This window comes from Urocampus carinirostris, chromosome 17 (genome assembly GCF_059441175.1).
Source record: "Urocampus carinirostris isolate Australia breed hairy pipefish chromosome 17, RoL_Ucar_1.0, whole genome shotgun sequence".
NCBI lineage: Eukaryota > Metazoa > Chordata > Actinopteri > Syngnathiformes > Syngnathidae > Urocampus > Urocampus carinirostris.
The window spans coordinates 32,445,949-32,518,037 of NC_142365.1; the positions used below are offsets into that span (position 1 = coordinate 32,445,949).

General features: G+C 40.6%; 2 protein-coding genes, 5 long non-coding RNA genes and 2 pseudogenes across 7 annotated transcripts; 4 read left to right on the plus strand and 5 right to left on the minus strand.

The window, feature by feature from the left end:
* Positions 1-11,573: 11,573 nt before the first annotated feature.
* On the plus strand, positions 11,574-12,694 carry LOC148349824 (uncharacterized). The gene is made up of 2 exons (XR_015847192.1): positions 11,574-11,900; positions 12,319-12,694. It is a non-coding gene; the product is annotated as an uncharacterized LOC148349824 (long non-coding RNA).
* Positions 12,695-12,777: 83 nt separating this feature from the next.
* Positions 12,778-14,218, minus strand: LOC148349825 (uncharacterized). Its single transcript, XR_015847194.1, has 2 exons — positions 13,979-14,218; positions 12,778-13,245 (listed from the first exon to the last, which is right to left on the minus strand). It is a non-coding gene; the product is annotated as an uncharacterized LOC148349825 (long non-coding RNA).
* Positions 14,219-14,738: 520 nt separating this feature from the next.
* LOC148349826 (uncharacterized) lies at positions 14,739-16,199 on the plus strand. Its single transcript, XR_015847196.1, has 2 exons — positions 14,739-14,975; positions 15,735-16,199. It is a non-coding gene; the product is annotated as an uncharacterized LOC148349826 (long non-coding RNA).
* Positions 16,200-16,282: 83 nt separating this feature from the next.
* LOC148349827 (uncharacterized) lies at positions 16,283-17,399 on the minus strand. Its single transcript, XR_015847195.1, has 2 exons — positions 17,076-17,399; positions 16,283-16,657 (listed from the first exon to the last, which is right to left on the minus strand). It is a non-coding gene; the product is annotated as an uncharacterized LOC148349827 (long non-coding RNA).
* Positions 17,400-19,449: 2,050 nt separating this feature from the next.
* On the plus strand, positions 19,450-35,289 carry vdac1 (voltage-dependent anion channel 1). Its single transcript, XM_088320448.1, has 9 exons — positions 19,450-19,616; positions 21,572-21,641; positions 21,724-21,773; positions 22,587-22,739; positions 22,842-22,894; positions 31,022-31,249; positions 31,908-32,058; positions 33,304-33,361; positions 34,583-35,289. The coding sequence occupies exons 2-9, from the start codon at positions 21,575-21,577 to the stop codon at positions 34,672-34,674; spliced, it is 852 nt and encodes a 283-aa protein (XP_088176574.1). The 5' UTR covers positions 19,450-19,616; positions 21,572-21,574; the 3' UTR covers positions 34,675-35,289.
* A 2,101-nt stretch (positions 35,290-37,390) lies between these two features.
* Positions 37,391-39,473, minus strand: LOC148349829 (uncharacterized). The gene is made up of 2 exons (XR_015847193.1): positions 39,134-39,473; positions 37,391-37,766 (listed from the first exon to the last, which is right to left on the minus strand). It is a non-coding gene; the product is annotated as an uncharacterized LOC148349829 (long non-coding RNA).
* On the plus strand, positions 39,430-47,671 carry c17h5orf15 (chromosome 17 C5orf15 homolog). The gene is made up of 3 exons (XM_088320447.1): positions 39,430-39,640; positions 42,971-43,764; positions 47,325-47,671. Exons 1-3 carry the CDS (start codon positions 39,442-39,444, stop codon positions 47,457-47,459), a joined length of 1,128 nt encoding a protein of 375 aa, XP_088176573.1. The 5' UTR covers positions 39,430-39,441; the 3' UTR covers positions 47,460-47,671.
* Positions 47,672-49,038: 1,367 nt separating this feature from the next.
* Positions 49,039-49,191, minus strand: LOC148349831 (U2 spliceosomal RNA; annotated as a pseudogene).
* A 532-nt stretch (positions 49,192-49,723) lies between these two features.
* On the minus strand, positions 49,724-49,851 carry LOC148349832 (U2 spliceosomal RNA; annotated as a pseudogene).
* Positions 49,852-72,089: the final 22,238 nt, after the last annotated feature.

Consider the following 72,089-nt stretch of genomic DNA (forward strand, 5'->3'; position numbering starts at 1 on the left):
CCCAGCTCAAGCTAAATCTCCGAGCCAACCAGCACAAGACTCTGCCTCGCCCCGACTCCTCCCGACTCAGCGACCCCAACATCGCCAGAGACTTCAGTTGCTGCATCCGCCGCACTCTCGATGCCCTGGCTCCTGACAAGCTGACAGACTGGGCGGCTTTCATGGAAAGTGTCCTCCAGTCTGCTCACAATGTCCTCGGACGCCCGCGATCCTCCCCGAGAAAGCCCTGGATATCAGAGAGGACACTAAACATCATAGACCAGCGGCGTGAGGCCCGGCTCCGAGGCGACCTCACGGAGTATCGGAGACTGAACCGCCTGCGCAATGTGGCCATTGCTGAAGATAGGGAGAGGTTTTGGCAGGCAGAAGCCCAACAGCTTGAGTCCGCGGCCAACAACAACAACATGAGCCGCGTATTCAGTCTACTACGCCAAGCCCGTAGCGGCCCACACATAAAGACAGTCCTGGTAAAAGACTCAGACGGCAACCTCATCATGACAGAAGCCAACTGTCTCGCGCGCTGGAAGGAGCACTTTAGCCTCCTCTTGCAGCACAGCACCATCCCGGCTGATCCCACCCTCCTAGTGGCTGCAATCACAGCACCTCCTAGCGACGCCTGCCGCACAGACCCTGTAACACCCGAGGAAGTGAGAGCTGCTCTGAAGAAGCTGAACACCAAGAAAGCCCCCTGCATCTGTGCCATTACCGGCGAGATGCTCAAGGCCGGCGGTGATGGCATGGTGGAGTGGCTAACCTGCCTATTCAACCAGGTGTGGGAATCGGAGCAGCTGCCCACCGACTGGACCAGAGGAGTCATCATGCCCTTCTGGAAATGCAAGGGTGACAGGCTTGTCTGTGGAAATCACAGAGGTATAACCTTACTCTCCATCCCGGGCAAGGTCTTTACCAGGATCTTGCTCAGCCGTGCCCTTCCAGCAATCAGAAGCTGCCGCCGTCCCCAGCAGGCTGGCTTTATGCCCAACCGCTCCACAACGGACCACATCTCTGCCGTCCGTTTGCTGATAGAGAAGACCCGTGAATTCCGTAAAGATCGCCATCTATATATCGGATTCATTGATCTGAAGGCCCCCTTTGACACCGTCTGCCACTCTTCACTGTGGAACATCCTCCAAGCTTTCGGAGCACCACCCAAGATCATAGCCCTGTTCATGCTACTCTACAGCAACGCAGAGAGCTGTGTCCGTATCAACGGCATTGACTCCGACTGGTTTACTATCTCCAGCGGCGTTCGTCAAGGCTGCGTGGCTGCTCCCGACCTTTTTAATTGCATCATCGACCATCTGATGTTCAGGGTTAGTGAGCGCATCCCCGGAGTGTCTTTCGGCAACTACCACCTGACTGACCTGGAGTATGCTGACGACACCATCATGCTCAGCACTTCCTACAGCCAGCTGAGAGACGCTCTGGGCATTTACAGCGAAGAGGCAGCGCGGCTTGGCCTCCAAGTGAGTTGCACGAAAACCAAGTTCATGTATGTCGGTGATGGACCAGATCCACCTCCCATCCAAATTGGTAGCGACATCGTAGAGCCTGTCAAGAGCTTTGTGTATCTGGGGTCCATGGTGACACACAATGGGGACCTAAAACCAGAGATTCTCCGCAGAAGAGTCCTGGCAGCATCTGCTCTGTAGTCTCTCTGGAAACCACTCTGGCGGCACCAGACCATCGCACGCAAGACGAAGCTCCGCATTTACAACCTCGCCGTACTCTCTATCCTGCTTTATGGCTCAGAAACATGGCCCCTGAACGACACCCTGGCCACAAGAATCGACGGTTTTGATAGCAGGGCTCTCAGAACCAAGAGGGGTCCCTGATGAATATAAATTGGTGGAGCAAGTGGCGGCAGGATGAGAGAGTATCTTCCTGTTTATTACAAGAAATAATAATGTGGACCAAATCAATTATATCCATTACAATGTCCAACGATTGGCGAATTTTACCACTTCTGCACTCCAGGCAGTGCATGAGCAATTGGCTGCTACATCACTAATGGCGTTCCAAAACAGAATGGGTTTAGACATGGTTTTGGCTGAGAAGGGGGAGTGTGTGGAATTTTTGGGGATCAGTGTTGTACTCTGATTCCCAACAACACCTCCCCTGACGGACGCCTTACTAAGGCATTGGAGGGGCTGCAAACATTAAGCAACAAAATGAAGGAGCACTCAGGCGTAGACACCAGTTGGTATTCTGACTGGTTAAATGTCTTTGATAAATATAAAAGATTGATTGCATCTGTGCTGATTTTGATTGCTGTTTTTGTGTCCATTATGGTGTTGTGTGGATGTTGCTGTATTCCGTGTATCAGATCATTAACCATTAGAACGATTGAGCGGACGTTGGGTCCACTCTCTTCGGGTGGCCAGTACATGATGATACCCCAGAAGGACACACAGAAGATGGAGACAGCTATCGCCCTCAGATAGTCCGGAGTGTGCGGTGGCCTCAGGGATCTGAGGTCATGAGAAAGAATGGAAATTTTCACTGTTGTTAGCTTATAGTTATTGCTTTTAGCTGGTGTTTAACGATAAAATAAAGAGTAGGGGCTATGACCTCAGTTGTCCGAGGTCATGCGAGGGAATAAAGGAAAATCAAAATACAAGCATTAAAGGAAAAAAATATAAGCATAGAGTGTTTTGTTAGATGTTGCTGCTTATTGTATGAAAAGTATGAGGATGTCTGCATGAGCGAGTGACGGGTGGAACAGGATGTGTGGTGAAAAGGAGTGCAAGAACGGAATGTTCTAGAATAAACGGTGACTACCGCAAGCAGGGTGATGACTCAGAGGCAGTTGAAAACAACTGCCTGGAAACTACAACCAGAAGGGGCCAACACGTGATCCTGCAGGGAAGGAAAGACCAATAAGAGCGGGCTAAGGATAAATGCAGTATACACATAGCCAATAGAATTATGCTAGGATGTTTTGTTGCTGCGTTATTTGCATATTATATAGTATTAATTAATGCTGAGCTACTCGGATGGGGGGTGCGCCTGCTGGTGGGAACAGAGACGCACAAGATTTTATTAAGAGGGACCCGAGACCCAGTTACTTGTATTAGATTTGTGTGTTAGGAATAAATCCACTCGTGTGTGAAATGCCGGCTTCCTGATGCCTTTCTATTGCAGAACGAGCGCGCGTATTGTTGGATGAGTGGCGTTTGGGTAAGGTCAGAAATTGGAGTCAGATTACTAATGTAAGTGTGTATTGATAAAGTAATAATTCCAACGATACTTTATTCATCCCCGTAGGGAAATTCACACTTCCAGCATTCTCCTTTGTTTTTTATTAACAGATTAACAGGATGCCCACGGGGTGCTTTGTTGTAGTTTAGCCACAGGGAGTGGATGACGTCACACGCTAGTCCAAAAGTTCGACGTCCCTGCAGCAGATGGAAATCTTTGTGCCCAGGGATACACCACCTCGTGTTCACGTAGATAGCGAGTCCACCTCCTCTCTGCTTTCCGCCGGGTAGCTCCGGGTAGCTCCTCGTTAGCGTCCGGGATGCTAGACGTGAGCCACGTTTCCGTAAAACACAGCAAACTGCACTCCCTGTGCGTTTTGATGTTTTTCACCAGCACAGCCAGTTCGTCGGTCTTATTTGGTATACTGTAGAGTTCACATTTACCATGATTACGGATGGTACCGAAGACTTATAACACCGCTAGCCGCTTAGCTAGCTCCGGCTATGCATCCACGGTATCACGATATTCGATAATATCCAGTACATAATACATGTTTCATTAGTTTTATAATATTTCTGGTGAATTTTAGTTACTGTTGTATGGTGGTGTGCGGTGGGATTTGTCTCGTGTAAAATACAGTGAAAAAAATATTTGAACAGCCTGCTATTTTGCTATATTTCCCACTTAGACATCATGGAGGGGACTTCCGGTGGCGCAATGAGGTAGACGGCAGCAAGGAAAGTAGCTCTGACAAAAATCACTAAAGAGTAATGTAATACTTACTTGGAGAAAGACAGAAAGGGTACAAATTGTGACCCATATTTATGAGAAATTCTTCAACAAAACATGGTCAAGAAGGGGAAACTTGTGGAGGAAAAGGGCGCTATGGAGAAAAAGATCGAGGGAGCAGAAGGAATGTCATCGGTTGACGAAGGACGTGACTCGGCCATCCTCCATGAAGTCCGTAAATTACGGCAAGAACACACGGAAGCAGCCCGGGACAACAAGATTGCGATGACAAGACTGGAAAAAAGCATCGAAGAACTTCTGGAGCGCACTGGGTTGCTGGAGCGGAGGGTGGAAAGCATGGAGGAGCTACATGCTAACACGGAAGAGCGAACGTCAAAACTAGAACAATTAACATTCTCCTTGCTCCAACAAACTGCCAAACTAGCAACAAAGTGTGAGGACTTGGAGTCGAGATCACGGCGGAACAACATAAGAATTCATGGGATCCCTGAGGGTGCCGAAAGAAACGACACAATCGGCTTCATAACAAACTTTATTAAATCGAACATTCCGACAACAGAACATATGGATGTGCGCATTGAGAGGGCACACCGCTCACTGGGGAACAAGTTTCAAGGTAAAGCACTGCCACGGGCAATTATCGTACGTTTCACCGACTACATAGTGAAAGAATTCGTAATGAAAGAAGCATGGAAGCAGAAGACAATGTACGAAGGCAAGACCGTTTACTTCAACCAAGATTACACCACAGAAATCCAAAAAAAGAGGAAACAAGTAAGGGACGTTATCAAAAAGTTAAAGGAAAAGAACGTAAAGGCACAATCACCATATCCCGCCCAGCTGAAGATGTTTTTGGACTCAGGAATAAGAACATTCTCTACACTGATGGAGGCAGCAACATTGCTAAAAGAAATGGGGATCGAAGTGGAAGAGGACAACACGGAGACACTGCAAAAGATGTTGTCAAAGAACATTTGGACCACAGTGACCGGAATCGAGAGGAAGACAAGGGAACACCCCCATCATAGAAGGTGACTTACAAGCTTCTATGGAGCAAAACGAAGCCATATTCGGATTTGGGGAGAAAGAGTAAGGACCATATATGCCCTTTCTATTATAAATTCAATAAGTTAGAAGTAAGTAAAATACCAAGTAAAATTGTTATCTTTAAATCAAAACAATGTATGTATATATATTGGCATAGAGCTACTTTAAAATATTTAGTTAGTTATAAATATGGACGACGGTACAAAAGTTGTTCACGCACTGAGTGCATATTTCCAGGAGGGTAGCCACAACTCTCCAATTGGACTCTTGGAAGACATGGGTTTTTGTTTTTTGGGTGTGTTTTTTTTCTTTTTGGTGGGAAATTATGTGTGCTTGTCAAGATGTTTGTTAGTAATTTGGTTTGTTTTGTCAATGGAGGTGTTAGTAATTAACGTAGTGTTTCTGTATGCTTCAAAAATCAGTGAGACTCAATACAAAGCATGAGCAATCTAAATATTGTTTCATATAATGTACATGGGCTAAACCACCCCATCAAGAGAAAGAAGATATTGAATCAACTCAAGACATTGCAGAGCTCAATAGCCTTATTACAAGAGACACATTTGACCGAGATTGAACATAAGAAGCTAAAAAGAGAATGGGTGAACCAGGTGTTCTACGCATCCTATGGTAAAAGGAGGGGAGTAGCAATTTTACTTGGAAAAGGGGTGGCGTTTAAAGTCGAAAAAGAAGTGAAGGACAATCTGGGGCGATATATAATGATTATAGGGTCAATGGCCGGTTGGGAAATATCAATAATGAATGTTTATGCACCAGTTGAGGAAAAGGGGACATTTTTTCAAGTATTAGCTAAAGTAATAACCAACTGTGCGAAGGGAATGTTACTTTTAGGAGGTGACTTTAACACTGTACAGAATTGCAAAGTGGACAAGTATCCTTCAGTACATGGAACAAACACAAAGAGGTCGAGGATGTTGAATAACATAACTAAAGAATTGGGATTGATAGATCCATGGAGAGAGAAGAATCCCCAAACTAAAGACTATACTTTCTATTCAAACCCGCATGGCAGCTATTCGAGAATTGATTACTTTTACATTTCAAGACAACATATGCATACAGTAGTAGAGTGTGGTATAGAGAATATTACTATAAGTGACCACTCTCCAATTACTTTGAAACTAAGTTTAGACAATGAAACCCATTTTAGGTATTGGAGGATGAATGTATCTCTCCTCTCAGATAAAAACGTAGTACAGGAAATAAAACGGTGTATAAAAGAATATTTCCAAATCAATGACAACAATGAGGTTTCTCCATCAATATTATGGGAAGGAGGGAAAGCTGTAATAAGGGGGAAATTAATTGAAATATCGTCCCGGCTGAAACGAATACGCTTAAAGAATCAGAAGGAATTGGAGGATAAGATTAAGGAACTAGAAGAAGAACATAAAAAAACACCAAGCGAATCCAGATTACAGGTATTAAAAACAACCAGAAGCAAATTAGATGAACTTTTGACAAATAAAGCAGAAGGGGCTCTGCGCTTTGTGAACCAGAGATACTATGAAATGGGCAATAGAGCCAGTCGACTGCTAGCCTTCCAACTTAAAAAGGCCCAAACGGACAGAATTATATCACAAATAAAACATCCTATCTCTAAACAATGTTTAGTAAAACCCAAAGGTATAGCAGAAGCATTTGCAGATTATTATAAAGAATTATACAAGGACTCAGAAAATGACTTAGATAACTACACGGCACAAAACTTTTTAGGAAAACTACATTTACCGACACTAACAGGAGGGGATACATTAGAAATTATTCGCCCCATTACAAAACAGGAAATACAAGATACAATAAATAACTTAAAAATAAATAAATCACCAGGAACGGATGGATTCCCGGGGGTGTTCTACAAAAGCTTTAAGGAAGAATTAACACCAGTACTGCAGAAAGTATTTAACTATGCTCTAACAAAAGGAGATCCCCCCAAAGCATGGTCGGAAGCCATCATAACAGTCCTGCACAAAGAAGGAAAAGACCCAATATTGTGTGAAAGCTGTAGACCAGTTAGTTTACTTTGTAATGATCTAAAAATTCTTACAAGCATACTTGCAAAAAGAATGCAGAAATTTATAGCGAAATTAATTAGAAATGATCAAACAGGGTTTATTCCGGGGAGGCAGGGTGCAAACAATATTAGGAGGATACTAAACATAATTACAAGCACAAAATCTAAGACCCAACCCTCGATGTTACTGAGCTTGGATGCACAAAAAGCTTTCGATGGGGTGAAATGGAGCTTCTTACATCAATCACTTATAGCTTTTGGCTTCCCTCCAATATTTGTTGAATGGGTGAAAATAATCTATAAAAATCCTAAATCTCGTCTTAGAGTAAATGGTCACTGTTCAGATTTCTTTGAAATCAAAAGAGGAGTCCGGCAAGGAGATTGTTTAAGCCCACTCTTGTTTGCAATAAGCATAGAACCACTCGCAGAATCTATTAGACAAAATGAGCAAATAAGGGGGATATTTGATGAAGGAGGAACAGAACATAAAATATCACTGTTTGCAGACGACCTGTTGGTAATGCTGGAGGAACCTTCGTTATCAATACCACCACTGTTGGAGAGCCTTAAAATATATGGAGAAGTAGCTGGGTATTCAAATAATGAGAGCAAATCAATAGCAATGATGATATCAGGAAAATGTCCAACAGATGTGATTGAAAGATTTGATTTTAAATGGACAAATAAAGGGTTTAAATATTTGGGGGTGACCATTACACCACATACCACACAACTGTTTGATGCAAATTATGGAATGTTGATAAAAGAAATAAGGAAAGATTTGGAAAAATGGGAAATTTTGCCCTTAAGTCTTATCGGCAGGATAGAAACAATCAGGATGAACATATTACCAAGACTATTATTTCTGTTTCAATCCCTTCCAATTCTGATCCCGGCATCCACATTTAAAATGTTAAATAAGTTGATAGCAAAATTCCTTTGGCAGAACAAGAAACCTAGAATAAAATACAAAACCCTGTTAGCTCCTAAAGAAAAGGGGGGCCTAGACCTACCCAATATTAAATATTACTATTGGGCAGCTCAAATTAGAGCACTCATCTTGTGGATTACTACAGACAAAGATACGATATGGGTGGACATGGAGCAGCGATCTTGTCCAAATATGCCTGTGGAATCGTTACCATACATATCAGTCACGAGGTGGAAGAAATTAAAAATCCAGAATGAATGGATTAAGGGAACTATTAAAACTTGGTCAACAATACAAAAAAAATTAAAAATATCAAGATCTGTGAATAGGGCTACCAAAATAGCGAAAAATCCAGACTTTAAACCTGGGGTTATGGAGGTAGGGTTTCAAAAATGGGGCCAAAAAGGACTGATGTTGATTACCCAAGTATTGGAAGCACAGACAATGAAATCATTCGAACAACTCCAACAAGAATTTGACCTACCCAGAAATGATTTTTACAAATATTTGCAACTAAGGCATTACCTCCAGAAACACGAGGAATGGGGGAAAATATGTAAGGAGCCAACTAAGGTAGAGGAATTATTAATATCATATACAAAAGGACAATCAATAAAGGGGGTTATATCAAAACTATATAAAGCCCTGAGAATGGATCTCAGTAATGAGGACATGGCAGTTAAGGAAAAATGGGAACAAGAAACTAATGTAGCGATAAAAGACAACGAATGGGAAAAAACATTGAAAGAGGGACACAAAATAACCAACAGCCCGACATGGAGGGAGTTTGAATGGAAAGTAAAAATGCGATTCTTCTATACACCCTCTATCACTTCAAAATATAAAAATACCCCGAATCTATGTTGGCGTAACTGTGGGGGGGTCGGAGACTTTACGCATATTTTCTGGAATTGCCCTGTAATATCAAATTTTTGGAGAAGTATCCAGAGAGAAATAAAATTAATCACTGGCTGGGAGTTGCGGTTGGACCCAAAGGCTTACATAATAGGAATTTTGCCAGAAGAATTACTATCTGGTCAACAGAAATATATACTAAGGGTAATGCTTCTGGTAGCAAAGAAAATGATCACAGTGTCCTGGCTGAAACCACAACCTCCTGACATAAAACAATGGAGAGACAAATTAAAGCAAATGTACATTATGGAAAAAATCACTGCAAGACTTCAACTGAAACTTGACCAATTTGAGAAAAGATGGAAGCCTATCACACAAATTTTACCTGATGTCTAAACACCTCCCCCTATTTATTATGTGTGTATTTTTCTTTTTTTTTTTTTTTTTTTTTTTTTTTTTTTCCCTTTTTTTTCTTTGGGTGTATATTTTGATTTATTAATTTTATATGTATATATATATATATATATATATATATATATATATATATATATATATTTCTTTTTGTATGGATTTATTGTATGAGCATTTATTCTTCTTTTCTATTAATAGCATTTTTTGTTCTTTGTTGTTCCTTCTGTTATTTATGAATGTGTCAAGTGTATATATTTTGTGTTGATGTAAGATGGGGGAATCAAACCTCTGTCAAAATCGGTGTGAGAAATAAAAAGTTTAAAAAAAAAAAAAAAAAAAAAAAAAAAAGACATCATGGAGGGGTCTGGAATTTTCATCGTAGCTGCATGTCCCCTGTGAGAGGGATAAACTAAAAAGAAAAATCCAGAAATCACAATGCATGATTTTTTTAATGATTCATTTGTGTGATATAGTTGCAAATAAGTATTTGAACACCTCAGAAAATGAGTTTTAATATTAAGTACACTAGCCTTTGTTTGCTACTCCTGAGGTGAAACATTTCCTTTAGTCTTTCACCAGGTTTGCAAACACTGCAGGAGGGATCTTGGCCCACTCCTCCACACAGATCTTCTAGATCAGTCAGGTTTCTGGCTGAAAAACACAGAGTTTGAGCTACCTCCAAATATTTTCTATTGGGTTTAGGTCTGGGCCATGCCAGAACCTTGATATGCTTCTTACGGAGCCACTCCTTACTTTTTCTGGCTGTGTGCTTCAGGTCATTGTTGTGTTGGAAGACCCAGCCACAGCCCATCTTCAATACTCTGACGGGGGAAGGAGGTTGTTCCCCAAAATCTCACAATACACAGCCCTCAGTTATCCTCTCTTTAATGCAGTGCACTTGTCCTGTCTCATGTGCAGAAAAACATCCCCAAAGCACGCTCATATTTTAGAGTAGGTATGGTGTTCTTCAGATTATGACCAAAATGTTCTATTTCGATCTCACCTGACCAAAAAACTTTCTCCCATGACTCCGCTATATCATCCAAATGGTCGTATGCATACATAAGACGGACCTTGACATTTGCAGGTTTAAGCAAGGGAACTTTTCGAGCCATACATGATTTCAAATCATGATGTCTTCGTGTATTATCTACAGCAGGGGTCGGGAACCTATGGCTCGCGAGCCATATATGGCTCTTTCTATGAGTACCTATGGCTCAGAGACCAATTTGATTGCATGCAAAATTTCTCCAATTTGTTCAAAACCGAAAATGTCTATCCTATTCAGGCACACGTAAAGCCAAACCAAAGCCAGGTGAGAAGGAAACACTTCGCAGTATATATAGGGCACGTTTTTCACTACAATTTACAGTCAAGGTGTCACACAAAAAAAGGGGGAAAAAAGACTCGTTTTGGCTGTACAACGCTAAAGAATCCTTTATTTAAAAGTTCACTATATAATCTGTGTTCAGTGTTCAGATACTTTATGATGAATCCACAGAACTGTAAATACGCCAAAACACCGGAAGAGAACTTAGTCATTTGATTGGGTGAGTGGGAGGGATGGGTGGAGCTATGCAAAAAGTACAAGCATTCCCTCCCATCTCTCGCCAAAGGTAAGCACATAAGGCTCCCTATTCTCAGAATGTTGTGACGTTTTTACAAAATAAATGCTTGCATCTGGTTTTGAAACCAATATGTATGAAAAAAAGGGTCAAAAGGAGTTTAACCGATCTTGAGTAATTGCAAGAAAGAGACAAGTTTAAAGTGGTCTGTTTGTTGAATTTGGGACAGGGGCTCTGGCATTATTCTCTTTTCATAATTTTTATCAAATCATCAAAAATAAATGTGCTGAAGACTAAGCTTTTGTCTGGGGCGCGGGTTTAGCAATTTAGTAAATTTGTCTCATAATATATGGTGTGGCTCTTTCCCAAAATAAAATTAATATTTTTTGCTTTTATGGCTCTTTGAGTCAAAAAGGTTCCCGACCCCTGATCTACAGTAACCTTGGAAACGGTGGTCCCAGCTCTTTTCAGGGTATTCACCAACTCCTGTCGTGTTGTCCCGGGCTGATTCCTCACCTTTCTTACAATCATTGAGACACCACGAGATGTTTAGCTTCTTCCATTTTCTAATAATTGCTCCAATAGTGGACCTTTTTTCACCAAGCTGCTTGGCAATTGCTCAGTAGCCCTTTTCAGCCTTGTGGAGGTGTACAATTTTGTCTCTGGTGTCTTTGGACAGCTCTTTGATCTTCGCCATGTTACAAGTTAGTCATACTATGGCCCAATCCCATTTCTCTCACTCGGCCCTGAGAACCCTGCAGTGAGGTCCCTCGATAGAGGAGTGCCCTCCGCGAATGGAGTGCAAAGTGGAGATAGTTTGGACAAGACTTGCAAGGTTCCACCCCTGTCCAGGAGATGGCGGTAATATTAATTGGCTGTAGACCTTAGTGACGTAAAGGTCTACGTCACATGTAAACAACTCGAGTCTCAACCTGTAGTGTGTCAGTTGGAGAGTTCGTGCAACGTTAAAAATGCCCGCTACAGCTGTGTTATTACCGATTGCCTGAAAGCTCATCATCTTTTCCGTGTCTCCAATCAACGGAGGAGAAATGTGCTATACTGAAGACAGCTTCGGCGCTATGTAGTGCTGATTCATCTTTACAAGGTACGTACACTCATTAAAAAAAATGACCCGTTCGGTCAAATACAGTAAGAGTTAACATACAATGCACGTTCACATAATACCCTATGTTTGTGTAGACATAAATGGCAATCTACTTATTAGTATCTTAATGCCATTTTATGACATATAGTAGGGGTCTTGAATGTGTGACATGACGAAAAGTAAACAAACACAAGAACAGTCCACCTGACCCTTAAGCTGACATAATATCGTCACCAAACTTCCCTGTACGACCCAAAAACCTTAGTTCATAAGGAATTTAATTCAAAAGAGTTGTCATTGGATATAAAAAAGGTAATTTCAACATTTTTTCATGATGCTTACATCACAGTTAAAGCGGTCTTTTTCTTTTCTATGCCCACATTTATGTCTAAATTGTTTGTTATCTATTGTGTTCCAGAGTGGCTGTCCCATAAGCGTGGACAGGTTGGACAGGAATGTTCCCATCCTGTGCTTATGGTTGGATGTGGAGTCAGAACTCATTCAGGACTTAAGGTTGAGCAAGAAGGTTATGTGGGCCCTGCAGGAGCTGCTAAAGAGGGAACAGGGCCGTGGCTGGAGGTCCTGATCTACGTGTACTGGCTGGCCCACGCTCTGTCCTACCGTGTGGTGTCACGGGTCTTCAGGGTTCCCAGGTCCACCGTACAAAGAATTGTCCACAGTTAATATGGAATAAATTGCCCAAAAGCCATATTTTAGGCTCTTTAAGTCAGACCCACATTTGCATTATGTGCTTTTCTGCATTACTATTCAATAAACATCTTCATTTTGAGTAACACCTTGGTGGTTTATTTCATAATGATGTGAGATACTGTGTGTGAACGATGTGACTGTTGGACAGAAAACAACTACAAATCACTCCAGCTTAAATAATAGTTTACTTTCAGAAAAACAAACTCACATTGGGCCAAAATACATCATAGTAAATAAATAATGTGTCACATATTTTAACAAAAATATACCAATACTTCCATGAAGCTGGAAAACACAAACTGGAACTTCATTGAGTTCTTAATAAAAAAAAAATATTTTCCTTTTATAAAACAAAGGGAAACATTGCAGAGATGTCACTGTTCTGGAAATTTGTCCACGAGCTTCCCAAAAAGGACAGGAACCGCTCAGTTTTGGCCACAGTTTCTTCGAGCCTTTTCCTCACTCCGGCAGACTCCACTTTCAAAAAGTCAAGGAGTGTATCGTGCTTCTTTTTTTTTCTGGGTGATTTGGGGTTTGGCGCCGGATTAGAAGGTGCCAACGACGTGCCCGGTGGTGTGGATGGCGTGGTAGCTGTGATGGTGACCAGCTCTTCCACGGGACGTTCTACAGTGGCCTTTAGGTTGGGTGGAAAAAACAAGAATTACTTAATGCTGATGTATTGTACAAAAACAACTGTGTATAGGATGCTCAACAAGTTGATGTGAGACAGGATATTATAGAATGTGTTCTGGATAATTATTTGATAGTGAATAGATACACAAAATTGACATGTTATTCTTATGGCTGTATGAGCCTTCTATTGGCCAGCATCACATATGCTTTAGAATTGTCTCCACATTTGAGAAGGTAATTAGTTTACTTAATATGTGTTTACAGAGAAGGCAGTGGACTATGTGATAGTAGTTTGTTTCAACTGTATTTCCACGTGAAATTCGGAGAAATTACTCATAATGCATGATGAAAACTAATGCATTCTGAATCATATTGCAAATAAAACACGACACCCGAAATTGTGTGCAGTAAACAAGCGCTTATGTCCAGAACGTTATTCTGACTATGCTCCTTTAGCGACTGGCCTTGTAGATGTAAAAGCACGACTCGTTTAAGATAAAAACAGGGATGGGCTGAACCGTGATTTTCTGCACAGTTATCCTACTTTACAGTTTGTAGCGTGAAGATTTTTTTTTGGCAGCTCCCTCGGTAGATTAGTGCACTTCGTAAAGTAGCGATTTTGCAATGTTCGTGTTTTAACGCGAAAATACGATTTTCTATTGCATTTACGTCTAACTAAGATATCTCAATACATTTTGTTGCAAATACATGCGTGGTTGTGGAAAACTACTTACATTTGTGCGGTTCCTTTTCGGGCATGTTTGTTGATATTGAGAATTCGCAAAGCCTTCTGGGTAGTCACTTCGCTGCCAAATGAGGTCGAGAGCCCCCTCGGTCTTGAAGTGGTTACGACATGGTTTGAGGGCACTTCTGCCTCGGTCTTGAGAGTATCGGGACACACCCCATTTTCACGTGAACGCGCAAACCGAGTGACTAGGGCACATAGCGAGTGAAAGTGCGAAGAATGGGACTCAGCCAGATTGCATGGGGTGGACAGGTGTCTTTATGTAACTAACGACTTCAAACAGGTGCATCTGATTCAGGATGATACGTGGAGTGCAGGTGGACTTCTAATCAATGAATAAATGAAAGAAAACTTTATTTCGAACATTATGAAATAAAAACAGGCCAAAAACAATGACTCAACATCAAAAATAATGTAAGTTAGTTGCAAGACTTTGCGACTTAATATTGATCCATAAATAAGGCGCACTTTATTTTAAGGCGCATGGTCAGCTTTTGAAAAAAATAAAGGCTTTTAGGTGCGCCTTAAAGTATGGAAAATACGGTACTGATTATCATAGTACCCATCTATTAATGTTATAATGCTACCAGTCACTAAATGTTACGCAATATTTCAGACCCTCAAAAATCCCTTTGTCGCGGACACACGCGAGAGAGGAGAAATTCAATGCGTCAACGAGTAGTCCATTGGCACACAGAAAATCTGCACCAAGAAGAGGAAAAGCAATATCCGCAGTGACAAATGGCTGCGTCCCATTCTTCGCACTTTCACTCGCTATGTGCCCTAGTCACTCGGTTTGCGCGTTCACGTGAAAATGGGGTGTGTCCCGATACTCTCAAGACCGAGGCAGAAGTGCCCTCAAACCATGTCGTAACCACTTCAAGACCGAGGGGGCTCTCGACCTCACTTGGCAGCGAAGTGACTACCCAGAAGGCTTTACGAATTCTCAATATCAACAAACATGCCCGAAAAGGAACCGCACAAATGTAAGTAGTTTTCCACAACCACGCATGTATTTGCAACAAAATGTATTGAGATATCTTAGTTAGACGTAAATGCAATAGAAAATCGTATTTTCGCGTTAAAACACGAACATTGCAAAATCGCTACTTTACGAAGTGCACTAATCTACCAAGGGAGCTGGCAAAAAAAAAAATCTTCACGCTACAAACTTTAAAGTAGGATAACTGGGCAGAAAATCACGGTTCAGCCCATCCCTGTTTTTATCTTAAACGAGTCGTCCTTTTACATCTACTGTACATCGCTAAAGGAGCATAGTCAGAATACCGTTCTGGACATAAGCACTTGTTTACTGCACACAATTTCGGGTGTCGTGTTTTATTTACAATATGATTCTTTCATGTGAGATCAGAATGCATTAGTTTTCATCATGCATTATGAGTAATGTCTCCGAATTTCACGTGGAAATACAGTTGAAACAAACTACTATCACATAGTCCACTGCCTTCTCTGTAAACACATATTAAGTAAACTAATTACCTTCTCAAAATGTTGTCCAAATGTGGAGACAATTCTAAAGCATATGTGATGCTGGCCAATAGAAGGCTCATACAGCCATAAGAATAACATGTCAATTTTGTGTATCTATTCACTATCAAATAATTATCCAGAACACATCCTATAATTTCCTGTCTCACATCAACTTGCTGAGCATCCTATACTCAGTTGTTTTTGTACAATACATCAGCATTAAGTAATTCTTGTTTTTTCCACCCAACCTAAAGGCCACTGTAGAACGTCCCATGGAAGAGCTGGTCACCATCACAGCTACCACGCCATCCACACCACCGGGCACGTCGTTGGCACCTTCTAATCCGGTGCCAAACCCCAAATCACCCAGAAAAAAAAGGAAGCACGATACACTCCTTGACTTTTTGAAAGTGGAGTCTGCCGGAGTGAGGAAAAGGCTCGAAGAAACTGTGGCCAAAACTGAGCGGTTCCTGTCCTTTTTGGGAAGCTCGTGGACAAATTTCCAGAACAGTGACATCTCTGCAATGTTTCCCTTTGTTTTATAAAAGGAAAATATTGTTTTTTTTATTAAGAACTGAATGAAGTTCCAGTTTGTGTTTTCCAGCTTCATGGAAGTATTGGTATATTTTTGTTAAAATTTGTGACACATTATTTACTATTATGTATTTTGGCCCAATGTGAGTTTGTTTTTCTGAAAGTAAACTATTATTTAAGCTGGAGTGATTTGTAGTTGTTTTCTGTCCAACAGTCACATAGTTCACACACAGTATCTCACATCATTATGAAATAAACCACCAAGGTGTTACTCAAAATGAAGATGTTTATTGAATAGTAATGCAGAAAAGCACATAATGCAAATGTGGGTCTGACTTAAAGAGCCTAAATATGGCTTTTGGGCAATTTATTCCATATTAACTGTGGACAATTCTTTGTACGGTGGACCTGGGAACCCTGAAGACCCGTGACACCACACGGTAGGACAGAGCGTGGGCCAGCCAGTACACGTAGATCAGGACCTCCAGCCACGGCCCTGTTCCCTCTTTAGCAGCTCATGCAGGGCCCACATAACCTTCTTGCTCAACCTTAAGTCCTGAATGAGTTCTGACTCCACATCCAACCATAAGCACAGGATGGGAACATTCCTGTCCAACCTGTCCATGCTTATGGGACAGCCACTCTGGAACACAATAGATAACAAACAATTTAGACATAAAAGTGGGCATAGAAAAGAAAAAGACCGCTTTAACTGTGATGTAAGCATCATGAAAAAATGTTGAAATGACCTTTTTTATATCCAATGACAACTCTTTTGAATTAAATTCCTTATGAACTAAGGTTTTTGGGTCGTACAGGGAAGTTTGGTGACGATATTATGTCAGCTTAAGGGTCAGGTGGACTGTTCTTGTGTTTGTTTACTTTTCGTCATGTCACACATTCAAAACCCCTACTATATGTCATAAAATGGCATTAAGATACTAATAAGTAGATTGCCATTTATGTCTACACAAACATAGGGTATTATGTGAACGTGCATTGTATGTTAACTCTTACTGTATTTGACCGAACGGGTCATTTTTTTTAATGAGTGTACGTACCTTGTAAAGATGAATCAGCACTACATAGCGCCAAAGCTGTCTTCAGTATAGCACATTTTTCCTCCGTTGATTGGAGACACGGAAAAGATGATGAGCTTTCAGGCAATCGGTAATAACACAGCTGTAGCGGGCATTTTTAACGTTGCACGAACTCTCCAACTGACACACTACAGGTTGAGACTCGAGTTGTTTACATGTGACGTAGGCCTATACGTCACTAAGGTCTACAGCCAATTAATATTACCGCCATCTCCTGGACAGGGGTGGAACCTTGCAAGTCTTGTCCAAACCATCTCCACTTTGCACTCCACTCGCGGAGGGCACTCCTCTATTGAGGGACCTCACTGGAGGGTTCTCAGGGCCGAGTGAGAGAAATGGGATTGGGCCAAAGGCCCATGTAAACTGCTGACCCCCAAAACACACGTCCACTGTCCGTGTCCCGTATGTGCGGATGGGGGTGTCATTGGCAGGAGTTAATGGAGGTCCATGTGTGAGCCTCCCCCCCCTCCCACATCGTCCACAGTGGCAGGGAGGATGCTCCTCTGGGCGCCGGTGTCACACAAGAACTTGTGGCCGGAGATGGCGTCCCGGATGAACAGTAGCCGGTTTCTTGCGCCTGCACTCACGGCCGCTACAGAGTGTAGGCCTTGAAGTTTCCCGTCGCGTTGAAGGTGCAAGGGGGACGGCACTTCTTGGCCTTGGGCCCAAAACGTGCATGGTAGTAACACAGACCTGACACATTCTGATCGTCAGTGGCCGCGCATGCCTTGCTGGCTAAGGGCGTCGCACTTGATGGTGTGTAGGTGCGTGTCGGGGCCAGCACCTCATGTGTGTATCTATGTGTGGCCAGGAAAAACCGGTCCGCTTCCTCTGCCAGTGCACGCGAATCTGTAATGGTTGTATTCGCAAGCGTCGTCTGGACATGCGGCGGCATGTGACGCAGGAAGAGTTCCGTGAAAAGAAAATTTGGCTCTTTAGTGCCAAGCAAGTTTAACATAATTTCCATGTGACCCGATGGCTTACTGTCTCCTGAGCCCTGAATAGCAAGGAGGCGTCGAGCACGCTCAGAACGCGACTGTTCAAAGATTCTGAGGAGATATGCCTTCAGTCCCTTATATTTATCCAGTTCAGGAGGGGATGTGATGAAGCTCACCGCTCTGGCTGCAGTTGAGCTCCCCAGAGCAGACACCACGTGGTAATAGCGAGAGTCATCATCAGTGATTCCGCGCAGGGCGAATTGAGCCTCTGCTTGTGTGAACCATGTTGCCGCCAATGACTCCCAGAACTCGGGGAGCTTGAGAACGGGCTCGTATGCCATGTCGGTATGCTCAGTATTATGCATGGCCTCGGAAACTTCCACGAGACTATTGTCGGGGTCACCAATGTAGCGGGCAGAGACGGGAGTCGTAGGCAGAGTGTCAAACAAAGGTGCCAACGAAAGCTGCTTTAATGACATTTAAACTTGCAATAACAAAACAAACACGAGAGTGGCTCGAGCCGGCCGAATTAAGAGTCCCCCTAACTAAACAATGGTTCCGTGGGTGAATTATGTAAAACCCACTACACCCTCTTAAAACAGGTTCAGTTTCATCCAGCAAGATGTGCTTTTTACTGCGAGACATCAAACACAATAGTCGACTGTAAAATGCGCACACCCTCCCACCAGCATCAGCTACATTTATCAGGTTGACGTTGGATCATTTGTACAAGAAAAAAAATTGACACCTTTGCTGTCACAGGATGATCTGTTTATTCAAGTAAAATAAAATGATCCAGGTGTTACGTCTCGTTTGACGATGACAAGAAATCAAAAACGTTCGTCTCCCGTTTTATTTGTTGATGTTTTGACAGTTAATTTCAGCATAATAAGCTTCATAGTAGAGTGCATAACAGTTTCAATACCAGTAACTTGAGTAGGAAAAGGCAAAATAAACTTGTTACCAGCTCAAAAGTGATTTATAGACAATGTGCATTACCGTTCTAATACATTCACAACAAATACAAGACGAAATGGTTTAAGTAATATTACATTTCCAACAAATGCAAGACGAAATGGTTTTGGTGGCATTTTTGCGATTACATTCCCGAAATGTTAGATAAAACGAGGTAAAAGTGGTTATAGTGACGTGTGCGCGCTCCCGCTATGGGGGACAAATTCCCGAGGGGGTGAAATTCCCGGCAAAACAATGGCACTGCCCCTCGCTTGCACCAGACAACACAGTGCCCTACTAGACCACTAGGAGGCACTAAATATTACATACTGTCCCTTTAAGCAAACAAAAAAAAAGAAGTTAACAAACTGCTACATTATATAAATCGTTCAATAAATTACTAACATTTACGACGTTCTTTTCCATTTGGGGCCCAAAAAATAACCAAGTGACAGGGGAATTATCCAACCTTCTTGTATCTGGCAGTGTTGCGTGACTGTGACATGCAGAAAGCAGAGCCTAATCATCCAGTCCTCTTCCTTCTACTCATTAATCTACTCCCTTTCACCGTGACAGTCCGTAATTTCCGGAAGGGAAATTGCCCATCCAGGTACGGATTTGAAAGTTTAAAATTGCAACTTCTTCTTTCTTTGGGTGGCGTTTAACTATCAGCAGTGTGTCACAAATAGTATCTGGCATCTTTTGCAATGCCCCTTGTAGAGGTGAACGTGAGTCTAGGCCTGCTGTTAGCTAAAAGCTAAAGACTTATGATACGGTCATGTGTAGCCAACATGTTGCAGGTATTCTACCTAGCAAACAGGGTTGTTAGTTCGAAAACGAAACATTTTCAATTTGTTAACTATCAACCATTTGACAAATATTTACTACATTGAAGTTAAAGGTGGGCGTTTGCCCGATCTCCTCGTTGGAGGCTTGTAGCTAATGCTAAGTAGCTGAGCAACTCATCCCACTTACATTTTCTGTGGGTCATTTTGATCGACAACACTTATAATACCTAAAATATACATTCTGGTGATTGAAATAGGAGTAGGAGTCGGGAAAGAGGACACAATTACTTTTAAATAATGTGCTAGCTTTACTTTTGGGCTAGGAATTTACTACAACCCTTGGGAATGTCATCTTAGTTTAGGACAGAAGTGTCAAACTTACTTTGAGCTCAGGAGACACATGGTAGAAAAAACTCTTGTGGCGGCCGGTTTTTGTAAATGAGAAGGATAAAAAAAATCTGTAGGGTTGGTTGACCTTTCATAGGTTTACAATTAAATTTTGATCCAGGAGTATAATATCAATTGAAAAACGATATTTGAGGGTTTTATGCACCCGTTATGATCATTTTTATGATTTACATTGATAATTAATGAGTAACGCGCAGTCTTGCATAACGCGCACACATAGTTATTAAAAATCAGTATAAAACTTTGTTTTATGTTTTATCGGCCCATATTAAGCATTGTCGGTGACAATCATTGTTGAATACCTGCAGCCATAATTAAAATAATATGTTGACAATATAAAACAGGTGTATTCTGCTTTAAAAAAATGTTTACCCTCAACATAGGAAATTAACTTAAAATGTTCTCCAGTTGATTAAAGGTTGGCATAGGTTGATTATTCTGAGAGTTGCGTTTAGCTTTTGCAACATCCACTGGACATATTTAAAACTGCCTTTCACTGTTGGACAGGATGCGGCTTGTTTTTCTCATGCGCTCCTCTTGCGGACCTGGCTGGCCTGATCTGGTCCGCGAGCAGTATGTTTCACAATATTGGTCTAGATCTTTGAACCTTCTAAATGCATTTCAATTACTTTTGAATTGACACTTTTAGTATTAGTGTGACAAAGCAGGAAAATATTACAGTAATTGTTGGGTTTGGGAATTGCAATTTGATCTTGTCAAGTCATGTCAAGTCATGTTTATCTGTATAGCCCTTAATCACAAAGAGTCTCTAAGGGCTGCACAAATCAAAGACCATTGCAATCATCTAAGACTTATATGAGGGCAAATAATACATATTATCAACATAAAATATAGGTTATTCATATGCTATAGAATAGAAGTGTGTTTTAAGATTAGATTTAAATATTTCCACTGAGGTTGCAGACGCACCTTGAGTTAAAGGTTGAACGAGAAAGAGATTTTTAAAAACTAGGCAGAGGTTCGAGCAATTTTTCTCAGTTGTGATAACTTTTCCTTGTAGGAACACTTCTTATTATCTGCACACCCAATTGCTAAACTCACCTTAATGTTATCACATTTCATGCGTAATTCAGAGTTCGAATACGAGGGTTCTGTTGTAACTCCTGATGAATGAATGATGAATAACTGGTTAGAAACTGGCACAGTGCAGAAATTGACAGAGGTTTCTATTTCTTAGATTAGATCAATTACTTGGAAAAGTAATAACATATTAAAGGGACACAGTGTAATATTTACGCAATAGATGCCAGTTTTGTGTAGTATGACTGAGATCTACAAAGCACAAGGAAGATTGCATTGTAAGGACTCTCAAAGTGACCAAACTGCACTATTTTGCTCTTTATTGTAGATCATGGCCGTACCCCCAACCTACGCTGACCTTGGAAAGTCTGCTCGGGATGTTTTCACTAAGGGATATGGTGAGCAGAAAGCGCCTGGTGCAAAATTGCTTCTTTGATGTTGAATGGGTGATATTGGAGATACTATTTTTTTTTCCTATAGGCTTCGGGCTTATCAAGCTGGACTTAAAAACAAAGTCTGAGAATGGACTGGTAAGATCTCAACACACCTGATACAGGGTTTTCTTGGCTCAATTTGAGGCAGAAGCGGTACAATTTGAACAATGGTTGAGCCATTTGTTACTTCGAATACGTCAAATAAGAGCATAAATAAACCTATTAAAAACTTGCATATAGAGTGACCGTTTTGTTTGGCAGGATATTAATGTCAAAATACACTATGCTAAAAGTCGAGTCATAGCCCTTTATCATAAAAAGTGTAAGGGCAATATTATTTTTAAGACTTATAATCCTTTGGATGCTTGATCAATGTGCATAATGGATTTTGACGCTGTTGTTGTCTACATTGACTGTGTGGCCCTGGGAGCTCAATATATTTCTTTCTTGAGAAGGATAAGGCTACAGCTGCGTTCATTTAAGTGGACACTCGACTTTTTTATTCATTTGTACATATGGGCCACCGTTGTTGTAAAACATCAATAAGTCTGATTACATATAGGGACTTTATTTCATTGGGTCACTTTAGGAAGTCAATCAGGAAAGGTCCTCCATCAGTAGTTTATTTCAGTGAACGGATATTAAAATAGCACTGTATAGTAATAATGTAATGTAGAGAACTGCCACCATTAAACACAGATGGAGCTTGGCGTCTTCTTGAGCAATGTTAGTCAATCCCGTTTGCTGGAAGTTCCACCCACAAAGCTGATGGCAATTTTGAAAAGACGAAAAACCCTGACAAAAGATTGTCATACATTGCCACCACAAGATAACCGGACTTAAATGTGACAATTCCTATCAGTATCTTTGTATCCATGCTCACTTACATTCCTATTTCTTAATGTGCAGGAATTCACCAGCACGGGCTCAGCCAACACGGAGACCAGCAAGGTGGCTGGCTCTCTGGAAACCAAGTACAAGTGGTCTGAGCAGGGACTTACCTTCACAGAGAAGTGGAACACTGACAACACGCTGGGCACTGAAATCACGATCGAGGATCAGGTGAGTGCTGAGCAAATTAGAGGTCAAGTGGTTGGTAAATATATTTTTTGCTGTATCTAGGTATGCCTATGTCATTGTTTGTTTTGTGCTGGTTCTTTGCAGTTGGCCAAGGGTCTCAAGCTGACATTTGACTCCTCCTTTTCACCAAACACTGGGTAAGAGTATTTTAGCAAGTAGATTACAGAGATCCCTCATTTTTTGCGGTTAATGGGTACCAGAGCCAAGTGTGAAAAGTGAAAATTCGCAAAGTAGCCTTGCTTCTTCTTAAAAGCCCCCAAAGGGTATAACTTACCTTGAGATGACTCCATTACTGACTAAGAATTCATGACTGTCACAAAATAACAATTTTAGACATACAAATAATAACACACAAAGCATAATTGCAGTTGAATGAATGGTTTTATTTTCATTATACAAATGTAAAACCAAATTGGAGGGCTTCTCCTTGCAGTTTTAGAAAGCGTCTGACGAGCTGCGCGCTAGCATCGGGTTTCCTTGGATGAAGACCGATCTCCGCGATGATTAAAATAAAATCATTCCAAATCTAGTGGTTCCCGCGAGTTGTTGCTCCATGTCATCTGTTTCATGGCTAACAGATCTGGTGTTGGTAAGATACAGGATCCGCAGCTGTGTCTTCGATGAGTTGTTAGCCTAGCCCTAAGCAGTAGGCCGGACTAGCAGTACCGCTCTTGCCTTTTCCCAGATGTCGCCCAAATCGCTTCTGGAACCAGATAATAATCCTAAAAATCACAAATTGGTAATCCCAATTTCGCTGTACTCTTCTGACTTTTCTTACAGTCCAATTGACTTGATTAATTTATTTTTAATGTAACGAGACGCTAAAAGCTAGCCGCCGCTATCTTTCTACATTGTTTACGAAGAGAGCCCCTGCCCGTTGTTTGACCGACAGCTTACACCAGCCTATCACAGTCACAGTACATTTTGTACCGTATATTTAGCTAACAAAGAGAGCTTGAGTTATGCCAGTCTGTGCCTGACAATTGTATTTGCAATAGAATGCATCCAGTCCGATGAACAAATATCAGTTCCTAAAACGCTATAAAATGACAAACGTTAGTTGTTAAAACCATTTAATACCGCTAAAACCTTTTGAGAATCGTTAATTACTTATGTTACAGACTTTGCAATTGACCACTTCACAAAATGCACATTTTTTTTTTTTTTAATCAATGATTATCCATTTGATACAGACGCTGCCTGACTTACGAACGAGATAGGTTCCGGACGATGGTTTGTAAGTTGAATTTGTTCGCAACTTGCTTCAGTGCTATATTTTGTATGTTTAAGGTTTATATAAGTACAGTGGCTTGCGAAACTATTTGGCCCCCTTAAACTTTGACCTTTTGCAACATTTCATACTTCAAACATCAAGATATAAAACTGTAATTTCTTGTGAAAAATCAACAATAAGTGGGACACAATCATGAAGTGGAACACACTTTATTGGATGTTTTAAACTTTTTTTAACAAAAAAAAAAAAAAACGTGGGTGTGCAAAATTTCAGCCCCTTTACTATCAGTGCAGCAAACTGTCCAGAGGTTCAGTGAGGATCTTTGAATGATTCAATGTTGATCTAAACGACTAACTATAAACTGAACCAACCTATGTGTAAACAAGTATCTGTATAAATGCACCTGCACTGTGATAGTCTCAGAGGTCTGTTTAAAGCGCAGAGAGCATCATGATGAACGAGGAACACACCAGGCAGATCCGAGATACTGTTGTGGACAAGTTTTCCCAAGCTTTAAACATCTCAAGGAGCACTGTGCAAGCAATAATATTGAAATGGAAGGAGTATCAAACCACTGCAAATCTACCAAGATCGGGCCGTCCCCCTAAATTCTCAGCTCATACAAGAAGAAAACTGATCAGAGATTCAGCCAAGAGGCCCATGATCACTCTGGATGAACTTCAGAGGTCTACAGCTGAGGTGGGAGAATCTGTCCCTAGGACAACAATCAGTCGTATACTGCACAAATCTGGCCTTTATGCAAGAATGACAAGAAGAAAGCCATTTCTCAAAAATCTCCATAAAAGTGTCGTTTAAAAACTTTAAACACAAGCCACCTGGGAGACACACTAAATATGTGGAAGGTGCTCTGGTCAGATGAGACCAAAATCAAACATTTTGGCAACAATGGAAGACCTTATGTTTGGCGTAAAAGCAGCACAGCTCATCACCCTCAACACACCATCCCCACAGTCAAACATGGTGGTGGCTGCATCATAATTTGGGCCTGCTTTTCTTCAGCAGCGACAGGGAAGATGGAGCAGGACCATTCTGGAAGAAACTTGATGGATTCCGCAAAAAACCTGAGACAGATCCAAAACTTAAAGCAAATGGTACAACTGAATGGTTTACCAAAAACATATCAAGATGTTAGAATGGCCAAGTCAAAGTCCAGACCTCAATCCAATTGAGAATCTGTGGAAAGAACTGAAAATTGCTGTTCAAAAACGCTTACCATCCAACTTCACTGAGCTCGAGCTGTTTTGCAAGAAGGAATGGGCAGATGATAGCGACATATCCCAAGCGTCTTGCAAAAGGTGGCGCTACAAAGTATTAACTCGATGGGGCTGAATCATTTTGCACACCCACTTTTTCGTTTTATTTGTTAATAAAGTTTATAATATCCAATAAAGTGTGTTCCTCTTCATGTTTGTGTCCTACTTATTGTTGATGCTTTACAAGAAATTACAGTTTTATATCTTTGTTTGAAGTATGAAATGTGGCAAAAGGTCACAAAGTTCAAGGGGGCCCCAATAGTTTTGAATCCACTGTATCCTTAAGGCTTGTATAAGTAACCTGTATTGTTTTGTACTAAAAAAATAAACATTTAATAAAATAATATGCTATATAAATATGAATAAAGTTCGGTTTAACTTACTTTTGGAGGATGTGCTTCCAGAGATCCTCCTCCGTGGTAAAAAGTGGCTGAAAAAAAGCTTTCCATTTTTTCAACGGCATCAAGCTTTCTTATTCCACTTTCGTTTCAAAAGAATTGGCTCGCCTCTTCCTTACACTTTACACCAGCCATATTGAATGAGATAAAAACAATAAAAACGTCAAAGTCCTAAGCGCGCTGGTGAATCAGTACACGTAGCACTGTATGTTTACACACCAACTAGGAAGAGGAAGCGGATTTCTTTACTTCTGGGTGGATGCTGCGTGACCTCTCGCAGTCACACACGCCGGTAGCTGCGGAAAGAAGCACTACAGTAATGTCCTGTACTCAGAAAAAGGTGCACACAATACAAAATCTAGCTTAAGGCAATGTCCGGATATTTTTCAGCATCCCGAAAAAAACTAATACTGTTTTACGTAAGTCGAATGGTCGTAAGTAGGGGAGCGTCTGTATACTATTTCTTTTAATAGTCTGTGACTATGCGACTTATTATAATAGTCGTAAGTTTTAGTCCTTGGATCATATTTGTCCATTACTTTTGAATACTTTTTTTCTTTTCATTTTGGATGACTTTTTCCCCCCTTTATTTTCTATATTTGTTTGTAAATGTGATCATTTTTCTAAATATTTATCAATTTCTATTTGTAAATTATATTTTACTGTTGATTTAAAAGTTTACCATTCATTTTCTTGTTTTGTTTTTTTTTCCCCAAACATATTTAAAGTATTTTAATATTTTTTCTAAGTACAAAATATCACTATTACAGTGTTCATTTTACCTTTGAAAAGTGATGGGTCCCGGGGACTCGCATGCTCAAAAATCTATGGGTCCCAACAGAGATCTATGGGTCCCCAAAATGTTGTGTTATCGAGGTTGAAATTGTAAATCGGTGAAAAATAATATAATAAAATCTTTATATTCATTCAGTTTTAATCATCAAATTATTAATTCATTTTCTGCAAATTATTGTTGGTAATGTACTGATTAAAGGGATAACCACAAACCTGTCTTTTTTTCATTTTCTCCTTTTATACTTCCTTTTTTTCTTAACTTCTTTATACAACATCATCATTCGTAATATAATGCATCAAAGCAAGTGAGCCGTTTGAGAGCCGGCTCTCTTGAATGAGTTGAGCCGAAAAAGCCGGTTCTCTAAAAAGAGACGGACTTTTCACTACACAACTCGAGATCGCCATGTAGACGAAAACTCGAACTGCAAGACCAAAACAACATCTGCCAGATCTGCCTGACGAAAAGTTTGGAGTGCGGTAAATCTTTGTTTAAAAAAAATGTAATCAAAAAAGTTGCGTCTGGGGGGTGCACGTTGATTTGAGACTATGCGTCCCCAGCAAAAATGATGCGTCTAGGACGTGGGCAAATGAGAACACTGCTATTATACTAGTTATATTTCTTTGATCAAAGTTGTCTTTAAAATTCTTAATTTGTTGATGTACAGGACTGTCTCAGAAAATTAGAATATTGTGATAAAGTTCTTTATTTTCTGTAATGCAATTAAAAAAAACAAAAATGTCATACATTCTGGATTCATTACACATCAACTGAACTATTTCAAGCCTTTTATTATTTGAATATTGCTGATTTTGGCTTACAGCTGAAAAAAACTCAAAAAATCCTATCTCAAAATATTAGAATATTTCCTCAGACCAAGTAAAAAAAATAATTTTATAACAGCAAAACTAAATCAAACATTTGAAAATGTCCATTGATGCACTCAGTACTTGGTTGGGAATCCTTTTGCACGGATTACTGCATCAATCCGGCATGGCATGGAGGCAATCAGCCTGTGGCATTGCTGAGGTGTTATTGATGCCCAGGATGCTTCGATAGCGGCCTTCAGCTCATTTGCATTTGTAGGTCTGGTGTCTTTCATCTTCTTCTTAACTATACCCCACAAATTCTCGATGGGGTTCAGGTCAGGGGAATTAGCAGGCCAATCAAGGACAGTGATGCCATGGTCAGTGCACCAGTTACTGGTGGTTTTGGCACTGTGGGCAGGTGCCAGATCATGCTGGAAAATGAAATCCTCATCTCCATAGAGCTTTTCAGCAGATGGAAGCATGTAGTGCTCTAAAATCTCTTGGTACACAGTTGCATTTACTCTGGACTTGATGAAACACAGTGGACCAACACCAGCAGCTGACATGGCTCCCCAAACCATTGCTTACTGTGGGAACTTCACACTGGATTTCAAGCAACTTGGCTTTTGCTCCTCTCCAGCCTTTCTCCAGACTCTGGCGCCTTGACTTCCAAATGAAATGCAAAACTTGCTTTCGTCTGAAAAGAGGACTTTGGACCACTCTGCAACTGTCCAGTGCTTCTTCTCCATAGCCCAAGTCAGACGCTTCTTCCGTTGTCTTGAGTTCAGAAGTGGCTTGACCATGGGAATACGGCTATTGTAGCCCATTTCCCGGACACGTCTGTGAACTGTGGCTTTTGATACCTGGACTCCAGCTTCAGCCCACTGTCTTTGAAGCTCCCCCAAATTCTGGAAGCGGCTCTTCTTCACAATTTTGCTAAGGCTGCGGTCATCTCTCTTGGTTGTGCAGCATTTCCGGCCACATTTTTCCCTTCCAACAGACTTTTTGTGGATATGCTTTGAAACTGCACTCTGTGAACAGCCTGCTCTTTGAGAAATTTCTTTTTGTGTCTGGTCCTCTGGACAGCAGTCAGATCAGCAGTCTTCCCCATACTTGTGATTTAGTTTACTGAACCAAGCTGAGTGTTTTTAAGGCTCAGGAAACCCTCGCAAGGTGTTTCGAGTTAATTAGATGATTCAGGTGATTAGTTGAATAGCCTACTATACTTTTTCATGATATTCTAATATTTTGAGATAGGATTTTTGAGTTTTCTTAAGCTGTAAGCCAAATTCAGCAAAATTAAAATAACAAAAGGCTTGAAATAGTTCAGTTGATGTGTAATGAATCCAGAATGTATGACATTTTTGTTTTTTTAATTGCATTACAGAAAATAAAGAACTTTATCACAATATTCTAATTTTCTGAGACAGTCCTGTATAGTTGTAGTATGTACAGTGGCTTGCGAAACTATTTGGCCTCCTTGAACTTTGTGACCTTGCCACATTTCAGACTTCAAACATCAAAATATAAAACTGTAATTTCTTGTGAAGCATCAATCATAAGTGGGACACAATCATGAAGTGGAACACACATTACTGGATATTTTACATTTTTTTAACAAATGAAAAACGAAAAAGTGGGTGTGCAAAATTTTTCAGCCCCTTTACTTTTAGTGCAGCAAACTCTGTCCAGAAGTACAGTGAGGATCTCTGAATGATTTAATGTTGATCTAATTGACTAACAATGATAAATGGAATCCACCTGTGTGTAATCAAGTCTCTGTATAAATGCACCTTACTGTGATAGTCTCAGAGGTCTGTTTAAAGCGCAGAGTGCATCATGAAGACTAAGGAACACACCAGGCAGATCCGAGATACTGTTGTGGAGAAGTTTAAAGCTGGATTTGGATATAACAAGATTTCCCAAGCTTTAAACATCCCAAGGAGCACTGTGCAAGCGTTAATATTGAAATGCAAGGAGTATCAGACCACTGCAAATCTACTAAGATCGGGCTGTCCGCCTAAACTTTCAGCTCATACTAGGAGAAAACTGATCAGAGATGCAGCCAAGAGGCCCATGATCACTCCGGATGAACTGCCGAGGTCTATGGCTCAGGTGGAAGAATCTGTCCTTAGGACAACAATCAGTCGTATACTGCACAAATCTGGCCTTTATGGAAGAGTGGCAAGAAGGAATTCATTTCTTAAAGATATCCATAACAAGTGTCGTTTAAAGTTTGCCACAATCCACCTTGGAGACACACCAAACATGTGGAAGAAGGTCCTCTGGTCAGATGAGACAAAAATCGAACTTTTTGGCAACAATGCAAGACGTTATGTTTGGCATAAAAGCAGCACAGCTCATCACCCTCAACACACCATCCCCACAGTCAAACATGGTGGTGGCAGCATCATGGTTTGGACCTGCTTTTCTTCAGCAGGGACAGGGAAGATGGTTAAAATTGATGGGAAGATGGATTGAGCCAAATACAGGACCATTCTGGAAGAAACCTGATGGATTCCGCAAAAGACTTGAGACTGGGACGGAGATTTGTCTTCCAACAAGACAATGATCCAAAACGTAAAGTAAAAGGTACAATGGAATGGTTCACCAAAAATCATATCAAGGTGTTAGAATGGCCAAGTCAAAGTCCAGACCTCAATCCAATTGAGAATCTATGGAAAGAACTGAAAACTGCTCTTCACAAACGCTTTCCATCCAACCTCACTGAGCTTGAGCTGTTTTGCAAGGAGGAATGGGTAAAAATATCAGTTTCTCGATTTGCATAACTGATAGAGACATACCCTAAGCAACTTGCAGCTGTAATTGCAGCAAACGTTGGCGCTATAAAGTATTAACTCTATGGGGCTGAATAATTTTGCACACCCACTTTTTCGTTTTTTAACAAATTATTATAACCTTTTTTTAAGGGTATAATATCCAATAAAATGTGTTCCACTTCATGATTTTGTCCCACTTATTGTCGATTCTTTACAAGAAATTACAGTTTTATATCTTTATGTTTGAAGTCTGAAATGTGGCAAACGGTCACAAAGTTCAAGGGGGCCAAATAGTTTCGCAAGCCACTGTACTGTATTGTTTTAAATGATGCAATACATTCTGTTGTGGCAACACATTGTGGGCAATGTTTGCAATAGACGCTACTGCTTTGTTTATTATCTGACGCTACGTTTGGAGAATGCCTCCAAACAATTCTCGAAACGTTTGGAGGCATTCAAACAAAGCCCATCTCTTGTCTTCGACTATTTCAGTTGGTTAGCCGGTGTTACCCTTTTTGTCTTTTTTGCTAATTTTGACCGTGTTGTTGTTACTTTACTTCCACCCTGTGGGCAGCTATTCCTTCGAAATGATTTGCTGGTCTTTGTCACGTTCTTTGTTTCCTGAATGTTCATCTGGAACTTGCGCTTTCACTGTATTAGCGCCCCCATTTTCTCGATTTGCATAACTGATAGAGACATACCCTAAGCAACTTGCAGCTGTAATTGCAGCAAAAGTTGGCGCTATAAAGTTCGGGTGGTGTGATTACAACTCAAATATAATGACGTTTATCGAACGTTATAATTTATCCTGGCAAAAATGATAGACTATAATTAGCATTATCATTTTATTGCCTTGGTGTAGAATGGTATAATGAATCGGAATTATCCCAAAAGCCGTATAAAAATCTTGCGGGCGACATCCCGGCCCCCCTGAGCCTTGACTTTGACACATGTTCTTTAAACTCTTGGCTCCTAGCAAAAAAGGGGGCAAGCTGAAGACTGGCTACAAGTGCGACCACATCAACCTCGGCTGTGACGTCAACTATGACATCAATGGCACAGCTGTGCACGGCGCTGGCGTGGTGGGCTTCGAGGGCTGGCTGGCCGGCTACCAGGTGACATTTGAGGCCGGCCGCAACCGAATCACCCAAAGCAACTTTGCTGTTGGCTACAAGACGGACGAGTTCCAGCTTCATACCAATGTGTAAGATTTTTGTATTTTGTAGTTTCTCATTTATTTTTTTATTTTTTCCTTTTCAATAATGTTCAAGGTTTGTACAGGTGCTTGAAATCCAGGAAAATGCTTCAATTTGGATTTTTTGCGTTTTCAAGGTCGAGAAAAATGCTTGATTATAAATGAAATGCTTGAAAATGTTAGAAACTATTGCTATGTTTCCTGGAAGTCTAACCCAACATTAAACCAGAGGTCTCCAACGTGGTGCCTTTTTAGGACAGTTGATGTGCCCACTAACCTGTTAGCTCATCGGTGCTGGGTCATTATGATTTTCTAGTAAAATCTTTTGGATTGGAGGTATACATACCTAATTATGAGTGCCTTACGGCTATTTCTTGATGAGAAAGCTATAACAAGTAAGACTGACAGGTTGCCTAATCAGATAGAGCAAGGGCTACTTGATAGGTCGGACAAAAGCTTAGACCTCTCAGTGGCTAGGTGGATTTGTTTGAAAGGTGCCAGCCAAGTACACATGGTACCCTCCAACCCGCTGAGCTTACGGTTTAGCTTTGTGTCTTGATTAGGCTAAACTGAGTATCCAGTTCCTTCAATCACCTGCAACAGCTTTGTTTTCTTTATATATCTCAGTTTTTCACTTCAAATTTGCTTTATGTTTGTGCCCTGGCAGAAATGATGGCACCGAGTTTGGGGGCTCCATTTACCAGAAGGTGAATAATCAGCTGGAGACGGCCGTCAATCTGGCTTGGACTGCCGGCAACAGCAACACTCGCTTTGGCATCGCCGCTAAGTACCAGATTGACCCAGACGCGTCCTTCTCTGTAAGTGGCATCTCCTGCTTTCTTTGGACAAGTTGTGCATTCTGGAAATTTGGAAAATTCTAATTTGCTATGGATTTTTCTAATAAGTACTACAGAGATGTTTTTGCAGCTAATTGGGACTGGAACCACCAGCGAAAAGTGCAAATCCACGAAGTAGTGTCGACCTTCATAAAACCCCAGAAAAGTGTTAGATAGATAGATACTTTGTTCATCCCCGTAGGGAAATTCACTAAACTTACCTCGAGATGACATTCGACTTTAGAGTATACAACTGTACAAAATTACAATTATAAATCTACAAATAATAACGCGCAGCACATAATTGCAGTTGAATTAATATTTTTTGTATGTCATTTTACATGAAACAAAATTGGCTTCCTTCAGTGTAAGAAAGCAATTTAGAGAGCGGCCGGCTTGCTGTGTGCTAGCATTGAGTGTCCTCAAATGAAGACAGATCTCCGCGATGATTAAAATAAAATGCCCCGAATGTAGCAGTTTCCCACGAGTTGTTGATCCAGGTTAACCATTAAGTGGCTGATGGACCTGGCCTCGACAAGATCCAGGGTCTGCAGTGTCGGCTTGGGAGGGTTGTTAGCTTTGCACTTAGCAGTAGACTGGACCAACAGCACCGCTCTTGCCTTCTCACAGATGCCGCCAGAGTCGCTTCTGGAACCTGATAATAATCCTGGAAGCACCTGCACGTAATCACAGATTCGTCGAGCTCTTCTGACTTTCCTCAGAGTCCGATTTAATCGATAAATGTATTTTCAATGTAACACCCCACTAAAAGCTAGTGGCCCCAGTGGGTCCCAGTTTATTTAGTTTCAGATATGATGACTGCATCCCCAACTGTTAGGCTAGGGAATGCAGTCAGTCAGTCAATCAGTCGGGCACACAGTCATACAAGCCTATCACAGACACAATGCATGATACGTTTGTATGAATGACATTACAGACAATAGATTAAATTCAAAATCAGAGAAGTGAACCAGCGATAAATAAAGCGCAAAGTAGCGAGGGGTCTTGGTACAACAATAAATGTTGGTATGGTCAAACAGCTATATTTTTCTGCAAATATTTTTTTCTTCATGTCTAAATCAGAACATTGTATCAATTTGCGTACTTTTTGACAAAGTATGCAACATGAAAAATAATTTAGGTGTCTCAAATTGGGTGGAATATGTAAATGAAACAATCTTCCAATGTCAGGATTTGAAATGCTTGATTAATTCTTGTCTTTCGCAGGCAAAGGTGAACAACTCCAGTCTCATAGGCCTAGGATACACTCAGACTCTCAAGCCAGGTGAAAGCATTATGCATGAAACAAAAATCTTTAATCCTTTGAAGCCATCATGAAATATGGTAATTTATGTGCTCCCTGAGTCCCGTGGGCGAAGTAATCATCGTTTCTCATAGAATTTTGTGAGACCCTGGTGGGCGCACAGTCTAGGGGTGTCCGATGGCATGCTCCCCTAGAAGAAAATGTTGTACATTTTAAATTCAAACAAATCGATCTGGTGCATTTCAGAGCAAAATTAAGACGCTAGGTTTATGACGAATGTATGCTCTTGTAAACGAATGTATTAAAAATACAATGGTTATAAAATTTGATGACATTGCGAACCAGTCACACCCACAAAGCATGGTGAATGAGACAGAAGTTTAATGCAAAATCTGCTTGTATAATGTTTTTTTCAATGCCAATGCTGTACCATTTTAAGGTATGGGATTGGCAGGGAAACGGACCTAATTATTTTAAATGTTTTATGTTAAGTTTTACCAATATGAGTTTTTTATTTGATTAAATGTTATGCTCATGTCTTTCGATTGGGTCAATTGCATTACTAAATATCGGTACAGTTGCTTTTGTGATTGCTGCTACGACAGGATGCCGGTTCTTCAATTGTTTACACTAGGCTATTGTAACGCACTACATATGAACTTCAGCTACTGTCCATGTCCACTAAAGTGCTTCCTGCTCTGAGTGAATTTTTCCAATTTCTCGCCGTGTTTTTACACTTTGTTGAATACGCTGGATGTGCGATGAGGCACTAGGCAGGTTTTCTGCACGAAATCTTTATCTCTTAACCTTTTTTTCTGGTCATAGTATGGTAAAAAATGTTCAACTTTATCACATTTTACTCAGCCGTCTGTCTAATCGCGGGGCAGGACAAACACCGCAACATTCTAATGTCAGTTCGAGGGGGATTGCAGCGTGCGTCAATGAGACTGCGTGCTTTAGCAAAGTGCAAGGGGCTGACTTACCAAAATTCCTTCTGACTGACAGAGATTCATAGACCAATTGCATACAATGGCGTTTGCAATCATTTATATAATGAGCCATATAAAATGTTATTTTGATTAACTTTGCATTTATACATTTCTAAAAATATTATATATTTTTATGATACAAGTTTAAGACACCCGCTGGACCAATTAAAACCCCACCAGCCCACCAGGATCTCCATATGTATGGGAAACACGAAATTTTTATTCCATTTAATTTTTTTGTGTTTCGATTCAGGCATCAAGCTGACGCTGTCCGCCCTCCTCGATGGCAAGAACATCAATGCCGGTGGCCACAAACTGGGTCTTGGACTTGAGTTCCAGGCGTAAAGGTTTATGTGGAACATTTTACTGATGCCTCCTCAAGCCCACTCCCAGAATTCACATTTAAATGAAAAGTAATGAAGCCCTCACAACGCCTACTCCTTCCAATTCCTCTGTAGATGTGTGCATCAGTTTGAGAAATGTCGATCCCCCGACCCAAGAGGTCTGCAGTGCCCCTCACAGTTAAAGGACCACGTTTAAGGGAATATTTATCATTTTGAAACCACCTAAGAACAAAAGCAGTAATTTGAAGTGCGTAAGTAGCCTTGACTGCATCTTAATTTATCAGTTGAGCGTGTCTATTGTGTAGCTGTGCAGAAAGAATAAAGCGAATGACGGGATATGCATTGTTTGCTAATGAGAACAGGATGGATGCACATCCATACACACTATACTGCATTGTGTATATATATTTTTTGTCTTACATAAAGCATAACAATGTTTTCGGATTAGACCAGTGTAGCGCAAACCACCTGTGAAGTCTTAATAAGGTGCGCTCGATCAAAGTATTGAGGAGAGTTGCTCGATTTTAAAAGGAATACGTGGTCTTCCATGGATGTGTAAACATATTTCTGAAGATATTGTCAGTTCCTGATAAATAAACATGTCCAACCGGTAAAATTGCAGCTTCTAATTTTTTTTAATGCAGTCTAACATGTAGGTACAGTATTCCAATAAAACCCAAACAATGTGCATGCTGGTTCTTATTAATACATTTAGGCCCAATCCCATTCCTCTCACTTGGCCCTGAGAACCCTCCAGTGAGGTTCCTCCATAGGGAAGTCCCCTCGGTGAGTGGACTCCAAAGCGAACATTGTCCCCAAAGAAATTGGACAAGGTTTCACCCCAGTCCAGTAGATGGCCGTAATACGAATTGGCTGTCGACCTCAGTGACGTATTGGCCTATGTCACATGTAAACAACTTGAGTCTCAACCTGTGGTGTGGCAGTTGAAGTTTCCGTGCAACGTTAAAAATGCCCGCTACAGCTGTGTTATTACCGATTGCCTGGAAGCTCATCACCTTTTCCGTGTCTCCAATCAATGGAGGAGAAATGCGTGATATTGAAGACTGCTTCGGCGCTATGTAGCACTGATTCATCTTTACAAGGTACGTCCACTCATTAAAAAAAAAAATGACCCGTTCGGTCAAATACAGTCAGGGTTAACGTACAACGCACGTTTACATAATACCCTATGTTTGTGTAGACATAAATGACAACCAACTTATTAGTATCTTAATGCCATTTTATGACATATAGTTGGGGTCTTTAATGTGTGACACGATGAAAAGTAAAAAAAACCAAGAACAGTCCACCGACCCTTAAGCTGACATGATCATCACCAAACTTCCCTGTAGGACCCAAACACCTTAGTTTATAAGGAATTTAATTCAAAAGAGTTGTCATTGGATATAAAAAAAGATCATTTCTACATTTTTTCATGATGAATACCTCACAGTAAAAGCGGTCTTTTTCTTTTCTATGCCCACATTTATGTCCAAATTGTTTATCTTATCCGTTGTGTTCCAGATTGGCCATCCCATAAGCATGGACAGGTTGGACAGGAATGTTCCCATCCTGTGCTTATGGTTCGATGTGGAGTCAGAACTCATTCAGGACTTAAGGCTTGAGCAAGAAAGTCACGTGGGCCCTGCAGGAGCTGCCGAAGAGGGAACAGGACCATGGCTGGAGGTCCTGATCTACGTGTACTGGCTGGCCCACGGTCTGTCCTATCGTGTGGTGTCTCGGGTCTTCAGTGTTCCCAGGTCCACCGTACACAAAATTGTCCACAGTTAATATGGAATAAATTGCCCAAAAGCCATGTTTCAGGCTCTGCAAGTCAGACCCACATTTGCATCCTGTGCTTTTCTGCATTACTATTCAATAAACGTCTTCATTTTGAGTAACTCCTTGGTGGTTTATTTCATAATGATGTAAGATACTGTGTGTGAACTATGTGACTGTTGGACAGAAAACAACTACAAATCACTTTGGGTTAAATAATAGTTTACCTTCAAAAAAACAAACTCACATTGGGCCGAAATACATAATAGTAAATAAATAATGTGTCACAAAATGTAACAAAAATATACCAATACTTCCATAAAACTGGAAAACACAAACTGGAACTTCATTGAATTCTTAATAAAATAAAATATTTTCCTTTTATAAAAGAAAGGGAAACATTGCAGAGATGTCAGTGTTCTGGAAATTTGTCCACGAGCTTCCCAAAAAGGATCGGGAGCCGCTCAGTTTTGGCCTCAGTTTCCTCGTGCCTTTTCTTCACTCTGGCAGACTCCTCTTTCAAAAAGTCAAAGAGTGTTTTTCTGGGTGATTTAGGGTTTGGTGCCTGATTGGAAGATGCCGACGACGTGCCCGGTGGTGTGGATGGTGTGTTAGCTGTGATGGTCGCCAGCTCTTCTACGCGGCGTTCTACATTGGCCTTTAGGTTTGGTGGAAAAAACAATAATTACTTATTGCTGGTGTATAAATTTCCAGAACAGTGACATATCTGCAATGTTTCCCTTTCTTTTATAAAAGGAAAATATTTTATTTTATTAGGAATTCAAAGAAGTTCCAGTTTGTGTTTTGCAGTTTTATGGAAATATTGGTATATTTTTGTTACATTGTTACATTTTGTGACACATTATAGTAAATAAATAATGTCAGTGATTGACTGACACACAGTATCTCACATCATTTTGAAATAAACCACCAAGGTGTTACTCAAAATGAAGACGTTTATTGAATAGTAATGCAGAAAAGCACAGGATACAAATGTGGGTCTGACTTCCAGAGCCTGAAACATGGCTTTTGGGCAATTTATTCCATATTAACTGTGGACAATTCTGTGTACGATGGACCTGGGAACACTGAAGACCCGAGACACCAAACGATAGGACAGACCGTGGGCCAGCCAGTACACGTAGATCAGGACCTCCAGCCATGGTCCTGTTCCCTCTTCAGCAGCTCCTGCTGGGCCCACATGACCTTCTTGCTCTACCTTAAGTCCTGAATGAGTTCTGACTCCACATCGAACCATAAACACAGGATGGGAACATTCCTGTCCAACCTGTCCATGTTTATGGGATGGCCACTCTGGAACACAACAGATAAGATAAAAATTTTGGACCTTAATGTGGGCATAGAAAAGAAAAAGACCGCTTTCACTGTGAGGTATGCATCATGAAAAAAAATGTAGAAATGATCTTTTTTTTTTTATATCCAATCACAACTCTTTTGAATTAAATTCCTTATGAACTAAGGTGTTTGGGTCCTACAGGGAAGTTTGGTGATAATCATGTCAGCTTAAGGGTCAGGTGGACTGTTCTGTGTTTGTTTACTTTTCATCGTGTCACATATTAAAGACCCCTACTATATGTCATAAAATGGCATTAAGATACTAATAAGTAGGTTGTCATTTATGTTTACACAAACATAGGGTATTATGCGAATGTGCGTTGTACGTTAACCCTTACTGTATTTGACCGAATGCAATCAGTAATAACAGCTGTAGCGGGCATATTTAACGTTGCATGGACTCTCCAACTGCCACACCACAGGTTGAGACTGAAGTTGTTTACATGTGACGTAGGCCAATACGTCACTGAGGTCGACAGCCAATTTGTATTACAGCCATGTACTGGACTGGGGTGGAACCTTGCAAGTCCCGTCCAATTTCTTAGGGGACAATGTTCACTTTGCACTCCACTCACCGAGGGGACATCCCTATGGAGGGACCTCACTGGGGGTTCTCAGGGCCAAGTGAGAGGAATGGGATTGGGCCTTAGTCTACGGCAGTGGTTCTCAAATAGTGGGGCGGGACACTATGGGGGCACAAGGCTCCGTCAAGGGGGGCGCGGGTACATTAGACTTAACTTTTTATTTATTTATTTTTTTAATTTTATTTTTTTACTTTCCCAGAATGAAGGGAAATTGCACTTGCACTACACTAGGGCACTGTGGAGTTTTCATTAGCAGTGTTTCATTTACATTTAGCCTCCATGCAGTGCATTCAGCACAGAGTTTAAGCATTGACCCCATGAAAAAAATAATTAATCCGTATGTGAGCACAGGGCCAAATATCACATATTGTTTCACTTTACAGTGGAAGGCAATGATTCAAGTTCAGTCTGTGTCAGTAAAACAACTATAAGAAAATAATTGAACTTGTTTTTCTCATCTATGTATTTACCCGCGAAAAATTGGATAAGTCTACATTATCCTTTTCCTCAATGTGTATTTTATTGTAAATAGTGCTCACACTTCAATGCAGTTCTTTGTAATTTGTATAATTGTTCATGAATTGTTGTGTAAACATTTTGTTTTTTGTTTAACAAGAAAAAAAATCTGTTTTCGTTATTTATTTTTCTGCAATAACCGCACGCGTCGACGTTGACAAAAATGAAAATGAAAAGTGATTGTAAAATGAACAAGTTATGATTTAATTTCAATGTTTGCGTTACTTGGCAGGCACGTAGACACGCCGGTTAGCGGGCTGCCACAGCGCGCCGACGTATCTAGTAGTCGGTCGGTACACATCTGTGGATGAACCACTCATTTAAAAATACTCGGCACACGCTTCAGGGGTTCGAGCTAAGGAGCACCTTACTAGTAAGTTGTAACAATAACAGTTACTTTCAGAGTAACACACTACTTTTGGGTGTTAGTAATCTTGGCATTAACATAATTACTTTTTAAATGACGTAACTAGTATCTGCAACTAATGGCTGTTTTACAGTAATGCGACTACAACGTAAATGCCACACGGTTCATGAGTAACGTCTCTGTCATAGCTCAAGGCAAGCATGTGACGCAGACTTCATACTATGCCGCGCCTCTTCTCCCCTTAACTCACACCAACATGGCGGCTATAGGACGTAGCAAGAGTTTCGCTCTCTATACACTCTTCTTACTCCAATTTCAATGTATCGCCTTTGTCTTATCAGCGCCGACGAATATCACCTCAGCTGGTAAAGTATTCTTGTCCCAAGGCGGCGTTTTTTTTAACTGCTTCGTCTTTAGCCGAGTAGAACTAGCGCGTCAAGCTAGTCAGCTGTGGCGAGCTCACACTTGGACTCTTATTTTAAATACAGATGATGTATGATTTTCATTTTACTACATTGTAGCAAGATATGTTCTTTAAAGTAGACATTGGCCCTGCTGTATTACCTGTCGAGAGAGGAGGATTAATGCAAAGCGTACTTGGGTTACATTGTTCCTAACTTGTGTTTTTTTCTAATTTATATCTAATTCTACCATTGAACACTTGTCCGAGGCTCTAATGCACTTAAAAACATCTATCAAGGGGGGCGGGGGACTTTGAGGAAGTAGGAGTTTCTAGTTTTTCTTGAATGTAATCCAGTTAATCCTCTTTAAAGAGGACATGTTATAATCAATCAACCTAAAAATAAAGCATTTTATTTAAAATAAAATATTTTAAGTAAGTGATGTCGGAGTAGTTGTAATCGCCAAATCTAGTGGTGATTTATGTCTTTCTATTGTACATTTTCCTCAAGGTCTTGTGAGAAGTAGTTGTTATACAGTATACCTTATTTTAAGTCAGTAATGTGAAAACACCACTTACTATTAATTAACCTTTTATACAGGTAATTCACCTTAAAATTAAAACATTGGATTTCCTCCAATAAAACAGTGGAACCTTTTTTTGTTAACGCTTAAAAATAAACGTAGTAATTATTTTTGTATTTACCTACATGTAAGCGGCATTTTGGCTGTAGGTGCTTGGGGACTACCATATTTTCACACCCATTGCATGCAGTTTTCTTGTGTAAATACCATGTCAATGATAACTATAGCCTTATCCCCCTTGTTTTATAACCTTATCTTCTCTGTTCCTTTATCTTCTTGGCTCATACCTCACTGTGAATGTGTAAAACTGGAGTGTCATGCCCAATTTCGTTGTCACAATATGTTAACCCATTTTGTAACAATGACAATAAAGGTATATTCTATTCTATTCTATTCTATTCTAAAGGGCTCACCTTCCTGGGTTTGAATTTGTTTTTTTACCGCTCATATGCCGCAGCAGCCTATTAGACGCGAGTCTCATGCGACTGCTTTTAAGCCACAAGTGTGTGTATCCCCCCTAAAAAAGCACCGGGAACAAAACTGAGTTTGATTGCGGTTTATTTAGTAATTATCACAAAGTAAAACCCCAGAGTACAAAAGAATGGTAAAAAACAAACAAAAAAGACACAAACAGTTTCGTATTCCCATTTTTACACAAAGCCCTCGAACTCTTCATCTTCCGTTTTGGGCATGAAAAGCTGCACCAAAAGCTTCATTTTCCGAGTCACTTTCCCTACTGTGTGGCCCTTTGGAGATTATGTTGGCTTTTGAAAACGATCGAACCACAGTCTGGGCAGAAATGCTAGGTCATGAGTCCACAATCCACAAATTGTGGCGTAACCCACCCGGCGCTTCCTCCCACTCTATGTGAAACTGTGCACCCTTTCAGTCATCCATTTCCCCCACGCAGCACCTTGAACTGCTGGTGTTGTGCCGAGAATTGTCTCCCGCCAGGAATTGTCCCTTCTAGCGGGAGCGCGCACGGGATCTGTTTACTCAAGTATAATACAACTTATTCATGTATTACGTCTTGTTTGATGATGACAAGAAATCGGAAACGTTCGTCTCCTGTTATATCTATTGATAATTTGACAGTTCACTTCCGCGTAATAGGATTTATAGTAGAGCATATACAATGTTGAGATTGTCAAGATTGTTTTCTGTTATTAGTGTAAATAAATTTGTTCAAACAAAAAATATACAATTATTAATACCAGTGATGTTAGGAAGAAAAGGCAAAAAACATGCTATTTGCTCAAATGTGCATTACCATTTTATTAAATTCCCAACAAATGAGAGACGTAGACATTTTCGTGCCATTTTGGCTAAGTGATTTATATACAATGTACATAACCTTTCTATTACATTGCCAACAAATGCGAGACAAAATGTTTTTTTTTGGCATTTTCACTATTAAATTCTTTAAAAGTAAGATATGAAGTGGTTTTATGGCTTTAGTGCCATAGCGTGAGTAATGTGTACGCGCTCCAGCTTAGGGGGGACAGTTCTCGTCGGGGGGACTTGCGGTTGAAGCTCCTTCGTCAGCTCCCCCGAAATGATAACACGAATGGAGTTCATTTGTTTCACAATTTTTTTCACATCGGCTGTTTTGTCAATTCATTTGAAATTTGGGTACCTAATGGAATGAAATGTGTGTTTAAAAAAACACTGGTTGTGACCCTATTGCTAAACAGATTCTCATTGTGGCATGCTTCAGCTAGTAAATTTATGTAGTCATGAGGTTTCAGCATGCCACAAAGTCCCCCTGTTCACTGCTTGTTTATTCTGTCCATTTATAAAAAGATCCTTTTTGCTACAAATCCCCAGTGAGCTCTAGTCAGGCACACATTTTCTCTACATTCACTGATAATCTTTGGCAATCTAGAAAATAACGTCTCTACCAGTCACATGGTGGCAAAATGGTAATTTTGTATTCTTAAGTACCATCTCATCTCATCATCCGTACCGCTTATCCTCATTAGGGTCGCGGGGGGGGGCTGGAGCCCATCCCAGCCATCTCCGGGCAATGGGCAGGGGACACCCTGAACTGGTTGCCAGCCAATTGCAGGGCATCTTAAGTACCATATTTTCTGCATTCAAAGGCAAACTGGAATGTAAGGCACCTCACCAAAAAGTAGTCCTTTGTCAAATATTTTTTGCTCCGCCGTGCTGATCTAAAACATGTCTTGATAAATACACATGCAATATTAAAAAACGCATATTTAAATCACAGATTTATTTGTGGCGCTGCAAAATAAATGACTCACACTTTTTTTTCTTTTACTACTACCAGAGAAGTGATCTGTAGTGCAGTGGTTAGCATATTCGCCTTATACTCGAAATGTCCCAGGTACAAGACCGGGTGGAAACGTATCTTGGCCTGGAGTGGGATTGGCTCCACCAGGCTGTACTTGCCCAAGACGCACTGCAGGAAATGGTGCCCCTACGACCCTATTGGTTAAGAGATAAACCCAACCCATCCACTAGAGAAATTTGAAAGTTCAATTTGAAAGTCATTAAAAAGTGGTTGAATTCGGCCTTGAAAAAGGTGTACAAACCGAACCCTGTGGTATGAACTTTTAAATTTCTGACCAATTAAGGGATTTTAGGTGCGCTTTGTAGTCCGGGAAATACAGTAAATACCAAAGTCTGAATTGCAAGTTATTCTGTGAATTGTTAGCCTTTAAGCCATATTTTGACTTTTTTTGCAGATGCCACCACAGAGCAAACTAAGGTAGGCTTGCAACAAAGTCCTCAGACCACAGTTGGGAAAAGTGCTAATAAGACTGAAGAGACACTGTTAACCACAGCAGCGGAACCTGTGACATCAAGCGATCATGACATTGCACCTGTCCAAGCTGAGCGTCCTGAAACAAAGCCTGTCCAACCTGAGGACCCTCAGACCAATACAGTCAAACCTGAAGTTCCCCCAAGTCGCCAACCCATGCCATCACAAAATGAAAGAAATGCGGTGGTTATTGATTCATCAGACACCAGTGACAAATCAACACCAGACGAGATAAAAGCGTTTACGTCCAAGGTGGCAAATACCACAGAGCCGCCTCCTGTATCCCAAACTCAAGAAATCGACAAAATCCCAGGATCCACTAAACCAGCAGAAGAAGAAGCCACAGTCTTTGAGCTGCAACCTTCCACGACACAGACAGCCAATACCATGCAGGAATTTGAGTCCGACCAACTACAACCTGCCGACATAAAATCCTCAATAACCCTAGATTCTGACGACGACTATGATGGCAATGAAGATGATGATCCGGATGCTTACGCTGATGCTTTGTATCACTTGGAAGCCAACGAAAATGAGGGCAAGGATCTGGACCAGAAGGTGATCCGCCTGGAGACGCCCGATGTCAAGGAAAATGTCAACTACAAGATGCCAGGTGTCTACAACACAGAGGATGATGACTCTCACTTTTTCTTTCACTTGGTCATCCTGGCATTCTTGGTGGCCATCATTTACATTACATACCACAACAAGAGAAAGGTCAGTGGTGTCTTCCCGCTTTTGTGTCTTTGGGCTCACTCTGAACAATACTGCAAAAATGTAAAATGGCTATTTTAAAGGTGAATTTTCATGATATTTTAAACTCCTGAATTGCAGATATCAAATCCTCTACGCCAGGCATGCTAAACCTATGTCCCCGGTCACTTTCAATGCATAGTTTGAGCTGAGAAAAAGTCAAACACAATTTTATCCCGATTTTAATCAGTAATGAGCAATGCACATTAAACTCAAATAAATACGATATTTCCTCCACACCTTTCTCACCTTTCTAGCCCTGACCCATTTTAATGTTGTTTTAATTCCATGCGCCTTCTAGTCCGTTGCGCTTTAAATATAAAAAACTATCACAAAATATTTTTATAATTATAATCCTGTGCGCCTTGTCGTGCGAAAAAAAGGTATTCTACTATGTTATTTTTTTCTTGTTATTTATTTTAAAAAGTGGTTCGTTCAGGTTTTTGCAATCCTTGAAAATGCTTCAATTTTATTGTTGTCTTTTCGAGGTTAGGAAAATGCTTGAATTTTGAGTAAAGTCCTTGAAAATGCATGGAATTGTTGCCATTACCATGTTTCTTGGCAGTGTGACTGTATAGACCAAACAATAAATGAAAAAAAGTGTGAAAATCATACCTGTCAACCTCCACGGCTCCATGCCCTTACAAACTCGTATTTTCCCTTACAAAATCCAAAATAATCTTACACCATATTCTTTTTCAAATGTGTTTATTTATGTAGTTTAACATGTTATATTGTACATGTGTTTCGTTATATCATATATATTGTTATCATACATAATATATATAATATATTTCATATTATACTAGTTGTGAGATATTGAGTTGCTCGACATGAATGAGGTTTATTATAAAAAAAGTTTCATAATTAAGTAGCTTGGACGTCCACTGTAGAAGGAAAAATACATGGAAATATAATTAAGTCAAATAATACATTTTCTTATTCAAATTATTAATTCATTTTCTGCATTAAATTATTGTTGGTAATGTACTGATTAAAGGGATAACCACAAACCTGTCTTTTTTTCATTTTCTCCTTTTATACTTCCTTTTTTTCTTAACTTCTTTATGCAACATGTTAATTCGTAATATAATGCATGAAAGCAAGTGAGCCGTTTGAGAGCCGGCTCTCTTTAATGAGTTGAGCTGAAAAAGCCGGTTCTCTAAAAAAGGACGGACTTCCTTTCACTACACAACCACCACATGAAATCCGGGGCGGCAGACGCATGCGCACAGTAGCATCAAACCGCTCGTTTCGTTTGCAACGAAAAAAAAACGATACCGAGATATAGGCTACCGCAGCGAACTCGTTTGACTTGATTGATTTGTCGTTTCGTGATGGTCGGTGTATACTGGATGGTACCCATAATTGACAAAGTTGCGTTTTTCCGTACAGATTTTCTTGTATGCCGTACACGTCTTGAAATGCATAATAAACTTACTTTGTACGGCAAAAATGTACAGGTTGACAGGTATGGAAAATAACGCCGACACGCCTGCCCTGGTGGCTTGTCATCATGGCGTCATGTGAAGCGTCCCCGCCTCCTACTGGCCCCACTCAAGGGGACAGCTTTAGTTAGAAAACTGTCTCTTTTAGTTTAGCTCACTAAGTAAGGGTTCTTCCGGCTCCCAAAAGGCTCCTTAGATTTTTTTGATTCTTCTTTAATGATATATTCTCAATAACAATAAAACTTGATGCACCAAATCATTTAGTAACTAGTAATTTCATATGATTTGCGGGGATCATTGAAAAATACATGAAATATCAATTAAAATGTTCTAAGATCTACAATTCTTTTGGTGAAAAACAAAACAATTTAAGCTTTTTACACACTGAACCGATTTAAAGTCGAACAACTACACAAAATCCTCAAATGCAAAACAATAAAATATCAATTTAAAATATTTTCTCTTCAATGCTAAAAATAAATGATAAAATGCAAAACAATTAACTATATACAATTCTATTTTCACCAAATTAGACACAGGTCCTCAGAAAAACACTCAATAAATATAAATATAAAGCACCTAATTGAAAGCTTGAATGCACTCTGCTTCGGAGCAATCAATATCACTCTAAATTAGGCCATATTTGGCGCATTGCTTTTCTACATACAGTACTTTTTTTTCTTCCGTATTGAACTTAATTATTCCACAACACCTATGGGGAGCCCTTTTCGTGTTCGTGAGCAAGTGTGACGTAGCCAAGCTGTGCCTGCTTTGTTGAAGCAGAATGGCAGAATTCATGTCAGTTCATAGCAACCCATTTACACAAAAGTATTGGAGATCATAGATAGGAACAGCTCAAAATAGCACAAAGTATGTGCTAGCAGTTAGATGGCGACTTTATTTTAGTCATCAAAATAAAGACTACCGTAAATTCCGGACTATGGAGCGCACCTGATTATAAGCCGCACCCACCACATTTCGGGAGGAAAACCGATATTGTACATTCATTTTCATTTCATACACAAGCCGCACCTGTATATTAGCCGCATGCCCCCACATTGAAAAAACCCAATACAAACACGAAATTAACCCATACCCGATACAGTCCAATAAACACAGCCGGCAAAATGAAGGGAAAATGATACTGGTACTTATGATTTAATGCAGACCCGCAGAGTCCGGGTGCCCGTTGAAAGTAATCCAAGGAAAAAAGTGTATATTTCCAAAGGTAAGGGTGGGAAAAATATATATCCACTATTGTCGGCTGCGTCCACAAACACGTCTCACCTTTACTCCGCTTACTGTCAGCCCGCGTTTGCCCCGCCGCTTCTTTCTCATTTGTTCGCACAAAACATATAAGAATAAGTTTAGAAAATAAATACATTACAAAAATATACAGTTGCAAATACATATTATACATGGTTACACATATTTACAAAGAAAGACGGTACACCGAGAGAGTTTTCAAAGCTTTAATAATAATATTATGACTTTCATCCCAAACCGTGTCTGTGAAGGGTAGCAAAAACCTACTAGCAACACGCTCGCAACTCAGTTCACAGCTCTGTTAAAAAAATATATCGTGCTTGTAGTAAGCATGGTAAATCGTCCTCATCTTCCTACATATAACTGACGTCATCAAAATCGTCTTCCTTCAATATCCGAAAACACGGTAGCATCACGCTCGCAAAGTAAAGTTAACGTGCGTTAGCTCTGTTTCCTTCTATATCGGACTGCTCGATTGCTTTCAGCTTGAAAGTTGCGTCATGTGTCTTTCTTTTTGCAATTTACATGATGAGGATATGTCTACGCTAATTTAATTTGTGCACAAGTTAAGAAGTTGCAGTCTAAATCTTACCTTTTGTACTCGAGCGCCGCTGGAGGCCGTTAGAAAAATTACATAAATTGGCCGCATCACTGAATAAGCCGCAGGGTTGAAAGTTTGGGAAAAAAGTACCGGCTATAGTCCGGAATTTACGGTAATGTTCTTTTGATCAGTACTGAATTTCTTCCTTTGAAGGTACTGAAAAAGATGAAAAAATGTGTGCAAAAACCTTTTCATGTACCTGTTGTCAGATCCTCCTGCTAGCTCAGAGTCGCCGTTGGAAGGAGAGCCTGTGCTCTCGCAACACGGTGGAGTATCATCGCCTGGACCAGAATGTCAACGAAGCTATGCCGTCTCTCAAGATGACGCGTGATTACATCTTTTGAGACATTCACATCGTCTCATCATGTCTCTGCCTGCATAGAAACATTTTGTAACTATCTATCCTCCACTTAGTCACTTCACTTATTTTGAGAGAGGTTTGGTTTAAGCTCTTTTGGGTTTCGTTTCTGCCTTAACCGATTTCATTCTCAATTTGTTCCATCGGAGAATTACATTCCAACAAATGAAATTGAAACTGATTACTTTTCACATGCTATATATTTTCCTATGTCGCCATTTATTGGCCAGATGCTGCCATGCAAGACTCCTGGTCGGCTTCCTCTTTGTTTTATGACTTCGGTGAAGTCCATGCAAATTTCCTATGACTAATATACTGCTGCAACTTCTCAAAATGTGGTCAGTAGATTTTCAGCAAAACTTATACTGCATCACCACTCCTATAAACTTTGGGTCAAAAAATAATGTTAAGTTGGATAAGAGGGAAACAAATGACAAAGTATAAGACTCCGAATCTTTTTGATGTTAAAATGTTAAAAAACAATGGTTTTTATTTTTAAAAATGCCTTTCAAAAAAACACACATACAACAGGAACATTGAGTTAAAAACGACAAAAAATACCCTAAAGTTCTCTCAATATATATAGTTATTGATCAAAAAGAAAAGGATTGGACCTACCAGGTAACCTTGTATAAGTCCAGTAATTTGAAACGGGGGTGAGCGAACTACACTCTGATGGCCCCATGGGGATTTTTCCATCCAGCCCACAAAACAATCATGTATAAAATGTAAAAATACAATAGGTTACCATAAATTAAATAAATAAATAAATACCGTAAATTCCGGACTATAAAGCGCACCTGATTATAAGCCGCACCCACCACATTTTAAGAGGATAGCCGCTTTTGTACTTACACAAGGCGCACCTATATATAAGCCACATGCGCCCACATTGAAACATATAACATAATTACAAGATTAACCCAGACCCTACTTTGAGTGCTGTGATTTTAACTGATGGGGGATTTTGTAGAGGTTTATTGTTCTATATTCTTTATCAATTATCCATTATCCGTTATCGGTCAAATCATAATACACAGGGATCAGAATTTTCCGCGGATCCGCGGATTTCCGCTGTTTTTGAACCCCAAAGGCATTCCGACTTTTTCACTTTTTCTCATGCGTAGCAAACAAATTCAAAATCCGACTGTCTCACTCTTTCCTTTATTGCTCTGGCGCACCCTGGCGGCCGTTAGAAAAATTGGCCGCATTGTCGCACAAGCTGCAGGGACTGAACTGCATTTGAACTCATCTTGCAGTATTTACAAAAAAATCAGTTATGTGGGCAAATTATTTTAATCTTCTAAAAATGTTACTTAAATGATAAATATAAGCATGGTTTTGGACAAGTAAATTGCCTAAAACCCAGGTTTTGGGGGGGGGTGCCGGTGGGAGGGGTGGGGGGGGCTCCGCCCTGGTTTATTCCTGGACGCTGGCTATTTCAGCTGAAAATGAAAATCTCCATTCTGATCCCTGAATACACCACAAAGCCAAGAGGCCGAGACACTTGCTTCCAGCCTAGAGGCTGAGTCAAGGTACTAGCCACATGGCCAAGCAGCGATCAGTGCAAACGCACCGTTCCCGGAGGTACAGCAATACCGGGCCGATGCGTGGAGTGGACAAAGCAAGCTCTTATTCCATCTCCCAATTGCAAAAATCAACTGAACATGAGTATAAAGTACACAGTTCAATAATCACAAGCCACAGGGCTAAGTTCCAAAACCACAGCCTCAGTTTTTTTTTTTGGTTTGAACAAATTTATTGACACTAATAATAGAAAAACAATCATGACAATCTCAACAGCAATTAAGTACATTCACAATATTATATTTCAATATGACTTTTTTAACAGCAAGCACAATGTGAGGTTTGAACAACCCTTCTCGAAAATCTTAATAGCAATCAAGCATATTCACAATTTCATTATATAACATCTTTGTTAGTGTCAATAGATCTGTCCAGGCCAAAGTCGATGTGGTTTTTTTGGTTTGAACAAATTTATTGACACTAAAAACAGAAAACAATCATGACAATCTCAACAGCAATTAAGCACATTCACAATATTATATTCCAATATTACGTTTTTAAGAGCAGGGGTTTTTAAGGGTTATTGATTTATCTTCGTTATTCATTATCCATTATCCGTTATCGGTCAGTTCATAATACGCTACAAAGCCTAGGAGCCGGGACACTTACTCTCAGCCAAAAGGCCAAGCTAAGGTCCTAGCCCTAAAGCCTTGCTGCGATCATTGCGAATGCACCGTTCCCGGAGGTACTGCAATACCGGGCCGATGCGTGAAGTGGACAGAGCAAGCTCTTATTCCATCTCCAGAATGCAAAAATCAAAGGCCAAGCTAAGGAAAAGGCCAAGCTAAGGTCAGGCCAAATTAAGGCAAACACAACCACAGCAGTACACAGTTCAAAGACCACAGATGGCAAATAATGGAAAATGATACCGGTAGTTATTATTGGTTGCAGACCTGCAGAGTCCGGGTCCCGTTAAAAGTAATCCAAGGAAAAAAAGTGTATATTTCTAAAGTTAAGGGTGGAAAAAATATATATACACTATTGTCTGCCGTGTCCACAAACACTCACCTTTACCGGTCCCCACTTCCCGTCATCCCCCGCGTCTGTTACGCCCCTTCTTTTTAATTGGTCATTGCAAGACTTATCAGAATAAGTGTCCAAAATAAATACATTACAAAAATATACAGTTGCATATACATATTATACATAGTTACACATATTTACAAAGAAAGACGGTACACCGAGATAGTTTTCAAAGCTTTTATAATAATATTTTAACTTTCATCCCAAACCGTGCCTGAAGGGTAGCAAAACGCTACCTAGCGACAGACACACTCGCGACGCTCTAAACGGGTCTGTTAAAAAAAACATACCGTACTTGTAGAAGCCACGGTAAGCCGTCCTCATCTTCCTCCCCATTACTGACGTCATCAAAGTCGTCTTCCCCAGTATGGGCAAGAGACTTTGTCATATAGACGACGTCCCACGCTCCCTTATTCAAAAACATGCTCGCAGGGTAAAGTTTGCGTGCAGTAGCTCTGTTTCCTTCTTTATCGGACTGCTCGATTGCATTTAGCTTGTAAGCTGCGTCATGTGCCTTGAACTCGAGCGCTGCTGGCGGCTGTTAGAAAAATTACATAAATTGGCCGCATTACTGAATAAGCTGCAGGGTTGAAAGTTTGGGGAAAAAAGTAGATATCGTCGACAAGTAGCGGCTTATAGTCCGGAATTTACGGTACTACTATTGAAAACGTGTTGGATTTTATGCCACTCTTATTCCCAGTGTCTCCAGCATTCAAATAGCTTGCTACTTTTTTCTTTACATGCTATTTTAATCATGTGTTTTATTTATCAAGACGTTTATCAAAGTATGAGCTAGTTGTATTGCAATTTGAGTTATATTACAAAATGCAGGAAATAATATCCAAGGCACATACAGACGCTGCCCGACCTACGAACGAGTTAGGTTCCGGACGATCGTTCGTAATTTGAATTTTTTCGCTGCATCAGTGCTATATTTTGTATTGTTTATTGTTTATATAAGTATGTTTAAGGCTTGTATAAGTAACCTGTATTGTTTTGTACTAAAAAGTATACATTCAATAAAATAATATGCTATATTAAGATAAATAAAGTTTGGTTTAACTTACTTTTGGAGGATGCGCTTCCAGAAGTCCTACTCCGTGGTAAAAAGTGGCCGAAAAAAAGCGTTCCGACCATTTTCTCAAACGCATCAATTTTTCTTATTCCACTTTAATTTCAAAAGAAATGGCTCGCCTCTTCCTTAAGGCCCGGTCACACAGCCTTTCACGGGCGTATCGCGGCTGAATCACGGCCAGAAATTTCTGCCCGTGAAGCAGACGCTGTTGGACGCTTTGAGATTGCGATACAGCCGTGCTTTACACGCGGTAAGAAATTCACACGCGGTTGGCCGCGCGAAAAAGTTTTGCGCTGCTAGAAAATTTAGACCACAGGTAACCGCGGGCGGCACAGCGATGCAGCCACAGTTACCCGCGATAAGGACGCGGAACAGTTGCTGGCCAATTTTGCACATTTTCCACCGCGGGCAACCACGGGCAAAAAAAAAAATCGCAAAATTTCACCCGCAATACAGACGCGAAAGGCTGGGTGACCGGGACTTTACACTTTACACCAGCCATATTGAATAGATGCACGAGATATTGAACAAAAAAAACGGCAAAGTTTTGAACGCGTTGGAGATTTTGTACAAATAGCACGGTATGTTTACATGCAAACTACATAGAGGAAGCAGATTTTTTTTTTTTTTTTAATTTCTGGTTGGATGCTGGGTGACTTCACATCGCCACATGCCGGTAGCGGCGGACAGAAGCACTACAGTAATCTCCTGTACTCTGAGAAAGGTTCGCACAATCCGTAGGTCGTACGTAAGTCGGGAGGCGTCTGGAATTTTGTTGCTTCGCTTAAATTCTGTGCCTTTCAAAACCAAATTGATTAAATGTTTTATTTTGACAAAAGAAGAAAATAAAATAAAACAATATACTTATAAATGTTTGCAGGTTTGTTTATTCATAAACGCATAAATTCATAAACTGCTGCTCTTCTATAAAAATACATATCTCCATTTTCTTGTCATGTATTATTTATGCCTGAATGTGCAGAAATTGCAAACATATCAAACATTACTAGAAAAATAGAGAATTATCTTTTTCAACTGCCAGGGACAATATGATAAAAATTAGGTTGGCTCACATAATCTTTTCGGCCATTTTTTTACCCACCCCTGCATTAGGACATAGGGAAAATGGGTAACAATTGGGAAGATAGCCTACTACTGGTACCTTGTTATTAATTTTCGACAAATGACAGGATTATTTACCTGTTTTTGTGTTTTAGATTTAAAGGTATAAATACTTTTAACGGTGAGCAGTTTTACTGCACATGTAATGTTGCATGCACGCGTTGATGTTAACAGATGTTAATGTGACTGCCTCTGATGTTTTATAAGAGAAATTTTTCAAAAAATGTTCCTAAATTTTCTCTAAATTCTGACTGCTTTTCAAAATTGAATTGAATGTTTTTTTGTGACACGTTGGTGTGACTAAAACAAGTTTCTTTTTAGCCACCTTTTAATTTTTTGTTAATGACACTTGAATGGCCTTCCCCCATTGAATATTGTATACCAGGGGTTGGGAACCTTTTTGACCCAAAGTAATTTCAAAATCTTTATTTTTTTTTTTGTGAAAAAGACAGCCACACCATATATTTTAAGAACAAAATTCAGCAAAACCGCCTACCCCGCTCCCAGGACAAAAGCTATTTTTTCGGCGCATGTCCGACATCAAATGACTCGATAAATTTTTTGAAATGACAATAAGACTAAAGCCTTTGTCCCATATCAAATATACCACTTAATCTTGTCTCCCTCACGCATTTTTTTTAAGATTATTGAGGCACATTTTGACCTTTATTTTTCCCCATAAATAATTGTATCAACGCGGAGGTCTTTTTAAAAAAAAAATGTCACAAAAAACTACAGACAAAAAAATGTTATGGATGAATTTCCCTTCAGCGCAGTGGATGCCTGTGAAAGAAAGAGGGAAGCGTGCTGCTGTGCATAGCTCCTCCAACCCCTACCACTCACCCAATTAAATTGTTTTGTGAGGTTTAACTTACTTTTGGGAGATCCGCTTCAATAGTTCCTCCTTCGTTGTGAAAAGGGGCTGAAAAAAAGCGTTCCGACCATTTTCTCAACTGCATCAAGCTTACTTATTCCACTTTCATTATAAAAGAAATGGCTCGCCTCTTTAAACTTAACACCAACCATATTGAAGGGATGCACTAGAAACTAAACAATGAAAACGTCCAAGTTCTTCGCGCTAGCGATGCAGTAAACCTTGTTATGATTACACACGAATCGGGAAGTAGAAGTCTGATTTCTTCTTCGGGGTGGACGCTGGGTGACCTCTCACAGCGGCACGCGGCTGAAAGAAGTACTACAGTACCGTTCTCTACTCTGAAAAATGTGCACACAATACAAAATCTACCTTACAACATAGTCCACATATTTTTCAAGATCCCGATTTTTTATCTCGTATCTATCGTTATGCGTATGTCAAATGGTCGTAAGTAGGGGAGGGTCTGTACTGTGTTTTAAGTCAATCACATAGATATGTTATCTGACTGATACTGGTGGAATGTGAGGTTGGGGAGGAGGATTTTAGCTTGCATTTGCGCATCACAGGTTGCCGTGACAACTCCATCACAGTGGGTCCGCCCCTTGCAGGAGACCGGAACCCAGAGCTGGTACACGTATAGCCTCACAAGGGCAGTCTGAATTTGGCCAGCAAGAAGGCAAATCCTAACAAGAAGAACTGGACCAAAACCCTGGCCAGTCCTGACCAAGTCCCAGCTCAATTAGCAGCCAGAGAACCTTGCCAAGCCAGCAGCCAAGCTTGATCAAGCTAGCGGCCAAACCGGTGGGACAAAGCCAGCAACCTCAAAGAAGCCTCAAGCCACTAGCAGTCAATCTCTGCTTCAACACTGCATTCTGTGGTCTCCGTCCCAACCGGCTCTCAAGCTTACCAGAATTCCTCATCGCATAAGGACTGGGCCGTCATCTTCATTGAAGCAAAACTTTGCAGAACATCTCATTGTTGCTAGGCATTGGTATTGGTGTGACGTTAAAGTTGGAATTCTAAATACAATAACGGAATTATCAAGCCAACTTTGTTGTCCATCCAAATGGTGCCAGTTTAAGTTCTCAACTTCTAATTGTCTTTATTTTCTCATTATTGTTTTGTGTTCTATTCAAGCTTCTTTAGTAGATGATAAGTAAGAGAAAAGTTCAAATCCAATAGTGTGTGTGTCTTGATTAAAGTATATTGAAATATCAAAACCGGTAAAAGAAATTCACCTAAAGTGTGTGTGTGTGTGTAGCCACCCTTCAGAATATCTTAACAATGATTTTCATCCGTTTCCCTGACACATTGATCAAAAAACATATGTGGTGCTCCAAAAAGTCTAGACAATTTTTTAAATTCTTTAATTGCTCAATAAATAATTAGAATGTTTACCATCCATATTTGGTACAATGATTTCTATTTCTGTGTTGTGCCATTTTTTCCCTCTGCATTTTTGTCAATAGTGATGCTTCAGTCACGAATGAAATTGCTCTAAAACAGGGATGTCAAACTCAGTTGCACAAGGGGCCAAAATTCAAAACACACTTAAGGTCGCGGGCCAACCAGGATAAACATTGAACACACTTAAACTTAATGTTTTTGGAACATAAATAGAAATAAAAACAGACAGACATATTACATTTAAACCTTAAATCACTTAAACAGTGTATTTTTTTTGCTCTAAATAAGAAATATCTTGTTAAATTATACAACTTAGAACTTAAACAACTTAGCATTAAAATAACATTCAAATTCCTTTGCTCCTATGTCAATGTATATATTAAAAAAAAGGAAATATCCCAAAAGATTTTGCTCTCCTTTATATATCTCCTGTCAAATGTAGAAATATGAAAATGCTACAAAACCTGGAAATATACATAAAATATGTACTTTTCAGAAATTCTAATTATTCCTTTTTCTTTGCTCTTATGACTGATTTGATCATTTGCTCTGATGGCAGCCGGACACCTGGCATCTTTTTTTGGCAACAAGTTGGTTTTATGTTTGGTGTGAAGTCCTGTATTGTGGAGATTCTCAGGATGGACTGCAGGTGGTCATCAGTGAGATGACTTCTGTGTGCTGTTTTGTTAATCTTCATCACTGAGAAGAGCTTCTCACACAGATATGTGCTCCCAAACATGCACAAGGTTCGAGCGGCATGAAGCCGGAGCATTGCTGCAGGGATAGAGTGGATTGAACTGTGCGGGCCCTGCAGTGCCATACTTTGTCTTCAGTGACCCATTACACTGCAGCCCAATCAGTTCCATCTTAATCTGCGCAGGTGCAGTTTCAACATCAACGGCAAATGCTTCAAAGTCACTAAACCGCCGTGCGAACTCAGCGCGAAGTGGCTCAGTTTGTCGGCAAAGTGCGTTTTGGGGAACACTGTTGTGCTGACTTGGCGCAACATCACTTGGCAACAGGGAACGTGAGGCAAGTTGCATTGTTGCATTTGTGTCTCCGACAAAAGCAGCTTCACTTGAAACGCCTTCACATATAAACAAATACAAACATATACTCAGCCTCCAATCGGTTAGTAAAAGCTCTGTTTTCAGAATCAACTTTTCTCTTCGCCATTGTGAGGGGTATGTTCGGCTACCGGTGTTATGCCGAGAAATGCAACCCTGCCGAGATTTGTATCCCCTCGCTACTATAACCATTTTTACCTCGTTTTATCTCACTTTTAGGGAAGGTAATGGTGAACATATAACCAAAACCACTTCGTCTTGCATTTGTTGGGAATGTAATACGACTTAAACCATTCCGTCTTTGTATTTGTTGTGAATGTAATCGAACGGTAATGCACACCGTATACAAATCACTTATGTTTATTTTGCCTTTTTCTATTCAAATCGCTTGCATTGAAACTGTTATGCACTCTACTATGAAGCTTATTTCAGCATAATAAGCTTTACGGTAGAGTGCATAACAGTTCTCAAAAGTGATTTGTATACAGTGTGCATTACCGTTCGATTACGTTCACAACAAATACAAAGACGGAATGGTTTAAGTTGTATACATTCCCAACAAATGCAAGCCGAAGTGGTTTTGGTTATATGTTCGCCATTACCTTCCCGAAAAGTGATATAAAAGTGAGATAAAACGAGGTAAAAACGGTTATAGTAGCGAGGCAGGGATGCATTTCTCGGCACAACACCATCTGCGCGAGATCTTGTAATAGCAAGACTGAATAGACGAGGGAGATGCGCCGCAAGGCAGCTGAAGCGTTGTATTGTGGGATGTGTAGTTCTGTGCAGTATTGTTTTCAGTACGGCGAAAAAGGTATACCCTCAACATCACATATGAAGGAATAATAAATAAATTGAAATAATAATAATAAATAAAATAATAATAAAATAATTTCATGCCTATGCTCACTTTGCACAATGTTGACTATTTTTTGTACAATGTTGACTATTTTTGCAATTAACGCATATTGCACTAATTCGATCCAAAAACTGTAACATCCTACATGCCCACATTTCTTGTGCATATATTGTGTAAATTATAACCTTATCTTTTTTGTTCCTTTATATTGTGTAAATTAGAACTTTATCTCCTTTGTTCCTTTCTTCTTTGTTTTCTTTTAGCCTCACTGTCAAATATGAACCTGGAGTGCCACGCCCAATTTTGTTGTCACAATATGATCAATCCATTTTGTAACAATGACGATAAAGATATATTCCATTCTATTCTAATAGGTACAGTGACTAAAACGTCAGAATATGATGTCCAGGGATGAGACAGCGTTGTTCATATTGACGGGCCATTAATAACAATAATGTAAAATCGTCTTGCGGGCCGTATATAATTACACGACGGGCCAGACGTGGCCCGCGGGCCGTGAGTTTGACACATGTGCTCTAAAAGCAGACTCTTGTGGGGACTGTCACCATTCACTTCAATCTTGACGGTTCCCTTCATTTTTTTCCCTTTTTGTGATACGTCAATATGTGTTTTTTTGCAGGATGAATTATTTGTTGTCGACTTTAAATTGTAAGTTTTAATGGGTTAAAAGTTATATCTCTCTACCCTGGTCATATTCCTCGAGAGGGGTGACCGACCGCAAGACAAACCCATACACAAAAACAAGGAAAATGAAAAAGTTGCAACTATCACAAAAACATTTGCCTATGGCCAACCCAAAGCCCAAACACCCAAACAAGTTGAGTACCTCGGCACCCAAGTTGGTTATGCTTTCGCCCCTCCATATGAAACGGGACACAAAAAAACGGCCATGTCACTCGGGTCAGGGTGACACAATACACCCAAGACTTATATATTTCAAAATGGATTTTTCTCTCATTTACTCTTATTTTGTTATATCTTTTCTCATTTTATTTCCTTGTTCATAGCTTTTTACTTTTTTGCTTTTTTTTTTTTGCCTTTTCCTTTTGTTTCTTTCCCCCTAGCTTTTTTACTTTTTTCTCCCCCTTTTTATTGTTTAGTTTCTCCTAGCTTTTTACTTATTTCTTGCATTTAGATTTGTGTTTCTTTATATTTAATATACATAATTTATTTTTCCTTTTTGTCTTTATTTTCCTTTTCCAACTTGTCACCCCATCTTATGTCGTTTTTGCAAAATAATACATAATAGCTAATGTATGGATTAAAGCAGTGATTTTTAACGACTGTGCCCCGGCTCACTAGTGTGCCGTGAGAGATCGCCTGATGTGCTGAGAGAAATTATCCAATGTCACTTTTTAAAATGTTAAATTTTATAAAACATTTATTAATCATTTTCTGCAAATATGTCATTGTCAAGTGTATGTACTGTAAAAACTGGGGTTATTATAAATGATATTGTAATTACACAATTCAGAGTCATTTTATAACATTTTTGGTTAATGGTCTCTGCAAATTTTTTCCAATGTTAAAAACATGCCCTGGCTCAAAAAGGTAGAAAAACACTGGATTAAAACAACAAAAACAATATAAAGAGCCATTTGGGAGCCAAACGAGCCGCTTCTCTTTAAAGAGCCATAATCCTCACTAGTGCTTTACACGTCAACGAGAGGCTTTTTGTAATGTTGGCCACGAGGGGCCAGTGTGCACACGTGGACAAATGAACAGGTGAGATTTCCCGTGTCAAGGTCGAGTTTGGGTGGGATGGATGAGGAAAATAATTTCAAATATATCTAATCGTGCATTCATTCTATAGTCAGCTATTTGGCTACATACCGTCGAACCCGTACATTGTCACATATAAGTTCGGTTTTACCACCTTGAAGAATTCACCCCTTCCAAATTTTAAGTTGGTGTAGTCCACCACAGTTTTTTTCTGTAGCAGTAAAATTATTAGAGAACAGCGCGAGTGATATAATTCAGGTACGATGGAGGGCAGTTGGCGTCGAAAAGCGGGGCTGGTGTTGTGCCTAATTTCGACTCCCATGCAAAATCCTCTCCCCCCTTGTGCGAACGCGCATCCTGCTGCGCTTCCGACAAAAGCGATTGTATTCTATATAATAAGCTTATTAAAACAATAAAGCGAGCTAATTAGAACAATTAAGCGATCGTAGTCTTTATAACGCATATATTAAAATAATAAAGCGCGATCGTACTTGGAAGAAAAAGTCACCAACACCGGAGACGAATCAACGTACGCTATAATATCTACGATCACAACTAATTGTACACAAATAGTCTTTAATTGATGTACTATAATAGCCTTAAGCAATGTATTTCTATTGTGAATGAAACCCTGGTTGCATTGGATCCCGTGGTGTAAACAAATTGTTGTTGTTTTTTTCATTTAAAATCGGACTTCCCTGCCTATACTGTATGCAAAGTAAGACACGCTTTAAACCTATTATATTTTTGGTTTTGGGATCCAACTACAGAGAAATACCTCCACTTTGTGATGTGTTACTGAATAGGTGTTCTAAAAATGTAGTTCGTTTTTATTACTACTACTACTAATAATAATAATAGTAATATTATGAGAGACGTCTGAAACTTCAAATTCACTGTGCTGACTTATTTATGCCACAGAAGGCTACTCTAGAAGTCACATGTCTGTATCTCAAACAGGATCTATTTTAGCAGGGGCGTCGGATTTTGGCAGGTAAAATGCCTGCCAGAATAAAATATAATGATATAAATGAAAAATTTAAGAAATTCAAAACCCCCTTGATGCAAGGCAGAATCAAGATGTGTTTCATCGAAATAAATGAGCCAGTTGTAAATGAAAATGAAATGATCTGCATTTATATAGCGCTTTTCAAGTCAAGACTTCCTAAAGCGCTTTACATTGTGCATCACATTTCCCAGTAGCGGCCGTGCAGCCAAGTGAGGCGCTAACCTGCTTATTAGGGGTATTGGGGGTTCTGTGTCTTACCCAAGGACACTTCGACATGTAACACGGAGGAGCCGGGATTCGAACTGTTATGTCTTGATCCCAAGACGAGCGCTCTACCTCCTGAGCCACTGCCGCCCCTGTGGAGTTTACCTAATAACTGTATCAGTCCGTCTTTCTGGAGTTGTTGAGGATTGTGTGGAAGAGTGTGTCATAATCCACAACTATTTGTGATTATTGCTAGCAAGTCAGGACAGGGCATGAAAACAGGATATTTCCTGGGAAATGTTTGGTCAGTGGTCACTAGAGGTGGGTAGAGTGCCAAGATCTTTACTTGAGTAAAAAAAACGTTACTTCAAAATATAATTACTCAGGTAGAAGTAAAAGTTGTCATCCAAATATTCGAGTAAAAGTAAAAAAGTTCTTGGTGAAAAAAAAAATAAAAGTAACTAGCAACGTCGTATTTTTTTTAAAAACAATCAATCAGATCAATAAATGATCAAAGTCCATCCAATCAACACCTTTGTTTGTGTGAAATGCGTCATGAAAAAGTAACATATCATTATTGATAATTGTTATTTTTACAATGAGCTTTACTGTGTGATTAAATTAGACTAAAACATAATAATCCAACTAGTTTTTTAAAATAGCGGGAGTTTTTTTTCTTCCCCCATTTCCAGCGACCCCTGGATTGAAGGCGCCCTTAGCATTTGCCTATACTGTACTTCCTATGCCACGGACCTGCCTTGCACTTGCATGTCATCTGTGTTTACCTGGTTGTGTTGTGCTAGGTGTATGCAAGAAACCTAAAATAGGAAAACAAGGAAAAAAGAAACAACAAAAGAAAAAAAACAAAGAGAGAAAGAAGAAAAAAATAAAGAAAAGAAAAAAGAAACAAAAGGTAGAAAAATCAAAAGAAAACAGGGAAAATGAGAACAAGGAAAAGCAGATAAAAAATAAAAAGGAAAAATGCTAGAAGAAAAAAGCTTGGGTAAAAGGAAACAATAAAGGAAAAAAGAAAAGGAAAAAACAGGTCCTCTCATAACAGTACCTACTCATAGATTCCTATGATGTGATTGGGCTGGCATATAATTTCCTGTTGACCCTTGCCTGTACTCAGGATGAATATGACCGGAGCTTCTCTTCTTTAAAATATGTGAAAACTAGGCTAAGGAGCTCACTCTTTCAGAACATTTAGGAGACCTTCTGTCACGGATCAGACGGATGAGGACCACAATTGCGTCACGTTAAGAAAGTTTATTTTAGGGATGGAGGAAACTGGTGAGAGGGTCTTGGAGTAAAGAGAAATCTTGAAGTGGAGATTTGGGGCTACCTTTAAGGAAGATGGCTTGAAAGATGGAACGGAGAGGAAACCAAGTAACAAGGTTGGTGTGACAGGTCTTGGAGAAAGTAAAACACGAGTAGGGAAGACCGGGGCAGAAGAGAAGGCAGAGGGGTCAAACAGGTTCCGGGTGTAAGCTTAGCAGATGATCTGACAAAGGTAGGGTGTAAGGCAGGGCTTTAAATACAGAGCTTGATTGGTCGGGAATTCAGAAGAGTTGGTGGTAAATGAGAACAGACAGGTGGAACAGATCAGGGAGCAGTGATAGAGCAGGGAGGTGATTAGTGCTGGTTACCGGTAGAGAGAGAGCTCGTGACAGAATCCCTCCCTTAAGGCCCCACCGAAGCCGGGTGGATGGAGGGGGAGCTGGAGGAGGGTCAGACATCAGGGGCCTGGTACTGGGTCGGACTGGAGACCAGTTGCAGGTTTGATAGCAGCAGCTGCAGGATGACCCCGATGAATGGCGGGCTGGTCAGGATGTTGTCGGTGTAAGTCAGAGATGTGGGTTCGGTCCATAATCCGACTGGCCTGCCAGGTCCTCTCTTCTGGTCCATAGCCCTACCAGTCGACGAGCAGGGTTGGGTAGGGTTACTTTAACTTGATTACTTTTGATTACTTTTGGATTACTTCAATACCAAACATGCTAATAAAAGACAAAAGAAACTATGAATAAAATTACTAACTTTTGTGCAGGCTTCGGGAGTAACGGAATACATGGAACGGCAAAAATTATGTCGGCAAGCTGTTTGGATTTATTTTCATTTTGTTTCTGTCGCATTTTACGTTAGTTTTGCCGGAGATCGAAGAGATCAAAGCCAGGAGAAAAAGCTTACCACGTGTTGTGAGTCATAATTTTATTCATATTTAGTTTATTTTGTCTTTTATTAGCATATTTGGTATTGGAGTAATCCAAAAGTAATTGAAAGTAATCAATTCAAAGTAACCCTACCCAACCCTGTCGACAAGGTACTGAAGGGCCCTACCCCGTAGTCTGGACCACAGCAGGGACCAGTGCGCTCTCATGAACAGGTTTGACCTTTTACACGGGGAATGTGGGGTGCACCCTTATGGACTTAGGCAATTGGAGCCGGACTGCGGTTGGAATGATCACCTTCTCGATGGGAAATAGACCAAGGAAGCGAGGTGGCAGTTTACGCGACTCCGCCTGGAGCGGTAGGTCCTTGGTTGACAGCCACACCATTAGGCCCACACAGTAGGTGGGAGCAGCAGTTCTCCGACAGGTGGCCCCGGTGGTGAAGCTGGCAAGGGACTTGAGGAGTGTAGCCAAGGCTTTTGACCAGGTACGCTGGCATTTACGGGCAAAAGCAAGGGCAGATGGGCACGTGACTTCCCCTTCCTGGCAGGTAAATAACGGTGGCTGCTAGCCATAGAACCTTTAGAAAGGGGACATACTGATTGCCGAGCAGATGAGTGAGTTGTGGGTGTACTCCACCCATGTCAATTGCTGCACCCAAAAGTGGGGGTTGCGGGATGTCATGCATCGCAGTGCCTTCTCCAGTTCCTGATGAGCCCGCTCTTACTCTCCGTTAGATTGGGGATGCAATTCAGAGGTTAGGCGGACAGTGGCTCCACGTTTTTGTGATCAGTCCAGATCAAGAATGGAATTGTGAATCCCTCCAACCAGTGACACCACTGCTCCAGGGCAAGTTTGACAGCCAGAAGCTCCCGGTTTCCTATGACATAGTTGCATTCGGATGGGGACAACCGATAAAAGTAGAAAGTGCAGGGGTGGAGCTTCTTAGATCCACAGCCGACTGGGTAGGCACCATACCAACTGGCATGTCAGAGGCATCCACCTCTACAATAAATTGCCGATCCATATCAGGCGTCTGGAGGATGGGGCAGGGGTGAATCTTGCTTTGAGGAAAAATAATGCTTTGTCAGCTGCTGGGGTGAGAGGTGTGGCAACAGTACTGTAGTTGCGGATTAATCTTCTGTAAAAATTGGCAAACCTCAGAAACTGCTGCAACTTTATCCTGTTATCCGGGACTGGCCAGGAAATTACTGCTGCAACCTTGGCTGAGTCCATTTGGATGTTTCCCTCTGCCACAATGTATCCCAGGAAGGCCACGGTTTTGACATGAAACCCACATTTCTCAGCCTTGACATAGAGATTGTTCTCCAGGAGACGACGAAGGATTTGCTGGACATGGCGGGTGTGCTCAGTCAGGTTTCTGGAGAAGATTAAGATATAATCCAGATTTACGAATCCAAACTTGTTTAACATATCTCGCAGCACATCATTAACCAGGTTCTGGAACACAGTAGGAGCGTTAGTTAGGCCAAATGACATCACCAGATACTCGTAGTGGCCTGTAGGAGCAATGAATGCTCTTTTCCATTCGTCACCCTCCCGGATCCGCACAAGGTGTCAAGCGTTTCTCAGATCTAACTTGGTAAATAGCGTGGCTCCCTGGAGCAACCTGAAGGCAGAGGCGTAATCAATGCAGGGACGAAGGGAACCATCTTTCTTCCCTACAAAGAAGCTGGCACTGGCAGGCGATAAAGACGGGCGGATTAAACCGGGAGCCAGGGAGTCACATATAGAGTCCTCCATGGGGGAGACAATGAATAGAGGCGGCCTCTGGGTGGAGCTATACAAGGGCAAAGGTCGATAGCACAGTCATAAGATCGCTGAGGGGGCAGAGATGTGGCCTTTTCCTTGTTAAAGACCTCCCGGAGGCTATGGTAGCATTCTGGGCTGGAGAGTACTGACCGATGTGATAATTTGGCAGCACGCAGACAGGTTTGATGGCAGTCTTCTTCCCACTCTTTGATCATCCTGGTCTCCCAAACAAGGTGGGGGTTGTGCCTGCTGAGCCATGGATAACCCAGGATTAAGGATTAAGGGGCTGGCCTGGTAAATGGAACAAATTGAACTGGATGGTTTCCGGAAAGAGTCATGGAGATAAGGACTGCGAGATGGCCAATGGTTCCAAGCATGTGTCCATCCAACGCACGTGCAGGAACAGGAGGGGTTAAACGGTGACTTTCAAGTTGATGGGCCAGCCTGAGGTCTATAAAGTTGGCTTCAGAGAAAAAGTCCATCAGAGCAGCCAGAGTGTGAGTTGAATCGGCCAGATTGAGCCAAACTTGTAGTTGGGGTTAGCGGTTAGAGGGCTGGACAGTCATAGGGCTCAGCCGGTCTTCCTGTACATCCGGTGAGGCTGAGCTTTTAAAGGGCAGATGGCAACACGATGTCCATCACCTCCATAATTGAGGCAGAGATTGGAGGTGATGCAGCGCTGACACTCTTTGTGAGAGAGAGAGAGGCTGGCCCAATCTCCATGGGCTCAGGTTGATCCCGCTGGCTAGAAGCAGCAGAAGACAAAGGTGCAGTGGAATTTCTGAAGCGAGTGTTGGTGGCTGGTGGGTTTTGGCGGGTCTTTATGTGACGATGGCTTAATCAAGAGTGGAAGGCTGTTAATGGGAGACCAAGTTGTCCTTGATGTCGTCGGTCAAGCTATGGAGGAACACGTGCACCAATGCCTCCAATCTTCCATGAGCTTCGCCTTGCCAGGGTCCGGAAGTCAATGGAGTAGTAAGCTATGGTCCCTCAGCCTCTCTGGTTGACGAACCCAGGTCAAAAACCTTATCCATCTCCTTAGCGAACCATTCAAAATCTTCACATGCAGGGGTCTTCCGTTCAAACTCTGCTGTTCCCCAGAGTCGAGCTCGGCCTGTCAAGTAAGTGACAGCATAAACAACCTTTCCCCTTCAGTGGAGAAAGTCCTAGGCTGCAGGATGAAATGTAGTCGGCAACTTGTCAAGAACGCCAGGACCTGGGTAGGGTTGCCATTGAAACGCTCTGGATTACCAATCTTGGGTTCCGGGGCATAAGCTGCGGCAGGGACTGGACCCGAGGACAGACCGATAGGGGTCACGCAAGTTAGTAGCTGTGTGATCTCATCAAGTTTTTGTTGCTGCTGCAGAATTGGTTGTTGTTGAATCTGGCCAAGCAGCAAAAAAGACGCAATGTCCCCAATCTTCCGTTGGACCTCTCCAACAATGTACAGATTGTACTGTCACGGATCAGACAGACGAGGATCATAATTGCGTCATGTTAAGAAATTTTATTTAGGGATGGGAGAAACGGGAGAGTGGGTCTTAGAGTGAAGATAAATCTTGAAGATTTGGGACTACCTTTATGGTAGAATCTTGAAGTGGTGATTTAGGACTACCTTTAAGGAAGATGGCTTAAAAGATGGAACGAAGAGGAAACCAAGCGACAAGGTTGGTGTGGCAGGTGTTGGAGTAGGTAAAACACGAGGCAGGAGAAAGGCAGAAGGGTCAAACAGGTCCAGGTTTAGAGTCAGAAGCACAGACAAACACGTTCCGGGTTTAGGCTTTGCAGACGATCTGACAAAGGTAGGCCGTAAGGCAGGGCTTTAAATACAGAGCTTCATTGGTAGGGAATTCAGAACAGCTGGTGGTAAATGGAAACAGACATGTGGAACAGATCAGGGTGTCGTGACAGAGCAAAGAGGTGATTAGTGGTGGTTACTGGTAGAAAGAGAGATCCTGACACCTTCATATGGATGTGCAATGAAAAGGAAATTCTTATGTCTATAGACAATGACATTGTCATTAACAAAGTTGGAAAGATCAGAGCTTTGATTAGGAGGATTTTGATGTTTTAAGTAGCCTACTTAAAATATGTGTAGTGAAGCTACTTCATAAGAGTTTAGTGTAAAGCCCAACAATCTGTTGGAAAGGCAATGCAATTTTGATTTCTAATTACTGATATTGTACATAGGTAAATATGTTCATGTATGTCAGAATCTTTATAGTTTTCCTTAGAATTAAAATGGTAAAGGGTTTTCTTTTAACTTGGATTGATTTCTACTAATAATGCATCATAAGAGCTTGCTCCTGTCCCATTCTTTCTAATTCCTCCTCCATAGGTAAGTGGGCCGACTTTGGGTATAAAACTCCTGGGCTGAAAAAGGGTCCCCTGCATGTGGACATTATGGGGAAAACAAAAATTTGGCATGTAAATGCTTTTGAATCCCTTTAGAACAGAGGTCATGAACCTTTTTGACTCAAAGCAAAAACATATTTATTTTACTAAACCTGCTCTCCAGGCAAAAGTTTACTCTTCAGCACATTTTTTTTCCACTGTGTAACATTTGATGATTTAATAAAATGTATGAAATAAGAATAAAGACAGAGCCTGTGTCCCAAATGTCAACAAATATACCACTTTTGCTGAAGAAAGGCAGAAAGGGGAAGGACAGGTTGTGGAGGGCGGCCCTGGGGAGATTGGAACCAGGAACAAACCCGGAACATCGACAACCAGCAAGCAAGTCAAGTATAGCCCTTAATCACGAAGAGTCTCAAAGGGCTGCACACGTTATTGCACCTGTGCAGACTATTATTACACCATCCCCTGATCTGGAACCAACATGAGGGCAAGGAAAAACTCAAAAACCTCAACATGAGGAAAATGAAGAAACCTTGAGAAGGGACCGCACATGTGGTATCCCCCTTTCAGGATTACCAGACAGAAAAGAATGTTGCAATTACAAATAATACAGAGATATTGTCCGTAAAAAGTATAGGTTATTCATATACTATAGAGTAGAAGTGTGTTTTAAGCTAAGATTTAAACATTTCCACTGAGGTTGCAGATCAGATATCAGGGGGAAGAGCTTTCCACAGCACCGGTGCCCGGATGGAGAACGCTCTCGAACCTGCGGAACACTTCTTGGCTCTTGGGATCACACTTTCAGAACGAAGGCTTCAGACCGGAACATAGGGGGAAATCAGATCTGAAAGACATGAGGTAGCAAGTCCTTGTATGATTTTGTATAATACTAAGAGAACCTAGAAATCACATCTTAGGCTAACAAGGAGCCAATGCAGGTTAGCCAAAATCGGCGTGATGTGATCGGACTTTTTTGTCCTAGTTAAAAGGCTCGCTGCAGGATTTCGTACCAGCTGAAGACTCTTGATTCTGGACTTCGGGAGACCGGAGAGTAGTGCATTACAGTAATCGAGAAGGGAGGTAACAAGCGCGTGAATTATAATCTCCGCATCCGACTGAGACAGCATAGGACGAATTTTATCAATGTTGCGAAGATGGAAGAAAGCGGTTCTAGTAATTTTCTTCAGGTGTGTTTGAAAGGACAGATCGGGGTCAAATATGACACCTAAATTTTTAACTGAGTCACTCTGTGTGATATGACATTTGTCAATGTTCACAGCAGTTTTTGAGACTAAGTCACGGCATTTAGATGGACCAATCACTAACATTTCGGTCTTTTCAATGTTAAGATGCAAGAAATTGAGTGACATCCACTATTCTATCTCAGTGAGGCAGGCCTCCAAATTTCCACAATTTAGTGTGGCAGATTTCTCCAACGGAAGATATAGTTGAGTGTCATCTGCGTAGCAGTGGAAACTGATATTATACTTGCAAATGAAATCACCTAATGGAAGCATGTAAAAGCTGAAAAGAAGGGGGCCAAGTACTGAACCCTGCGGAACACCACAGGTAACACTAAAGGGCTCAGATGTCATTTCGCCATATTTAACACAGTGCATCCTATCTGAGAGGTAGGATCTGAACCATGAGAGGACGGTACCAATCCATTTTTCCAACCGTTCTAGTAAGATATTATGGTCCACTGTGTCAAAAGTAGCACTAAGGTCCAGCAGCAGCAAAAGTGATGAAGCGCCAGAGTCCATTGCCAGTAGATGATCATTGGTTACCTTAATCAGAGCTGTCTCAGTGGAGTGGTTAACCCTGAATTCTGATTGCATTGATTCAAAAAGATTGTTCTCGAATATGAAATCATTCAGTTGCTGTGCCACTACTTTTTTAATTACTTTAGAAAGAAACGGTAGGTTTGACACAGGTCTATAATTACATAAGCTTTCTGGATCAAGGTTGGGTCGTTTCAGTGTAGGTTTAATAAAAGCGGACTTAAAAGCCACTGGAACTACACCAGAAGAGAGTGATATGTTTATAGTATTTAGAACTGAAGGTCCAATGACCCCAAAAGGACCCTTAATAAGCGAACCCGGAAGCGGGTCAAACAGGCAGGTGGTCGGTTTGGCCGTATTCACCACCTGTTTAAGATTATCGAGTGACAGTTCACTAAATCGGGACAAATTCCCTGGACAGCCACCATGTCGTGCATCTATAGATTTCAGCCCTTTAATATGTGCTATATTAACACTTATAGTCTTTAGAAATTTCTTCCTGTATGCATTGAATCCGTCCGCTAAGTCCTTCAGCTTTTTTAGTACTACATTTAGCTAGCACTTCGAATGTAACAAAATAATTATCAGAAATAACGCTAGTACACGGTAACACCGTCATGTTTGAGATTGAAACTCCTCGAGTTATAACCAAGTCTAGCGTGTTTCCATCTTTATGAGTTGGCAAATCAACCATTTATTTAAAACCAAATGTATCAATTAGAGACCGAAACGCAACAGTAAGTGAACTGAGTGGGGAGAAAGACTGAAATGTTAGTCATTGGTCCTTCTAAATGCCGGGACTTATTCTCAAAAACTGCTGTGAACATTGACAAATGTCACATCACACAGAGTGACTCAGTTAAAAATTTAGGTGTCATATTTGACCCTGATCTATCCTTTGAGATGCATGTAAAGCAAATTACTAGAACTGCCTTCTTCCATCTTCGCAACATTGCTAAAATCCGTTCAATTCTGTCTCAGTCTGATGCGGAAACAATAATTCATGCATTTGTTACCTCCCGTCTCGATTACTGCAATGCACTACTCTCCGGTCTCCCGAAGTCCAGAATCAAGTCTCTTCAGCTAGTACAAAATGCCGCAGCGAGGCTCTTAACCAGGACAAAAAAGTACGATCACATAACACCGATTTTGGCTAACCTGCATTGGCTCCCAGTTAGCCAAAGATGTGACTTCAAAGTTCTCTTAGTATTGTACAAAATCATACATGGACTTGCTCCCTCTTATCTTTCAGATCTGATCTGCCACTATGTCCCGGTCCGAAGCCTACGATCTGAGAGTGCTGGTCTTCTGATGATCCCGAGAGCAAAGAAGTCTTCTGCTGGTTCGAGAGCGTTCTCCATCCGGGCACCGGTGCTGTGGAATGCTCTTCCCCCTGAGATTCGATCTGCAACCTCAGTGGAAATGTTTAAATCTAAACTTAAAACTCACTTCTACTCCATTGCATACGAATAACCTACTCCTCTTGTCGGTTGAAAATAGTTTGTGTAATATAGTGTAACAATCTGTGAAGCCCTTTGAGACTCTTCGTGATTTAGGGCTATACAAATAAAAATGACTTGACTTGACTTGAAATCATATGAATGTTAATGTCCCCCATAATTATGATTTTGTCTCCATAGGTTACTAGGTCAGACAAAAGTTCAGAGAATTCATCTAAGAAATCTGAGTATGGCCCTGGTGCACAATAAATAGTTACTACATAAATGACAACAGAGAGGACCACATAATAAGAGCCTCGAACGCCTTATAATTTGGAGCATTCTCTCCGTGGGCAGGTAGAGACAAAGCTTAACACCTTAAGAGACAACTGTTGCAGAATTTGCTTTTGCGTAGTCAGTCGCTAGGTCCAGAGGAAACACAAGTCATTCATACCAGCACTTTAAAAATGATCACAGCATGTTAAAATGACTACAAGTAAAAGACGAAGAAGGTCCATCTACAAGTGCACTGGGAGGTAAACAAACCTCCGTCAAAGCAGCATTTGCGACCTTCACGCGTCCGAAAAATCTTCGCAAAGGCACAAAGAAATAACCAATACTTTAATACATTTCTTCCACTGATGAACATGCTGCAGAAGCACATGGTAAATTTTACATTACCGTATTTTCCGCACTATAAGGCGCACCTAAAAGCCTTTATTTTTTTCAAAAGCTGACCATGCGCCTTATAATACAGTGTGCCTCATTTATGGATCAACATTAAGTCGCTAAGTCTTCCAACTAACTTGCAGCCGCCGACTAGATTTTCCCCCAAACGCCAAGTAGTCCGCGGTGTATGCTGGGATTTATTTACCGGCGTTTCATTGGCTAACCAATGTGTCAATCATCATTTGAATCGATCACTATTGGCTAAAGTTATTCGGAGGTCAAGGGGCGGATTCTTTTTATCATTTACAGGCTGGCATTGGCTTAAACGGCAAAACAAAGCCTGCAATTGGCCAAAAAAGATGTGTCAATCATCAGTTGAATGGATCACTATTGGCTAAAGTTTTCGGAGGTCAAGAGGCGGATCCTTTTTATCATTTACAGGCTGGCATTGGCTTAAACGGCATAACAAAGCCTGCAATTGGCTGAAAAAGATGAATGTGTATAGCACGTGGTTGACGGCATACAGAAAGCATTTTTTACTATACTGTATTTGTAAATATTTTATTCTCCTGGATTTACTACACTCACGGATATAAGAGGACCACGGCTGCACATTATTATGAACACAACGACTTCGGTGAGCTACTCCGGCTATATATTATCCCTGTATCTCTTTTCAGACTGAACTCGATGTTTCTGTGATAAGCGGTGCGATAATGGATGGAATGGAGTGTCTATTTTTAAATTAAACTCAATTCCCAAGTGTTTATTGTCATATGCACAGTAAAGTTGCGAGCGAAAAAGAAAATAGAAACTAAGGAATGGTTGGCATTTCTTGAATCCCAAGACTTTAGCCTTCCGAATGATGGAACGATGCATTTGAGTGACATCGTACGGACACCGCATCCGCACGTGTTCTCGACACGTATTTGCGTCTTTGCAAGCTTTCGGAATATTAAGGGGGTAATAAGTTTGACTGAACTATCTGACTGTTTTGTCGACGTTCCCATTGTAGCGCCTTATAATCCGGTGCGCCTCATGTATGTCAAAAATAGGGTTATAGGGTGCGCCCTATAACCCGGTGCGCCTTATAGTGCGGAAAATACGGTACACTAATTGCAGACATGTCATGTTTACAGCCTTAAAAGTATGGGGATTATTTTTAGTGTGCAATGTTGACCTTTTTATATTGTGCACAATTTATTTATTGTGAATACTTTGTTTGGCATGTGTTATTTTAAGTGCGTACATTTTATCTTCTATACTGTGCTAATGTTCTTGATGTTTTTTAATAATTAATTATTTCCTTTTTTTCAAATGTCATTTATGTTAGATTTTGACTTTGTTTGGTTATGAAGACATGTCAAAATAAATAATTGGAATGTTATTTTGTGATATTTTATTTTGAAAATTCTCCAGACCACTATTTTAATGAGCTTAAAGTGCTATCTAGTACATTTCATAGGTGGGGAGGTACTTCTATCTATTGAAGAATTGAAAAGTATAAAATGGTCAGGGGGGATGCAGGAGGAGTGGGGGTTGGGGGGCGCTAGTAACACACTGGGAAGCCAAGGGGGCACCTGCCCGCAAAAGTTTGGGAACCATTGCTTTAGTGTCAGAGTGAGATTTTGTTGAACAAAAGGAAAATCCATCCACCCCAAGCAATCTTCCTTTCGATGCTAACGTTTAGGACAAGACCTCTGCTATTCGGTATTATCTATCTCTCTCCCTCGTAAAGTTTGGCCCCGTTGATGGCCTCCCCAGTCTAGCCATCACATCATCCTCAAGCGCCTGTTATCTGCCACTGTTTCCAGCTGTCTTTGATCACTTTTACGTCTGTGGCTATTTTTATCGTAGGGCATCATAGCATTTCATCGTTGTCATTCTCTGTCCTGTCAACATTCAGCAGAATATGTTTTTTTTATCTTGAAACCTGCCTCGGGGAGCTTTTCTTAGAAAATCTATTATATCTTTATTGAATATGATTGAATATATTTTCCAAGGAAGATCTTGTATCCGAGGTCTTAAACTCACGGCCAGCCAAAATACTTAAAAATAAATTAATTGTGTTTTTTTTTTTAAATCCTCATAGGCCGAGAAATACATAACATAAGCCTCACCCAAAGGCAGCTATCATAACTGTCTGTCAATTGAACCCCCAAAAAACAAAAAGGTGCTGTTTCATCACTTTCAGTGTCAGTAGTTTGTATTTTTTATTGCACTTTTCTCCACTCGTTTTCAGTTGCACTACACAATATAGCGACCTCTAGTGGTCAAATAATGCACATTGTCCCATTCATGGAAGTGCAGCCCATGCAAATTATAACTTAATGGCTTATTTTCACATTCTTAATGGTTTTTAGTTCTAGATCTTATTTTGGTAGCAATTAATAAAAGTAAATTGAGAAGCAGAAATTATTCTATCAGAGTTTCTCTAGTGGGAACACAAATT

Bases quoted from the DNA above. Each gene is read 5' to 3' on its own strand.
- c17h5orf15 (XM_088320447.1), top strand. From the start codon at position 39,442: ATGAGTAACGTCTCTGTCATAGCTCAAGGCAAGCATGTGACGCAGACT. The intron at 39,641-42,970 runs GTAAAGTATTCT...CTTTTTTTGCAG, and splicing joins GACGAATATCACCTCAGCTG to ATGCCACCACAGAGCAAACT. The intron at 43,765-47,324 runs GTCAGTGGTGTC...ACCTGTTGTCAG, and splicing joins CATACCACAACAAGAGAAAG to ATCCTCCTGCTAGCTCAGAG.
- vdac1 (XM_088320448.1), top strand. From the start codon at position 21,575: ATGGCCGTACCCCCAACCTACGCTGACCTTGGAAAGTCTGCTCGGGAT. The intron at 21,642-21,723 runs GTGAGCAGAAAG...TTTTTCCTATAG, and splicing joins TGTTTTCACTAAGGGATATG to GCTTCGGGCTTATCAAGCTG. The intron at 22,895-31,021 runs GTAAGAGTATTT...CTTGGCTCCTAG, and splicing joins TCCTTTTCACCAAACACTGG to CAAAAAAGGGGGCAAGCTGA.